Raw genomic sequence first — 72,089 nt, 5'->3', positions numbered from 1 at the left:
GGGATTGAAGCGATGCTGTTTTGAATTGAACTAAAAATGTTTCTTCAAGATACGAAGGTATAACTATGTTGTTGCTGTTGGTATGTGTGTGTTTTCTATGTTGTAATTGTGAGTATGGGGACCCACTCCATGACACATGTGGAGTCAGAAGACAATTTTTGGGAGTCGGTCCTTATCCTCCACCTTGTTTGAGCCAGGATCTACTGTCTTCACTGTGTGCTCCAGGCTGGCTGGCCTGTGAACTTCTGCATGATTGTCTTGTCTCTGCCTCCCAACTCAAAGTAGGAATGCCATAGTTGCAGATGTGTGCAATCACATGGGTTCCAGGCATCCAAACTGGGCCATTAGGCTTGCCTGGCAAGCTCTTGTTCTCACAGATTCATCTCCTGTCCTTCTATTGTTAACACCTATTTCCTCACCGTCGTCGTTCCCTTACCATCCGGTAAAAAGCAGACTAGTGACTCATCTTAGTTACTTTTCTATTGCTGTGATAAAGCACCATGACCAAAGCTTACAGTTTTAGAGGGTGAGAGTTCATGACCATCATGCAGAGAGCATGGCAGCGGGTAGGCAGGCACAGTGCTGGGGCAGTAGCTAGCTGAGAGCTCACACCTTGACCCTCAAGCATGAAGCAGAGAGAGAGCCAACTCAGAATGATGCCAATATTCTGAAACCTCAAAGCCCACCTCTAGTGACACACCTCTTCCAACAAGGCCACACCCTTTAATCCTTCCTGAGCAATTTCACCAGCTGGGGAACAACTATTCAAATATATGAGCCTATTGGGGCTATTCTCATTCAAACCACTGCAATGCTGAAAAATATTTTGGCTTATTTTTTACATTTTTATACCTTCTCTATCCTTTTCGCCTTCCATATGGGAAGATTATGTTAAAGAGCTTATGGGAACATCACAACATGTCTGATGAAAGATGTAACATTAAGCACTTTCTATATAGAGAAGTTACATTCTACATCAACCAATTACAGCACTGTAGTTTTTATGGATGCCTAAATGACCAGCTGTGCCATTTTTTCAGGCAAGCAAATGGCCCGTATCACAACAGAGTGTAATACCTCTCTAGATATGTAAGTTGTCCATGTTCTGGAGAATGTCTTTTCTAGTCATACAGGGCAGAAGGATGAAGAACAGGCCACCACAGTGGATGCTATCTCAGCTGTCATTGCTGATGTTATCTGTATGTAATTCAGCTAGTCTTTAAAGCCCAGAATAAGTAGGCTAACTGCTGTGATTCTGTTAGGGTCATTTTCTCACATGGTCGATTATATGTATGGTGGATGTGAAGCTATCAGTGTTTTGGGAATAAATCTGTTCCGAAGCAGAGGGGTCAATTGATTGGCTAGGAGGATTTGGTAAACAGAAGTAACTTATGTCGCCATTTTGAGCCCACAGAATTTTTTTGAAGACAGTATACTGGAGTATAGCTGTCAAAGCATAAAATACATGACTTCTGCGTGTATACTTTAGTAATTCCACAGCAATCTCATTCTGGGACATTTCCTGCAGTGTCCCCACATGCTCATTTGTACTGATGCTCTGTTTCATACTCACCTTCCGTTTGTAGAGTTGCTGTTAGGGAGCATTCCTCAGAAACGAAATGGCACAGCACAGAGTTTTTGCTATTCAGTTCTATTCAGCATTACTCTGTGTACATGGGGTTCACCTGCATTGTTGCATTTATCTCCAGTTTGTTTTTGTTATATTCCATTGTGTGAATTGATGTCACTTTGCTTATCTATTCACACAAGTTGATAAATGCTGTTTATAAACACTTGGGCACAAAGTCATTATGTAGACATATTTCCAGTTCTCTTGGTTAGACACTGAAGAGATTTTATTATGTTACATGGTAAATTTCTATTCAACCTTTTTTTTAAGACAGGATTTCTCTGTGTGGCTGTGCTGGGACTCACAATATAGACCAGACTGGCCTCCAACTCGCAGAGATCCTCCTACCTCTGCTTCCCCAGGGCTAGGATTAAAAGTGTGTGACTACTACACATGGTATATTCAGTGTTTAAAAACAAACTTCTAAGTAGTGTTCCAAATCAAATAGGCCACTTTACATTCTTCTTATCAAAGTATGAGAATTTTAGTTCTTATATATCCTTGTCAGCAGTTGTTTTTTTTTATGTCTTTCTGATTATATGTATGTCTGTATATGAGACAGTATCTTACTGAGGGCAGTTTCATCCATGCATTGTTTAGTCATTCATCAGATAAATAATGGCTACTGTGTTCTAGTACCTCCATTAGGTGACAAGTACACAATAAATAAAACAATGCCCCTAATACCAGTATGCTCAAAGAGCACTGGAAATAAAACAACCAAATAAACGAAAAACAAAACAACCAAAAACCAAAAAGCAGAAGTACTAGGTGTGTTTTATTGTCTCTCTTACCCCTCAAACCTTCTATCTTCTTCTTCTCCTCCTCCTTCTTCATTGTTGTTTCATTGTGATGTCTTGGCTGGACTGGAGCTCCCTATGTAGATCAGGATGACCTTGAACTCATAGATCTCTGTCTGCCTCTGCCTCTGAGTGCTAGCTAGGCATGCATATGTAAGGTACTACCACAAGTCAAGCATGGAGAGCCAGAGATTTGCCTTGTAAGATTTTGGTGAAGATGGGCGTTGAAATAGGTAGACATGTCGTGTCGTGTGGATTGAAGTTGCCGCTGCTGGAGTGAGTGTGAGATAAGTGGACAAAGCGTGGCAGAGCAGAGGAAGAGGAGAACAGACTCAGACCCAGAAATGAGGGAGGACACAAGGAGACGTCCTGGGGCCTCTGTTCTGCACACTCTGGCTTATGTGCTCTCCCAAGCAACTTCCTTCTTCTCCGACTCTGTGAAGTGGCTGTGTCATCACTGTTGACTGCCAGTTCCTATTTTTACTGGAGTAACTTTGAGGAGGATTCTGCTGCTTGTAATCAGAAGAGTTTTGGAGAGAAAGCCACATTACAGATTTGTCCTTATTCCGGGAAAACCCCACTCTGAGCGCCTGTGAACTGGATTTCTCCATTGTCCATTGTTTACTTCCTTTCTCTTTCTGACTACTGACCACTCATTTAATTACCAGTGCATCATACTACTTTCTCCTTTCAAATCCCATACTTTACTTTGTAATCGATATGTTTAAAAATGACCGGGATTCTCTGTGCAATCATTTCCCCCCATACCCAAGGGAGATTTGGTCTTGTGCTAGTTAATTTTTATTATTGGCTCCATACAAACTAAAGACATATGTGAAGAGGGAACTTCCGTTGATTGACTCCATCAGATGGCCTGTGGGCACGTCTGTGGAGTGTTTTCTTAGTTGATGTAGGAGGACCCAGCCTACAGTGGGCAGTATCATTGTTAGGCAGGAGGGCTGGGTCTTTACAAGAAAGGTGGCTGAACAAGCCAGAGGGAACCCCGTAGGAAGTAGCATCCCACTGTGTTCTCTTCTTCCATCCCTGCCTCCAGAATCCTGTTTCTGCTTTGACTTCCCTCAGTAAGGAAATGTCACATGGGACTGTAAGATAAAATCAACCCTTTCCTCTCCAAGTTACTTTTGTTGTACCAGGAGGTGGAATGGATCCGTTAACAGGAATGGAATTCTCAGGTCACTGAGGATACTCTCCTCAGAAAGACATACTGAACTACCTGAAGTCAGTTCTTGCATACAAACAAGTTGTTAAAAAAGCCAAACGCAGTTCTGTGCTGTGACCCAGAGCTGTGTTCCCTTGAGATCTGTCAGTAACACAAATGACCAAATCTTGGACTTTTAGCATCTGAAACTATAGGCTAAGAAAGCCTCTGTTCTGCATAAACTTGCCCTGTCTTGGGTATTTCTTCGGTGAAAAATGCGTTAGTAGACCTGACTGTTTGTTGTTTGTTTAAGACTCTTACTGGCTGCCCACCTGTTGATACCCCTAGAAAGATGATGGAAATGAGAGAATTGCCCAGTAGGCTTTTACTCCCAGGGTTGCCAGGTATGTTGAGTGACATGGAAGGATCAAAAAAATATATGTGAACAGTTCACAAAATAGATACAAGAGAAGAGATAATGTCAGGCCCACAGTGATGCATTCCCCTTATGGATGAGGCTACAATGAAGATGGATGCCCAAGCACTAACCCAAAGCCAATTCTGCCCTCACAGTCCTAGAAGTAAATCATGGTAAAACTGAGCAATTTGTGTCAGGAGTAATTCATTTATAGCAACAAAACAGGGCTTAACTGGAGGTAATAAAATGCCAAAATTGTAGTGCAGGGAAAGAAATACAAAGAGACAGAAATCACTCCTGTATCTGGTTGTGACTGGGAAGAAGTGATGGAATACAGGGGTGGATCCCATCCTTTAATCCTGCCTGGCTTCCCAGAAGCAGACTGGGGATTCCAAACAGTCCCAAGATTCCTCCTGGAGCTCCCATGTGGAGATGCAGGCATACCAAAACCTTATCCTATCTCTCTCTCTTCCTTGATGAAACTACCTTCAAATGGAACGGCCAACCCCGCCCCTCCCGGAGGAAGTGAAATCCCACACTTTGGGTATCCATGTTGTGAACTGAGTTCCAGTAACTCAGTCCTGCTAAAAGTGCACTGCTGAAAGACTCCCATGAAAGCCTTCATAGCCTTGCTGACCCGGACTTGGGGACATGAGGAGCCCAGGTCACTTGACCTCTGGCATTCTCAAAGCAAAGCCTTGGAAACTAGAGGGGGCAAGAGGTGAGGAAAACCTCAGTGACCTTGGACTGGAAACTATCTATCAAGGTTGATTGTATGCATCAGTAGGCCGCCTCACCCAAGGCCAGCTTAGCCATGTCCCTGTGCATTGAGTGGGGGGGAATGGGAAGAGCAGTAGGCTAGCCCTCATTTTCTGAACTGGATGAGCTGTGAAATAGAGAACGCCATCCGTAGGTGTGGCTTTCAACCACGTAAGGGGTTATGGAGCTGAAAAGTTCCAAGTGGAAATCACCTGGCAGCTCTATGTTTCTGAAGCACAACTATGAAAACCTAATTCAGAACCAAGTGTGTAATGAGTCCAAGAGGTGTCTGTGGATCCTCAGTGGGATGGTAATGCATAACTTCACTGCAACCCTTGCTTTGAACGTGCAGCTTGCACCATTTGCCCTGTGCATGCAGCCCTTCTGTGTAACACCAATGAAGAAAGTGCTAAAACACCTCAGTGCAGATTGAAGCCTGGCATGTTGTGAGTTTCACTGTTTTTTCCCCTCTAACCTTACACATAATTTTCTGTTCTTATAGAAACAGAATGATTTAATTATTGAAAAGACTTTCAATGTTTTCCTGCCATAGTTCTTCAGTGTGTGTCAAATTAGTATATTCTTGGCATGAAAATGTCTGATTTTAGAGATTCCTATTTGAATTGCTGGGTTGAGTTTCACAAAAAAAGTCATTAAGTGAATGGTGGCTTGGGATTAAGATAGAAGTTCCAAAAATGCCTGCAGTGGCATTCTAAACATAATGCTGCCATTTTGTACTACGTATTCACATGATGTGGCAGTGTCACTGTTGATTATAAAAATCAAATATTAACCAGCACTGTCTTACAGTGTCAAGTTTTCAGCAAAGAGAATATCTTTATGTAAAAACCCGCAAGTACCGCCAACTTGTTAGCATGCAGACTGGGTTGATTTTAAATGGTAAAATTGTATATATAATAAAGAATTGTTGTAAAAAACATTTATGATTTATAATCAGTAAATGTTTGATTTATGTGCCTGTTTGTATAACAATTTACATAGTGTTATGTAAAAACTTCTCAGGTAAAAGAGGTCTTCAGTGGAAAAAACATAAGTAGCCTTGACAAGGAGACCTGACTGAAATCAAGAGTGGTAGGATCCCTTCAGCTCTAAGAATTCAGTTTTTAAAAGTGCAGTGCTTTAGTCTGTAGCCCAGACTGTGAAGATCTCATCTACTTACTAGTAAATTCTGCCGTGGAAAAGCAGGTTCCAGAGTCATCGCACTAATGCCAGCGGCTGTTCACCCTCAGAGACAGAGACCTTTAGCACCTGAGTTTGCTAGCCTGCCTGAAATGAGCTTGATGGAATGGCCTTGAGTAACTGATGCTCCGTTGTCTTTGGTATGCTATTCAAACAGCCATGAACGCATGGAATTACAGGCTTTGGCAGTCTAGCGAGATTCTTCGTAGCAAACCTGGCTCCTCCCAGTGGGCTATCACTCTGAAAATACTGGGGGAACAATGCCCCACTCACTAGCCCTTCATCAGGTGGCAGTTTCATCTAACCCTACCGTGCTCCTTCTGAGGATACAAATAAAGAAGATGTGGATTTCGGCACACAAAGCTTTCAATGCTCTTGCCTTGGCCAGTGCGGAGGGTGGCAGGACGGACAATCTACAGCAGCTTGGAGCAGTTTGGGATGGAGGATTTTGGTTAACAACTCCCACCCACCCTTCACACTTCAAAGCAGTCCGAATCCCCCAGACTGTCAGAGAAAGGGAGGTGTGGGAGGAAAATAGAGACATGCTGGAAACATCCCCATTTCAAGTGGCAAGTGTGTGAGTCGTACTAACCCCGCTTCAGAGTTGAGGGAGGAAAGCAGGAGATAGATTCTCCAGAGAAGGGGTGATCAGCTACGGCTTTAATTCTTGTTTCTTCTGATTTCTCGGTGGTAATACTTTCCTAGCCAGATCTAAATTAGTTTATAATGAAGTGTGCCTGGGAAAGAGGTGCAGAAACAGTGCATGCAGTCATGCAGTTATAAAATGGATCCAAAAGGGGAAAACCTTAGATAATATGCTGGAAAGACATTCTTGCTGACACCCTTATATCCTGTAAAGGACACCAATTGCTCATTAACAACTTTGTTTTCTTTTTCTGGTATGTGTTTGCTTTCTGCATTTCCTCTAGCTGTTGGAGGAATGAATAATGTTAATAGAGAGAAGCTGGGGTCTGGCTCCTTCCCTCTTTCCCTGGAATTCCCCCTAACACTGGAATTATTGCTGTATTTGCTTGCTCATAGTTCTGGAAGATTATTTGCTACAGTCATTTTCTGATGGTCTGTTGATAAGAGTTTGAAAACTGCAAAGCTAAGTTTTAGTTTCATTCATTCCTTTGGGTCCCTTGTACAGAGAGTTGTGTCACACACAGAGCTGCACAGTGCCATGAAGCTAGACCGTGTGCTTTCAAGCCTCCACTACTTACTAATTCCTGGAAGTTTCTTAAGCATACTCACTCCCTGTGGTTACTTGTTCAAAACAGAAATGACAATAGTAACTACCTCCTAGGGTTATTTGGAAACAAAACAGACTTATAGTTGGGGAGAATTTAATGCCACACCAGTTACATACTAAATTTTCATTGAATAATTCACTTATCCAAGCCAGATGTGATGGCACACCCCTGTAATCACAGCACAATAGAGGTTGAAGTAGGATTATGAACTTGAGTTCAGCCTAGCTTACAAAGAGAGACCCTACCTCAAACAAATAAATCAACGAATTAACAGACCTTCACTTACACAGCCTAACCTGGTCTAAAGCATTGCACAGACATGTTTGAAGCTGCAGAGGCTGGGATGTAATGCTGTGAACCTCTAGTTCAGCCACGGGAGAGACTGGGATGAGAGGGTTGCTTGAGTCAAGAGCTTAAAGACGCCAAGACCTACAGTCATCTCTAAAGGAACTTCCATAAACTAAAAATAAGGTTGGGGCCATTTCTTCACTTATTAACATCACTTGAAGCAGCAGGGTCCATAATATTAGCTGGTTTAGCTGTCCTGTTCAGTTGTTCTTTTAGGTATGGATGTAGCTGTGCTGTACATTGTTGGAGCGCTCTCTTTTCCGTGTTACATGCTTACACGGTGTTCCATATCTAAACAAATACTTTCAGGTATGTTTTGACAAAGGACTTGTTGCCAAATGAAGGGTGACTCTTCTGCTTCTTTTCCTTCATGGGGCGGCATGCTCTTCTTACTCCTTTGTCCTGCTTTGCTGTTGCTGTGTAACAAATCACCCTAATGCTTTTGTGACTTAAACAATGCTAATTATTCTATTTCCTGGTTTCTATGGGTCGGAAATCTGGGGAGAACTCAACTGAGTTGGTTTGGATTGAGGTCTCATGCATTTGCAATCAGATGGTGGCTGGAGTTGGGAGGTGGGAGCTACCAGACATTTGTCCTCTTTGCTGTGAGGTCTCTGCATGGCTGGGCAATGCTTCCCTCGCAGAGCAGCTCTCAAGTGGAGGAGATACGCACAGGGCAGTTCAGGGCTCCCACATGTGTATGCCGGGTAACAGAGTGAAAGTGAGCTTTTGTTTTTGGATTTTTTATAACTTTCTAAGATGTTACCATGGTTTGTCCCCTCTAAAGGTATACTAACATTTGATTGCTCTTGTGATGGTGAGGGAAGGTAGTGTTTCCAAGAGACAATTAAACCAAGGAAGATTAATCCCTTCTCTCAGGACTGGATTAGTCATCTTGAGGAGTAGTCAGTAGGAAGTTAGGCTGCCCTCATAATTTGTCAGTTCTGTACTTCCCTACGCCTGCTTTTTCTTATACTTTTGGTTGTGAGTCTAGCCTTTAATGACTGAGTTATCCCTCCAGCCCACGCCTGCTTTTTCTAAAGCCAGTTATGATGCATAGTGAGTCCTTTGTAAGATCTGCCACCCAAACTATGAGACATACTCCTCTATAAATCACTGTATCACTTTAGCCTTCTGAAGCAATAGAAAAGGACCCCAGACAGTGGTGTTTTGTCTGTCATACTCTTGTTAGCTGAAGTCACAAAACCTAGCTCACATTCGGGAGCAGTGTTCAACTCTCTTTAAAAAAAACTTTACTAACTGTTTAAGAATTTCATAGATTGTATGTTAGTCACTTTCGCTCCTCTCCCACATCTCTTTCCAGATCCTCTGCCCATCCCATACCCACCCAACTTTGAGTCCTCACTTTTCTTTGAAGAAACCCTCTGAGTTCCAATAATGCTGCTTAGATACTTGGACGTGTGTCACCATCCACCAGAGCATGCTAGACCTACCAGGGTCCACACACTTAAAGAAAACCAACTCTCTCCTTCCTGGCAGCTAAAACCACTAGCTTCTTAGTTAGGGGTAGAACCTCATGCCCAGCTCCACCCTCCATTTTGGGATTTGGTCTAATTTGAGCTTACTCAAGTCTTGCTGTTACAACCATTGTGAGTTCATATGTACAACTGTCCTGTTGTGCCTGAAAATCACTGATACGCTGTAGTAATTCACTGCCTTTGTCTTTTACAGTATTGCCACGCCCTCTTTCACAGTACTACCTGAGCCTTGGGGAGAGGGCGTCTGTGATAAAGATCTCCCTCTTATTCTCTGCACATTGATTAACAGTGGATCTCTGTGTTAACCATCATCCTGCAAAAAGGAAGCATTTCTTACAAGGTTTGAGAGATGTGCTAATCTATAACAAAAAGTCCTTAGGATTTGGATTAATACAACTAATCCCTTTAGCATCATAATGGCAGTAGGTTCTCCTCTAGAGCTATGATTGAGTCTAGCTGTAGGTTCTTGACCTTGATGAGTATATCAAATTTGGGTTTTATCCTGTAGAGCAGCCTTTAAATGCACTAAGAAAATTGGTTACTTTTAAAACATCCCTGCCACTATTGCACAAGTAGGCATAATCTTGCTAGGCATGTCATTATTATATCTTGAAGGGTTCACGGTTGAATAAGTTAGATGATTCTTTTTCTTCTCTGATAGCATGCATAGCACCTTTCAGCACTATGAAAACTAGCCAGTTTTAATAAGATTCCTGGACAGTACCAGCTTGACTTTTTTTGTGTGTGTGTTCTATGATTCAAGTGTGTGGCATTGTCAGCAATAAGGTCTTACTGTCAAGTTGCGGAAGGTAACCCAAAGCAACGGCCATAGCCTGTTATATTTGGTTGTCTATGGGATCTCACTGACCAACAACGCTAGTAGAGGTAGAGCTTCCCTGATTCTGGACATTTTACTCATTGGCCTCTGGTATCTAGTAGGGGCACTGTTGCTCATCAGAGGGCAATTCCATTTGAACTCTTTTTATATAGGTATATGTTAATATTTTGGAGGCTTTTGAAGTAGCATTTTTTACATGAGCTTTCAGAAGTTCTTTAGTATTAGTTATCTGTGGTGACATTTTGTTTATGATCTAACAAATTAAACTTGTCTGAAGATCAGAGTGCAAAGCGAGCCATACTAGTTAGCCATAGAGGTCAGGCAGTGGTGGTATACTCCTTTAATCCCAGCACTCCAGAGACAGAGGCAGATGGATCTCTGTTAGTTCAAAGCCACCCTGGGCTACATGAAATTGATTCAGTCTAAAAGTGAAACAGAGCTCACACAAAGATGATCCCAGCACTTGGAGTGACATGCCCTTAAGAGGTGGAGATAGGAGAGGTATGGCTGGGTGGGCAGAGGATTATAAGGTAGGAGGAGACCAGAGAGAGGTGCAGTCTGAGAAACAGTGTAGTCTAAGAAACAGTGAAGTCTGAGAAACAGTGCAGTCTAACCAGTCTGAGGATGCAGTCTGGAGATGCAACCTGAGGACAGGTTCACCCCTTTGGTCTGAGTATTGGTAGAGGTGAGAACTCTCTAGTGGCTGGACACTTTGCTTCTCTGATCTTCACTATTAACCTCAATATCTGACTCTGAGTTTTTATTATTATGAACAATTAGAATTCATGCTACAGTTATTCCTCATGTTTCTCCTCTATACTGTGTATCCCCTTTACACTCCATTTCCTTTATTCCTTTTTCTTCTTTTACATCTCTGCATTCTGTCTTCCCTCCTTTGGAAGCAAAGAGTCATGGGGAGGAGAGATCTCATCTCTTGATGGAGAAGTTGGTCATCTTTGGGAAATATTGACTCATCATATATATCTACCACAATTTTTACAGCTTCCTTGTAGGTAATTTACTATGCTCTGGAAGAATGGAAACTCTTCCCTAGAAAGTGATACTTGTTTACTTAATTCAGACTGAATTATTGTCTGTTTTCTGGGAAGCCACGCTGGGCCACTCTCCACAGCACAGTCTCTGCTTCTGAGTAAGGAGGTGCTTTGTATCTCATAAAGTACAACACCAAAAATAGTGTTCCATATTTATTTATATTGGGCTGTTGTCTTTCTTCCATGATGTGTGAGAATCTTGTGTTACAAATCTCTCCCTTTCTCTGTGTGTGCCTGTGTGTGTGTGTGTGTTGTATATGTGTAGAATGTGTGCACATGAGCATGCATATATGTGCATATGGAGACCAAAATTTGACACTGTGTTTCTTCCTTGATTCTTTGCAACCTTATTTTTTAGAGATTTATTTTATATTTACATGTAAGCAAGTCCTGTGCAAGAGCAACTGCTCTTGACTGATGAGCCATTTCTCCACCTTATTTTTTGAGTTAGGATCTCTCACAGCACCTGTCACTCACGAATTTGGCTAGACCTGATAGCAAGTAAGCCCCAGGGGTCCTCCTCTTCATCTGCCTTCTGCTGGCATTACAGGTTTATGCATCATGCTTTACTTTTTATGTGGTTGCCATGTGTCCAGACTTGGGTCCTTATGCTTGTTTTCCAAGCCCTTTGTAGACTGAGCCATCTACCTGCCCCTGTGCTCTAAGTCTGGATAGTCTTCCCCATCCCTACTGCTGCTGTGGCCTTGAGACTCAAAGTATCTGGATTTTGTATCTGTTGGATGAATTAATGAGAGAAAATAAAAGCTAAAACCAAGGGCTAGGAAATAATAGGAAAAATATCATAATTAACTAAGAAAACCAGGGTTTCTAATGCCTCCTTCTAAAACTGATGTGGGTTCAGATGATGTTTCTGTAGGTGGAGGTTGAGTCACAGAATTGCATCTCTCCTCTAAGACAGTATTCATCAGCAGGTACCTGCTATTTACTCTGAGAGTCCCTGGAGCTGGGCTGCCTTCTGTGTTCCTCAGACCAGTTAAAAGCAAGTTATTGACAGACTACAGTGTAAATTAAAGGGCCAGGACATACCATTAGACATATGGTCTTTCAGGAACCAAGACTTTCCTGTAGTAGGTGGAATTTGTAACACCCTGGCCTCTAGGACCATATGGCTGTATTTAGATGTGCCAGCAGAATTAATCTTGAGTTTTAGAGAGAGATTCCCTTTGCTGGTCCTCATCCATAGCCATGGGGAGGATTTATTATTATTATTTTTTTTATTTAAAATTGAAAAAGACACCATGAGTAATCAACCCATGTCTTTCTACTTGTTAGTGGGAATTTTAGCCAAAGCATGGAGTTGGTAAGTGACATCAGGCAGATCCTTGAAGTGGAAAGGGAGTGATCCACACCTCACGGTTTCAGACTGGTTACAGCTCACTGGATGGGGCTTCCAGTTGATGGGGCAGGACTTATTCTGAACTCTGGAGAGTGCTTTCTGAGGTGGCTTGTGAGTCCTAAAATCTTCTCTTAAACAGAAAGAAGAAACTGTGATTTGAAATAAACAAATGGAAACTTGAGAATTTAAAACCAAGACTATTTAGTGCAACATTAGAAAAATAAATACTTAGGACAAATTTGGCAAAATGCTTAAGATGTACCCCAAACTGTAAAACATTGCCGGCAGAAGTTTTAAAAATAGATATAGAGAGATGTATTAAGTGGGTTAAAAGATTCTGTACTATTAAAATGCGAATTTTTTCCCAAAGAATTAATATACTCAACCAAATTCTCAACAGACCATTTAAAAATATTTTAAAATTACATTATTTTGTATGTGTGCATGTGTGTGCATATGTGTACCCACATGAGTGTGTGTGTGTGTGTGTGCACATCAGAGTATGAATTGTTAAGAATCTGTTTTATTCTTCTACTATGTGTCTCAAGGATCCAATTAAGGTTGTCAGGCTTGGTGGCAGGCACCTTTACCTACTGAGCTGTCTTATCTGTATTGTCTTTTAAAATTTGCCTGTATTACTTTAAAAATGAGGGTTAGAGATGGAGAAATGTCACTACTTGAAGTTGAGAATTATTTTAAAGCTATAATAATTACAATGGTTTGGTCCTATTGCCAAGAGTGCTAATCAGATCAATAGAACAGAATAGAGAGTTCAGAAATAGACCTAAATGTATTTAGTTAATAGATTTTTTAATAAATGAAATTCAAAGAATGATATTTTGAAAATGATCTCCATCAATTATATATTCATGTATACCAACATGAACCCCACCCCACAACTCATGTCACACTTAAGCATTTGCCTAGAGTGAACTACAGATCTACATACGAAACCAAATAGCATAGTGCTGCCATAAAAAGTCAGTAAAGAAACCTTTGTGACCTTGAGCTAGACAAAATTAGATATAATAGCAAAATCACAGTAAAATAAAAAAGTTAGTCATTATCAAAACTAAAACCTGGCCTTTTAAATGGATTGGTATGAGTGAGACAAGACAAACCACGGACTAGAAGAAAATATTTGTAAGTCACCTATCTTAGAAAAGATATGAATCTAATATACATAAAGTATCCATAAAACACAATAATAAAAAAATGAACCAATAGAAAAATGAGCAAGAAGTTAAACAGAGGCTCCTTTCTCTACAGGAGACAGGCAATAGCTGAAAAATACAGAAAAGAGGCATTTCCTGCATTTCAAATCATTATTCTTTACGAAAGTGAAGAGTACAACTTAGAGTGAGTGTGCCTATGTCTATCAGTGTGGCCGATTTGACAAGATTGATTTATCAAATGTTGGTGGACTTACGAAATGGAACCTCCAACACACTGCTCATGGGAATGTAAAATGATACAAATGTCTTGGAAAATGGTTTGGCTGTTTCCTAAAATTTAAATACATATTTTTTGTTTGCAATTCATTGCCTCTACTACTAGATAGCTACTCAATCAGAATGAAAGCATATGTCTCTACAGAGACTTGAGCACAAATAGTTACTGCATTTTGTTCTTTTTAAAAATTGAGATTTATTCATTTTATGCTTGTGATTGCTTTGTCTGAATGTATGTTTGTCACCATATGCAGACAGTCCTGCAGAGGACAGAAGAAGACACCAGGCTCCCTGCAACTGAGTTACCAGTTCCCAAGTGGATTCTGAACTACCCCTCCAGCCCTTGTACTTTATTCGTTTAAAACTTTCATGCATCTCTCATACATTTCATCTCAACCACAGTATGCCCTTTCTCCACTCCTCTCAGACCCTCCTGCAACCTTCCCCCTCCCACAGACATCAACTCTTCCTCTGTTTCCTTTAAAGAAAAAAAAAAGATCAGACCTTCAAGCATGGTCTAAGAAGCTACAATAAGACTGTGTACAAACCCTCATGTCACAGCTGGGTGTGGCAATTCAGTAGGAGGGAAAGGGTCCCAAGAACAGACATAAGAATCAGAGACACTCCTGTTGTTGGGAGTCCCACAAGAACACCAAGGTGCACAACTATAAGGTATGTGCAGAGGATCTAGTGCAGACCCACACAGGGTCAGTGTTTGTCACTTGTCATTTCAGTTTCTGAGAAGCCTCTATGATTGATTAGTTGATTCTGTGAGCTATGTTTCTCATGGTGCCCTTCTGTTGTCTTATGACAACTGGGCTAGGCTATGAGTTTAGCAGAATATCACTAGGAATTATTTAATTGACTTTTTTCTCTTCTTCTCTCCTCCTCCTCCTTTTCTTCTTCCTCCTCTTCCTTCTCCTTTTTTTTTAAACCAGCCTTGTTTATTCTATCCTAGGTCTCTGGGCAGTCCAGCCTCTGGTTCCTGACCATTGAGACAAGCTCTGTGCAACTATTATCCCAGCCTCTCTTGAAGGCAGGACAGATTGTAGGTCAAAAGTTTTGTGGCTAGGTTTATGCACCAGTCCCACTGCTAGGAGCCTTGTCTGGTTATAGAAACTGACCAGCTCAGTTCCATATCCCCCAAATACTAGAAGACTTCACAAGGGAAACTCTCATAGATTCCATGGAGTGTCCATTGCACTGGGTTTCTACATCATTCCCCAAATACACCCCTATTCTAATCCCCACCTTGGCCACAACCGGATCCCTCCTATTCCCATCCTCATCTACCCCCCAGTCCACCCTCAGAATCTGTTCTATTTTTTCCTTCCCAGAGAGATCCATGTGTCCTCCTTGGAGTACCTTGGGTCTGTGGATTGTAGTATGATTGACCTTTATTTTATAGCTAATGTCCACTTACTAGTGAGTACATACCATGTTTGTCTTTCTAGGTCTGGGTTATCTCACTCAGGATGATCTTTTCTAGTTCCATCTATTTGCCTGCATATTTAATTTTTTAACAGCTGAGTTATATTCCACTATGTAAATGTACCACATTTTCTTTATACACTCAAGGGACATCTAGGTAATTTCTAGTCTCTGGCTATTATGAATAAAGTTGTATTGAACATGGTTGAGCAGGTGTCGGTATGGTAGGATAGAGCGTCCTTTAGGTATATGCCCAAGAATTGTATAGTTGGGTATTGAGGTAGAGCCCCAACTTTCTGAGGAACCAAAATTGAGTTATACAGAGGCTGTACTAGTTTGCACTCACATCAGCAATGGTGGAGTGTTCCCCTTGATCCACATCCTCAACAGCATGAGCTGTTACTTGTGTTATTGATCTTAGCCATTCTAACAGGTGTAAGATTGAATCTCAAAGTAGTTTTGATTTGTATTTCTCTGATGGCTAAGGATACTGAACATTTCTTTAAGTGTTTTTCAGCCATTTGAGATTCTTTTGTTGAGAATTCTCTGTTTAGCTCTGTACTCAATTTTCAAATTTGGATTATTTGGTTTGTTGATGTCTAGTTTCTTGAGTCCTTTATGCATTTTGGATATTAGCCCTCTGTTGGATGTGGATTTGGTGCAAATCTTTTTCCATTCTGTAGACTGCTGTTTGGTCCTATTGAAGGTGTCCTTTGCTTTACAGAAAATTTTCAGTTTCAGGAGGTCCCATTTATTAATTGTTGCTTTCAGTATCTGTGCTACTGGTGTCATATTCAGGAAGTTTTCTCCTGTGCCAATTAGTTCAAGGCTATTCCCCCCTTTCTCTTCTATCAGATTCAATTTATCTGGTTTTATGTTGAGCTCTTTGATCCACTTGAAGCTGAGTTTTGTGCAGGGTGATAGATATGGATCTATTTGTACTCTTCTTTTAAAAATGTTTTTCTTTTTTAATTTAAATTAGAAACAATCTTATTTTATATATCAATTCCACTTCCCTCTCTGTCCCATCCTCCCATGCCCTCCACCGACCCCCATCCCATCACTCTCTCCTCCATAGAAAGGGTGAGGACTTCCATAGGTGATCATCAAAATCTGTCACATCATTTGGGGCAGGGCGTAGGCCCTCCCCATGTGTCTAGACTGAGGGAGTATCCCTCTATGGGGAATGGGCTCCCAAAGTTCTTTCGCACACTAGGGATAAATACTACTGCTCCACTACCAGAGGCTCCACAGACTGTCCAGGACTCTTCTCTGACACCCACATTCAGGGGGCCTGGTTCTGTCCTATGCTGGTTTCAATCTGGGGTTCATGAGTTCCCCCTTGTTCAGGTTATCTGTTTCTGTGGGTTTTCCCAACCTGGTCTTGACCCATTTGCTCATCACTCCTCCTTCTCTACAACTGCATTCCAGAGTTCCGCTCAGTGTTTAGCTGTGGGTTTCTACTTCTGCTTCCATCAGCTACTGGATAAAGGCTATAGGATGGCAGATAAGGTAGTCATCAATCTCGTTATAGTGGAAGAGCATTTAAGATAGCCTCTCCACTATTGCTTAGATTGTTAGTTGGAGTCATCTTTATAGATCTCTGGGCATTTCTCAAGTGCCAGGTTTCTCTTTAAACCTATGATGGCTCCCTCTATTAAGGTATCTCTTTTCTTGCTCTCCTCTATTCTTCCCCTGACTCAATCTTCCTGGTCCCTTATGTCTTCCTCCCCCTCCTCTTCTCTCCTTCTCTTTCTCCTAACTCCCCCCCCCAATTTTCTCAGGAGATCTTGTCCCTTTCCCCTTCTCTGGGGGACCATGTATGTCTCTCTTAGAGTCCTCCTTGATTCCTAGCTTCTCTGGAGGTGTGGATTGTAGGCTGATAATCTTTATTTGCATTCTTCTACATGCTGACATTCAGTTATACCAGTACCATTTGGTGAAGATGCTTTATTTTTTTCTAGTGCATATTTCTGGCTTCTTTATCAAAACATGGTATTTACAGCTGTGTGGATTTATGTCTTGTTCTTTATAATTCTATTCCATTCATCAACCTGTCTGTTTTTTATGCCAATACAATGCAGTTTTTTACTACTACAGCTGTGTAGTACAGCTCGAAATCAGGGATGGTGACACCCCTGAATGTTCTTTTATTGTACACGATTTCTTTAACTATTCTATTTTTTCCCTTATGAAGTCAAGTGTTGTCCTTTCAAGGTCTGTAAAGAATTGTGTTGGAATTTCAGTGGGGATTTCATTGAATTTGTAGACTGCTTTTGGGAGGATGGCCATTTTTACTGTTAATCCTACCAATCCATGAGCATGGGAGATCTTTCCATCTTCTGATATCTCCTCCAATTTCTTTCTCCAAAGACTTGAAATTTTTTGTTATTTAAGTCTTTACTTGCTTGGTTAGAGTATTCTCAAGATATTTTACATTACTTGTGGGTATTGTGAAGGGTGCTTTTTTTCCTTGATGTATTTCTCAGTCCATTTGTGTGTAGGAGGGCTACTGATATCTTTTTGGTTAATATTGTATTCAGACACTTCTCTGAAAGTGTTTATCAGCTGTAGGAGTTTACTAGTACAGTTTTTAGGGTCACTTATGTATACTATATATCACCTGCAAAGATCGATATTTTGTCTTCTTCCTTTCCAAAGTGTATGCCCTTGATCTCCTTCAGTTTTCTTATTGCTCCCACTAGAAATTGTTACTATGTTAAATAGATATGGAGAGAGTGGATAGCCTTGTTATGTTCCTGATATTAGTGGAATTTAGTGGAATTGCTTTGAGTTTCTTTTCCTTTAATCTAATGATGGCTATATGCTTACTATAAATACTATGTTTAGGTATACCCCTTATGCTCCTAATCTCCTCAGGACTTTTATCATGGATTATTGGATTTCAGTTTGTTTGTATGGTGAATTGCAATGACTGATTTTCTATGTGTTGAATCATTCCTGAATCTCTGGGATGAAGCTTATCTGTTCATGGTGGATAATCTTGTTGTGTTTGCAAGTATTTTATTGTGCATTTTTGTATCTATGTTCATGAGGGAAATTTTTCTGTAATTTTCTTTGTTGAATCTTTGCATAGTTTGGTTATCAGGGTGACTATGGCATTATAAAATGAATTGGCAATGTTCCTTCTGTTTCTGTTTTGAAGAATAATTTAAGGAAGCTTGACTTTAACTCTTCTTTGAAGGTCTGGTAGAATTCTGCACTAAAACCATCTGGCCCTGGCTGTTTTTGGTTGGGAGATTTTTAATGACTGCTTCTATTTCCTCAGGGGTTACAGGTCTATTTAACTTGTTTATCTGATCTTGATTTAACTTTGGTAAGTGGTATTTATCAAGAAAATTACCCATTTCATTTAGAGTTTCCAATTTGGTGGAGTACAGAGGTTTTTAAAGTATGACTTAATGGTTCTTTGGATTTCCTCAGTGTCTGTTGTTATGTCCCCCTTTTTGTTTTTCATTTTGTTAAGTTGGATATTTTCTCTATGTCTTTTAGTTAGTTTCGATAAGGGTTTGTCTATCTTGTTGATTTTCTCAAAGGACCAAATCTATCTTTCATTAATTCTTTGTGTTATCTTTCTATTTTGTTGAATCATCCCTCAATTTATTTCCTCCCATCTATGCCTCTTGGGTGAGTTTGTTTCTTTTTTATTCTATATTTTGTAGGTGTGCTGTTAAGTTGCTAGCATGCTATCTCTCCAATTTCTTTATGCAGGTACTTAGTGCTGTGAACTTTCCTCTTAGTTCTGCTTTCATTGTGTTCCATAAGTTTGGGGATGTTGTGTCCTCATTTTTACTTAATTCTAGAAAGTCTTTAATTCTTTTATTTCTGCTTTGATCCAATAGTTATTCAGTAGAGAGTTGTTCAGTTTCCATGAGTTTGTAGGTTTTCTGTTGTTGAAATTCAGTTTTAATTCTCAGTGGTCTGGGAAGATGCAGGGAGGTATTTTAATTTTCTTGTATCCATTGAGACTTGCTTTGTGACTGAGTATGTGATCAGTTTTGGAGAATGTTCCATGAAGTGTTGAGAAGAATGCATATTCTTTTGTGTTTGGGTGAAATGTTCTATAGATATTTGTTAGGTCTATTTGGTTCATAACATCTGTTTTTTCCTTTTGGGTGTTGTTAAGGTGGGATTATATATTGGGTATTATTTCTGGTTGTAGTTAACTTCCTTGGGTTGGAGTTTTTTAAATTTTTTATTTTAATTTTAAATAGCGTGTTTTACAGGTCAATCCCAGTTCCCTCTCCCTCCCCTCCTCCCGCACCCCTCATCCCCCCCCACCCTATTGCCAATTCCTTCCACAGAGGGATATCTAGAGTCTGTCATTTCACTCAGGGTAGGGTCCAGGCACTCCCCTAAGAGTCCAGGCTGAGAGAGCATCCCTCTTTGTGCTATGGGCACACGAACATCTGTTTTTTTAGCTTCAATATTTCTGTTTACTTTTTGTCTGGATGACATATATATATGTATATATATATGTATATATATATAGTATAAAGGAAATCTCCTCATATGGGCTGGTAATGTTCTCTTTTTTTTCTGCAAGAGTCAAGATCACCCAACAAACAAATAAACAAAGCAAACAAACAAAAACTACCAACAGAAAACAACAACCCAAACCAAAGCAAGGCAAAAGAAAACCTTTTTAAAATTGTTGGTTAAGGTTATTTATTCAAGAGATTCCTGAAATATTATAGGCTACCTTGGTTTCCCCCCAGGAGGTGGAAGGTAAGTCCTTATTGCTGAAGACACTATGCACTTCAGACGCAGGGTCAAAGGCTCCTGAGCTGGAATTGAACTGAATGTCTCTTCCCTGAGTACTAACTATTGTACTACTACAAGGCACCATGCAAGTATTCAAAGAGATAAGCAACCAGTAGTCCTACCCAGCTATGATGCCCGTGAAACACAATAATGACCAGCATGGCAGGATAACATTAAGGGTGCAGTAATTATTAGCATGGACGAATAGCCCTAAGGATGTATTAGTGACACACATACTTTGGTGGTAACCAATAGCTCTTTAATTGAACTTAAGACGCTCTCAAGAAGTAAATCATGCCTTGTACTGGACACCCTGGAACTACCCTGAGTTATTGAATCCATGAATCATAGAGGAAAACCTACAAGTAACATTTTATTAGACCAGCATAATCCCTAATTGTAGCCTAAATATTTGTCTCTATATCCACAGATTACTAGTAGTAGTTCTTACCCATCATCAAGTAGTTCTCCCATCATCAAGTAGTTCTTACCCATCCTTGCAACAGATGGAGACCATTGCAGAAAATTACAACTAGTCTAAATCCAGATTTGTGGAGTCTCAGACAAAAGGATAGATTTATAAAACAAGTCAAATATCTAAGGGTCATGGAACATTGTAGAAGAAAAGGTAGAAAGAGTGTAAGAGCCAGAGGATCAGAGTTTGCTGTGAAACTGTGTCTTCCAGTAATATCAGAAGTTACACCAATAACAACTCATCAATATAATTGCTTTAATGTGAGCTGAACAAGGAAAACAGCAATAGACATGATAATGTGGATATGGTGGGTGGGAGAGCCCATAAGACCTCAACCCAACAAAAATAACTACAGGAACAAAGGAATGCCGAAAGTGGGATCATAGTCTTCCCCAGGGAAGAACACTCCAATTGGTCACCTGATACCAAAAGGTCAGCCCTGAAAATATACATATAAGTAACACTATATGGACTGAGCAGGTGTATCTATGTATCTAGGAATATATATGTATAAACATATATGTATGTAACAACAATTAAAAAAGAGGTTATACATTTAAAAGAGAACAAGAAGGTTATGTGGAATGGGGAGGAAGAAAGGTAAGGGAGAAATTACCTAAGTAAAAGAAATCAGTCAAAATGAATACACACTGTATGATTCCTCTTATTAAAAATCTAGTAGTCAATTTAGGATAATCTATAGTGACAGCTGATCAGTAGTTATTTGGGAACAGTGAGTAGGATGGTGAGGGCGTAAATGAATGTATTAAAGACTAGTTCAGAAAACTTGGAAGGTGAAAAGATGTTATCTCCTTCCACTATTGTGACTGCCAGTACACTGATCTGTGAATTTTAAACATTTCTGTTGTATCTCAGAGACGCTATGAAAAGAAAGGAGGGGGAGAAAGAAAGGAAGGAAGGAAGAAAGGGAGGAAGGAAAGAAGGAAGGAGGGAGAGAAGGAGACATGGAAGAGAAGGAGGAAGGGAGAGAGGAAGGGAGGGAGGAGGGAAGGAAGGAAGGAAGGAAGGAAGGACGGAAGGAAGGGAGAGAAAAACCCTAATTCTCCATGTTGACTTTTGTCAACCTGTCAGATCTTGTCTGCTGGACCTGGGATCTGAGGACCTGAAAGAAAGGGTTAGACTGCAGTCTAAAGCTGTAGACAACTTACTTCAGTTCCAGAGTGTTTTTATAAATGTCAGTAAACACATGCTTAATAGTAACAGAGCAGCACTTTCCCAGAACTTTCCCAGGACAGAACAATTTAAAGAACAATTGCCTGGCACGTACTATAGATTATATCTGGGGAGGCATGAAAACAAGGCAGAAAGCAATATCCAGACTCAGGGTACACTGACCAGATTGGGTTCTAGCTGTGTTCTGACATCCAACAAGAATGAACATGTCTTATAAGTTGAATGTAAATGTTTGTCATAGGAGGCATGAAATCATGTTCAAGACCAATCCAGGGAATGAAATACATGTGAGGTAAAAGGTCCTCTGTCTTTTTTTTCTGAAGCCTCTCTTACAGTTCCCCAATCCTTGTTCATCATGTGTCATTCTCTTGACTGTTCCAGCACTCAGGATGTGCAGTTCTCTTCCAATGGATGCACATTTACATGCATAGACTGATCTCATGGACAATTTTTTATGATGCATCCCCAGAAATCCTCTCTGAACGGGGTTCCAGATTGTCAGGGAACTGTGTCCATGTGAGAGGACTGAAGTCCCATCATCCTACAGTTCCATATCTAAGAGGCTCGGAGCACAGCGGCTAAAGCTCTTACTTTGAAGTTAGAGAAACTCGGGTTAAAAGCTCAACTCTGTCACTTCTCTTGAGTATGTTGGCTTATATTGTACCTGTCTGCTCAGTTATAAAATGGATGGTCCCAGTAGCTGTGCCAGAGTATTCCTTGAGCTGGTTCCAATAAAGTCACAGATATTACTTATTAGGCTCAGTGGATGTTTATTTCAGGATGGTACCTATTCTGCATTCAGGAAGCAGAAGGCATGTACTCAAGAATGTTCTTTGAATACTTTGAGGCTTCAGGGCCCATGCCTTCTCATACCTTTAATTTAATGACGTTTGTTTAATTTTATTCTGGTTTTAAAAGGCCTGGTGGCAAATGCCTTTAATACCTGCACTTGGGAGGCAGAGGCAGGTCTCTATGAGTTCAAGACCTCTCACCACTACATAGTGAGACCCTGTTTCAAGAAAACCTTTTCCACACAGACTTCTACATGAGAATTCCATTGATGAGTCCTGCTGCTGCTGAAAACTCCTTGGAAACTGCTGCAGTGAGCATAGAGACCTCCATAATGCACTAAGGTGTCATTGCTCTTCTTGGAGGAGAAAGCCACAGGAGCACCACACTGGTTCTGCCTGTTATGACATGATGGGATGAAGTGGGAAGATGTCGCCATCAATTCTGGCAACCATTTAGGGATACTGCTCTCTGTAGAGAAGGGCTGCTGAGTGCTGTGGGCTGTCAGGGACTCTACTGAGAATGTTCCTTTGACAGCACAATGTGTAGCTGCTGGTAAGATTCTCTCTAAACTCCAAACTCCTGTGATCCTGCATAGCATGATATGCTGCACTCCACCAAAGTCTTGGTGAAATTGCATGCCCGCATAAGTTGCTAAGAGTCTGGCATTGAAGAATGTGGTGTAGGACAGTTTCATTTTGAACTGTAATTGGAGATGTATAGAAGGGTTTGAGAACAGTACAAACGTGCTCATTACCCTTCACTGAGTTTCCCTAAAGTTGACAGATCACATAACCAGCGTGATTATCATAACCAAGAAATTAACACTGGGAAGACACACTTGCCTAAATTAGAGCCCTCATTTGAATTTCATCAGTTTGTGTCCTGAAGTCTTCCCCCAACAGTGATTAATCTGGTTATTATCTCCAGTATATTTAGGTATTTGATCATGGCTGGCCCAAAATATATGAGATAGTTAAAGATTTATTAGCACATACCATGTGAGAAACTCATTTCCCGATAAGACTGTACCCTGATATCCAGAATCACAAATTGAGTTTGGGTGCAACCTCAGCTGCTTCAGTGCATGCTTCTGCTGAGAGATCTCCTAATGATTGTTCCTAATGGCTGGCCTTCACACAGTTTGTATGTATGTCTCAGGCACTAAAAAAGAGTGACACACTTCTTGTCATCTAGAACCTGTCAGCCAAGAGAGGTAAATAGACAAGAGTGTGGAATATGGAGGCAAGAAGACACAGAATTCTGATGGATGCTTCAAGTCAGAGCTGGTGCCTCCCCATGCTGGCATGTTGCAAGGCATTCTAGAGGAGAATATAAGCATGCCTGGTCCAGAAGTACTGGATCCCAAGAATCAGTCTCTCTGATGTTGCTCCTAACCTACGGAGTCAAATTCTGAATGTAAACAGAATATGTAATAGTTACATTCAGAATACATGAATATGCCCCACATATATAATCTACATATGGAAAGTAAATTCACATCATTATATTTCTTTCTGACCGATCCCTTCTATCAGTTTCTTTAGATCTACAGAACAGTGATATTTTGGCTGCTGTGTGGAGTAAAACTGTGAAAGCAGGTTTTGGAAGTTGTGTTTAGACCAGAGATAGCACCTTTGAAAAAGACCAATGAGAACTTCCATCTTGCTTCCAGTGTTAGCTGGTGTTCAACAGCTGTGGGGCCTTGGTCAAGTCACTGACCCTCAATGACTCTTTGTTTCCTTGTCTTTCAAACAGGCAGCCATAATACCAACCTCAGAGGAAAAAAATGGGAATGAGTAGTGTAACGTGCATTCTTCCCGCCAGCCTGGTCCCAGTGCCTTGTCAGTCCCACATGAACATGCAGGACACTATATTAATTTTGAAGTTGTTGGTCTTCTGTTGTGGTTTCTTGTTGGCTAGCTCTGACTTAATTATCAACCCATAACTGCTAATCTGAGTATTTCCATGTGGTCTTCTCTTACCGGAGAAGGGATCTCTTACTTCTCTCACATCCTACATGGTGACTAACTGTGCCTCTGCTTCCCAGAATCCTCCTCGACTCCTAGTCCTACTTATCTTGCTTCCCTATTGGCCAACAGTGCTTTATTCATCAACCAATAAGACAAACATACACAGAAGGACTTTCCCCGTCCGAGTAGAAAGGATTAAGTGAGGTTGTGAAATAAAGTATAGCTTCTCGTGTGTGTGTGTGTGTGTGTGTGTGTGTGTGTGTGTGTGTGTGATGTGTGATGCTTGGGATAAGTGTGTAGTGTGTGTGGTGGTTGATATGTGTGTATGCAGTGTGTGTGGTGGTTGATATGTGTGTGTGGTATGTGTATATTGTGTGGTGTATGGTATGTGTATGTGGTGTGTGTGTGTTTGTGTGTGTGTATTTGTGTGTAAGAGAGAGAAAAAGAGGGGGAAAAGATGGGGAAGGAACCTCAGCAGGAAATATATGGTTCAATCAAGTTAAATAAGTCATGAAGAGTTTAATGAAGGGATTATTCTCAAAGCTAAAAGCAGGGTTTAGAGATATCCACAAAGGATGGTGTATTAGTCATCTTTCTGTTAATATGTCAAATACTGAAGATAATCTCTAAAGAGAAAGCTCTTTTGGCTCATAGTTTTGGAGGGTCTGGAGAGTCTATGGACAGTTGGTCAGTTGGGGAAGCATATGGTGAAACCACTCTCAAGTCATGGCTGGGAGACAAAAGGGAAACAGGAAGAGACCAGAGCCTCACATCCACTTTGAGGACACACCTCTAGTGACTTGAAGATCTCTCACCAGATCGTACCTCTTAAAGGGCCAATCACCTCATGACAGCTGTCCACTGGGGATCAATCCTTTACCCCATGGGCTGTATGTGACTGTTCTAAACCACAGCCAACAATATGATATCTAAAGTCATACACTAAAGGGAGTTCTTATTTGTCACCTGGCCTCTCACTGCCTTCCCTAGTCTTCTAACAGGAAAGTGCAATGGGAACTGGTTGTTCTTCCAGCTAGCCTCAATCTTGTCTTTCTGTAATGATACTTGATTTCCTTGTAGTGGTTTGTCATCAGTCACACAAGGATTCTCAATCTGCATTTGGTAAGTGGGATTCCATCCTGGGATGATGAATTCTCACAGACATTGCGATTAATCTATGACTGAGCACCAGGCTCAATTGGGAGTCATGACTCTCAGTTGCTTAGAATGGCAGAGAAGTAGTGGGAGGTGCTGTTTCTACCCATCCACCGGGGGGGGCACACTTGAGTTGGAAAATAAAGTCAATTTAGCTGCAGAGAGATCTGAGTGCCCTGGATATAGTATTTTGAGTTGGATTTTCTGTCATACCAGAATGAATCCTGACCAAACAATGTCCCTATACAGGATTCTGTTTTTCCCAATATCAGTGTAAATCTGAGTTAAAGGATAGGCTGTGGTCATGGCTATTAGAGCAGTTACACACATGCTACATGGACTGTATCTTAAAAGAATAGTGCTAGTGAGATCTGGTCTTACAAAACGGCTGGTGACTTAAGTCTGTGAATGTAATGATGAGGTCATTGAATCTGTGTTTTAAAACACATTCTTGTACAATCACTTCTCTGTGGAATTCATGCAGAAAATGAAGACTAGAGACCAGTATTTATGTCACACATCTGCTAAGTGGCTGTCTGGGTAGAAAATGACAATAGTGGTGAAAGTTAAAATCCGCTATTTGAATTGGCAAAGTAGAAAAATCCCAGTTGATCTAATTCCCAGTAATTGGTTCATTTATAATTTTTCTTAACAAAAACTGTGATTTGGGAATTACAGAGCTCTCTGTCAATCACTGATCATCTGATCCTGTTTAAATATCTCTATGTTAAAAGTATTCTTATATTCTGCCTGGTTAAAATTTAAGATACAAAGAATGTTTTAAACGACACAAACTTAAAATTCTCAAATTTAAAATTAAGAAATATAAGATCTTATATTTACCTAGAATTTAGAGCTTAGTTTGTCCTAAAATACAATGAAGCTTTTTAAAAAATAGGTTTATTGGAGTGTGATTCAGGTCCCATAAAGTCCAGTTCCCATAAGGAGTCAGCACATCAATATTTAGTATATTAAGCTGTATAGCCATTACCACTGTCTAATTATAGATAATTTCTATCTAGAACCAGAGGAGTCACATGCCCATTAGCAGTCCCCCCTGTTCCCTCAGCCAGAATCTTTCTGTCACTATGGATTTGCCTGTCTGGATGTCTCATGCGTGGTGACCTATATGACAGACTCATTCCTTGACTTGGACATTGGGTCCTTTCAGGCCCAGTGTTTTAGAGTTTGTGCACAGAGAGGAGGGATTCCTGCTGCCTGAGTTTGCAAAGAGCAACCAGACCAAGATGTAGGTAAGACATGGAAGTCTCTCTGCATCCTTCCCAGCCTGCTTTATTGATCATTCTTTACAGCATTCGCAGGTGATTTCTTAGCCTTCACATCATGGGTGGCCCTTCCACCTAAGCTACCAGAGCCTGGTCACATCCCCAGATCCAGCAGGTCCTGGCTCTTACTCCAGTTCCTGAGGTGCTTCTTCCAGCCGTGAACATTTACTCATGCTGTCCCCTCCATCTGTGGCTGCTTTTCCATCTCTTAGTTAAATCCAGGTTCCTTCTTCAGAGCTCAATTCAAGTGTCGGTTCCCCGAGTCTAGGTCAGGCTCCTTAATTACTTTTCTGCATAGCGTTTATTCAATTTGTAATTACACCCCCATCAGTGTGACTATTTCATTACTTTTTATATTCCCCAACTAGATCATAAACTTTCAGGGAATAAGTTCACATCTGCACAGGTCACTAAAAAAATAATCCCACATATCCTAGCACGGGAAGTATCTTCTTTACCTCAAATGATTTTTAGAGTATGTTAGTGGAGGTCTCCTGTTTGCTGTATTCATCAACAGAAAACTTTGAATATGTGAACTGTATCCATCAGAATGTTGGATTAACCCTTTTTGGCCAGGCTGTGTTGAATGCTGACCACACTGATCAACAGTAGTGGGTTAGAGTCAGGCAGAGCAAAGGGAATGTAGTTAAGAGAGATGCTCCCTCTCCCTGTTTGGATCCAGCAATTCCCATTGCTCTTTTCTCCCTCCCTCTCCTTCCACTTGTTCTCTGTTCTCTCCCTCCCTCTTAGGCAGAGGGGAACAGCTTTCAAATTAAATTACAGACCTCTTTCCTTTCCAAATGGGAATCAGCACATGCTTGCTTTTTTAAAGCAACCCTACATTTTTATAGAACAATAAATGACATGATCTCATCTTTTTACAAGGTAATTATATTAGAAAAACTCTTAAAGGTTGTACATGCAGTTGATTTAAATGCCTTTAAAAACACATGATAAACCCTGGCAGATTTGTTCTTACAAAGAATAAATGCTCTCCTGAGGGACCAAGTGAAGTGTTCTGGGAATCCTTGTCTTCAAAAGTGTTATGGATTGCTGAACTGACATTGAAGGTCAGGCTGGGCTGTGGGCTGCCCACTCTCTCCATACCTTCACAGCTCTGCTGTCTTCCCTGGCCAGCAAACACCTGACAGTGTTTGGAGACCTCCTCCTGTTGTCACACATAGGAGGGGAGGAATTGCTGCCTTCTGGCAGGTGGGGCTGGGGAATGCCACTAAAGTGCTCTGTAAAGCTGTGGACTTCTTTGTTCTCAGGAAAGACCCAGCACAAATGTCATTAGTGCCAAGACTTAGAAATTCTGATCTATACAAAACAGGATAATGACTGTGATGTACAGTTGTCTTAATGGCCATTTCTTTGTTAATAAACAGTTGGGAGGAATTCTAGAATGATAAACTATGACTGCCTTTGTACACTAAGTCTTTAGCAACTGCTTTCTGGAAATGGACTTGGGTAGCCACTGAACATATGTTTTAAAATTTTTGAATCTAGGTCTAGGAAGATAGCTTAGTGGATAAGGGCACTTGCCATCAATCTGACTTCAATACCCTGAACCCACATGATGGAAAGTGTATCTGCACACTACAAATAGATAAATAAATAAGTAAATAAATAAATATTATGACTCTGTCCCTTCAGTAACTGCAGCAAGCGTCTCCCTACCTTGAAAGATTAAAGTCAGGAGGTTGCAAGAATCTGGGCTCCTCTCCAGTACTCCTCTCTCACCCTGGACTGAAGAAGTCTTGAGACTTCGACATGGTCTACTGAGAAGTATTTATTGGCATCTATGCACAGGTACAACTCCAGGTAAATAAGTCCCCATCCCCTTAGGCTTTCATTCTCATAATAAACAAAATATAAAAATATTTTAAAGCATCATAAAATAATAAATATATTTATCACAGAGGGGTTCTCTTGAATCTACTTAGGGAGTTATGTTCATATAGACAAAATGCTTTGCCTCATCCATGACTCTCAGAGGTGACTTTTTAAAGGATACAACACACCTCGACTGTATGTATCTCAAAGGTTGAGTAAAGGAAGGGAGAAGCTGGATTTCACATAGGGACTAATATGGGAGAAGAGACATGAGCCCCTGTATCTGTAAGCACATTGATGCTAGTTCTGTAACATTAATGATGGGGAGAGGCAAGAGATGAGACTGCAAGGATGTGAAAGACATAGAAGATGCTTTTATGAGCGGGTTAAGGAGCTAGGCGTGGGAGGAAAATACAATTTGAATTTATGTAAATAATTCTAGTTTCCTGGAATACATGGACTTACAGGGACAAGACTTGATGCAAGGGGACCAATTAGAAGCCTGTTTCGATGACACAGGTATGAGATAATGAGTGTTTAGACCTATGCAATGGCAGGATAGAGCATAGAGGATGGGGCTTGATGAGCAATATTAGCGAGAGAGTTTCAGCAGAGCTGTGATTGGATGTGAAGGCAGGGAGAAGACTCCCATGTTTCTGGCTCAGGATGCCAGTCTCTGGGGGGAGTTACTTTCAAGGCAGGGTGGAGACGAAGTAGGAAATTTCAGTGGCAGTTTTCCTGAAGCCCTTGAAAGATTAGGACTGGATGTGCTGGTTAGAGAATCACTGGCACAGAGTGAATAACTAAATTGTACAGTGTTTTAGTCCATCTGGTCTACTACAAAGAGACTATAGCAGTTCTCAACCTGTGAGTCTTGACCCCTTTGTAGATTACATGTCAGATATTTACATTACGACTCACAGCAGTAGCAAAATTACAGATATGAAGTAGCATGAAATAATTTTATGGTTGGGGTCACCACAACATGAGAAACTGTGTTAAAGGGTCGCAGCATTGGGAAGGTTGAGAAGCATTGGACAAAATATATTCTGTCATAGTTCTGGAGGACGCAGGATCAGGAGCCTTCAAAATTGTTACCTTACATGGTCTCTGTCTTTGGGCTGCAGATGAGCTGTGCTAAACATGGCTTTCCCTTTGTGTCTGATCATCTTCCTCCACTCCTCTTCTCATAAGAATACCAGTCATGTTGGCTTAGGATCCTGCCCTTATGACTTCATTTCAATTCAATTACTTCCTTTAAGGCCCCTCTCTTCAGATACAATCACTTTAATGGGCTGAATGGCTAAAATTTGTGCTCCTTTAAAGTTTTCATATTGAACTCCTAGCACCAATGTGATAATGTTGGGAGATTGGACACTTGGAAAGAAATGAAGTCATGAGTAAAATCAGCATCCCTTTAAAGGGATTTTTGACATCTTTCTTGTCCTTTGATGCCATGTGAACATCTAAGTTTGTCTGTCAACAATCTGGAAGAGGGCCATCATCAGAATCCACCATGCTGGCACTGTGACCTGAGATTTTCAGTCTCCAAAGCCATGAGAAGTAAATATTTTGTTGTTCAGTCATCTGTGGCATTTTGTTAGAGTAGTAGTCAAACCGAGAATGAAGGAATGCCAGAAACAGGAACACAAAGAATGCCAGGTGGCTACAGGGGCAGAAGAGGAACGGTGAGTCTACAAACCTAAGCAGGCCAACAGTTGATTTTGAGAACCAGAAGCTGGAGAAGGAGGAATTCTGTCTCCAAGTCTCTAGGAAGGCACCTGCCTTGCAAGTGCCTTTAGTCTAGTCACCTTGCCCTTAGAACAAGCAGGCAATATATTTATGTCACTTGGACTACTCTGTTGATACACATAGTCATGGAAACCCTAGGAAGTTATTATATACATCCACAGCCAGGATTTTAAAAAATAATGATAGGAAGCAAATCATAAGTCAAAATACTTTGTTTTTAAGGCTCTCATTAGCTCTATTGGAAATCTTCCTGCATTGGGAAACAGAGGAGCAAAGAGGAAGAAAAGGAAGAAATCCTGCTTTCAGATACTTAACCATGAGGGATCAACTGGGTCTAGTGGAAAAGTAGATCCAGGAGCATGAGGACTGGGCAGTGGTTTGTTATGGGTACCAGGAAGCCCTGGGCCATCAACATGGGAACATTTTAGGGACACCAGAGGGGCCAGAGCTAATGATAAAGAAAAGGTCTTTGTTCCCAGGTGCTCATTCTGTGAGCCAGCATGAAAGAATCATGCAGAGTGACAAGCACGTGTGTGAGGTACCACAGAGCAGAAGTGGGAAATGACTGTAAGATAAAAAGGAGGGCAGGCAAGAATGATCAGTGGGTAAAGTGGCTTGCTGCAACCTGAATTCATTCCCCGGCATCCCCAGGGTAAGGATAGAACCAGCTTTCTCACCAGCTGTTTTCTGACCTCCACATGAGCACTGTAGCACAGAGTGCCCCCCCAACTAACTAACTACATGACTAACTACATGTAAAAATGCTTTCAAAAGGCAATGAAATGTATGTTTGCATATGAATACATAGAACCCATGACTTTGTTCATGCCAGGCAAGTGTGGTCCCTAAATTACAAACCTAGGCTCAACATTACTTTTTGGTGTGGTTTTAGATGTCAATATTGATGTATGTTCTGGAAAGGTCAGTAGTGAAGAACTCAGGAAGTAAGGTTTGAAACCAATGCTTTCCATCTGGCATAAAGTTGCCTGTTCTTAGGGTCAAGGACCATGTACCTATATAAAGGCTCAATTGCTCCCTGATACTTACTGAGAACATCTACATGCTACATACTGCCCTGTTTATATTTTATTTAATTCTTCCAACTACCTAGGTCTTTAGAGCCTTCATTTTACAAGTGGAGAAGCTATGGTTGATGTTGTTGCTTTTAGAATAATGATTGCCCAAAGTGATTGAGCCAGATGACTCAAAATCTCCAAAACTGAGCCAAAATAAGGTTTCTGCCATTATGTTGATTGTTTTCTTTTCCAGAATTTTGTCATAGTGATGAAAATCTAACACAATGGGAGAGAAAGTCTTTTTGTTAATTTGGTCAAGGTCTGAACTTGGAGAGAAGGGCTGTGGGTGTTAGTTACTCTGGCAAGAAATTAGTGGCCCTTTCCTGATTGGAAACCAAGGTAAAATGTTTCATAATATCTGTCTTCTTATATATGTATTACATATTACATATGTACACACATAACATGTGTATGCACATTATTACATCTATAAATATATATTCAGGATTGATTTCAAATACATAGAAAAAGAATAAAATATAAAAGCCAATACTCATGCCAGAAGTTTTAGCTAAGATGATTAACACTTTTCACTCAACTCAACAGAAAACCAAGAGACTATCCTTGTAGTCAAAACAAGGAGATGGGCCATCTTGATAAATACAACTGGTCCTGGGTCCTGCCCATCCCCAATCTTGGAGAAATGCTTATATTCCCGGTAGGGAAGAGCTCACACAGAGGTCAAGCTAGCGTTTTTTAATGCAGGTTTCTTTACTCTGCCTAGTATATCTCAAGCATGATGTGGAATAATGTTTTTGTTCACTGTAAAGATTTGCCATTCAGATTGGCTTAATAAAACACTGATTGACCAGTAGCCAGGCAATCAGTGGGGCTATCAGACTAAGAGAATTCCAGGGAGAGGAAAGGCAGAGATGCAGTCACCAGCCAAATGCAGAGGAAGCAAGATGAGAATGCTTTACTGAGAAGAGGTACCAAGCCATGTGACTAAACACAGAAAAGAATTATGGGTTAATTTAAGTTGTAACAGCTAGATAGTAATAAGCCTGAGCAATAGGCTACAGAGTTTATAATTAGTATAAGTCTCTGCATGTTTATTTGAGACTAAATGACTGTGGGACTGGGTGGGACAGAAACTTGCACCTAAACAAGACTTAAGAAAGACTTTCACCTGTATTCTGGACAAGGCATAGACTAAATGATACACATACTAATTTTAAATGAAACTCAGTCTACATAGGGGAATTTCTTGTCTTTTTTTGCCTCATTTAAAATGTTCTTTTCCTCTTGGTTTTTGATCTAGAGGCCAGAGAGAAGGATAAATATGATATGGAGTTAAGGAGATTGTGCCACCCAGTCAAGGGCTTCTCTAGCATGCAGGAGGCTCTGGGGTGGATCCCAAGGGTTTCTTAACACTGACTGCAGTGGTACCCTCAGGAGCTATAGGCACAGGTTCAGAAATTCAGGGTTATCTTTGGTTACACAGGGAGTTTGAAGCCAGCCTGGGTTACATGAAACTCTGTCTCAAAAACCAAAAACACCCCCCCTTCCACCACAACCTGAATCTCTGTCAGTGCCTTTGATGCTACACAGAGACCTTAGGGTCACACTTCAGAATTAGTTCCTTTCCTAGCCAGTCAAGAACACCTAGTGTGGAACTAGTGTGGAAATCCTCACTTTAACTCCGTAGAGCAAACATGTTTATTGATAATTTCCTCTCCTTCTTTCCTTCCTTCCTTCCTTCCTTCCTTCCTTCCTTTCTTTCTTCCTTCCCTCCCTTCCTCCCTTCTTCCTTCCCTTTCCTCCATCCGTCCATCTATCCCTCCTTCCCTTCCTTCCTTTCTTGTTTTTTGGAGAGACTGTTTGTTTGTGTAGTCCTGGCTATCCTAGAACTCACTCTGTAGACCAGGCTGGCCTCAGACCCACAGAGATCTACCTGCCTCTGCCTCCCATGTGCTGGGATTAAAGGTGTGTACCACCATTTTCCAGCTATTAATTTTCCTGGTAAATATTAATTAGAGAAGTTTGACTCCTAAGGTAAGAGAGGTTATCCCTGAACAGTAAAACAGTCTTTGTTTCTTCATTTCCCGTGAGTCGCCAGACAGAGCCACAATACAAATAATACTTTCCTCTGCATTTGTGAACCTTCTAGAATGGTAGTGGTAAGAGTGCTACATAAATCTTAGAGATCAGGAAGCCTGCCTACCGCCCTTATTGGCTGTTTGGAAGGATAAAATGAAAGAGCACATGAGTGTCCTTTTGACATTTGGGATATTGACACTAAATGCCTTGCTTGCAATATTGTTTCCCCCAAATGCTCATTGTTTATCAGCTCTCCTCCACACATGTGCTTGGGAAAGAAGCCCCAGAGTTCCCATTCACCCTCTTCAAGAATGTACAACTTCCCTTCACTGAGATTTTAATACAAATTTCAATTCTTCATTTATTGTCTGTATCTTCCAGGGTGAGTTTAAGATAAGCACACAGCATGCTCTCCGAGGCCTTGTAATGTCTGAAAAAATCTAGACAACACTAATGAAAGGAAGCCTCTGGAAACCACCTCTTTGGTCTACCTTCAGCACATGTGCAACCAGGGCTTGGTAAATTAATCCTGGGATATGACAACATTTGATGTCACCCTGGTGGATTAATTTGTTGGGACCTCACCCCCTTTCTCCCTTCTGAAATGGAGGCTATCATGATCCTAGACTCCCCAACTCCAGTGTATCTTATTAGTCTTTTTTCTGCAACAACATTAATTTTTTTAATCTTAGCCTGTAATTTCTTTGCCATCAGACAGCAGGCCATTTGTATACTGAAGATTGTAAAAATAATATAATAATGCACATTTGAATAGTTTTCATTTTTGAAAAATGTGTAGCTTTTTATAAATACAACCAAAGGCATGAAACTAGAAATAAAGTGAAAATGTAGGCTGTATACATTTGTCTCTGAATGCTACTTGGGTAAGAAATGAGTCCCCAGATGAAAGCAGCGTGGTTCATTTCAAATCTAACTGCCTCATGTTATCATAAGATTGCATTGATGTGTTTGTGAGAACTCCATGAAGAATTCCATAAGGAACTTTTGATCTTAGAGGGCTCCAGGGGTGCTGATGGAGTCTGAAAGGGGAATTCTGTGTGTGTGTTTTTTTAAAATAGTGGACTCTGCAGCGTGGTCACAGCCAATTTACTCATAAAAGACGAATCAGATTCTTTGACTAAAGTATTAAGAATGAGATTTGAAGCCAAAAGTAACAATGCTCCCTGTGTGGAATATCAGATCTGAAAAAGCAGCTGTTCCATACCCCACTTGTATTGCTAATAATTCCGTGCTTCCACCCCCACCTCCCCTCCCCCCCAGCCCCGTGAGCCTCCACATGACCCCAGAATACTTTTAACGCAGTCCTCCAGGCAGCCTTGATAGACACATAGAATGACATACTGGTAAAAGTTTATGAATCTTCCTATAGAGCATGTCACACAACAATCTTTTATTTCCTTTGAAGGAATACCACAAGCATTCCTACTGTACCAACATGTTCCAGAGGACATGCACTTAAATAACAGAGCTCTGAATCCTTTCCTCAGAGAACTTCAGTTCATAAAGGAAACACAGAATCTAACTGATGTGACATTTAGAGGAGCCTCATGACATAACCTGGAGTTGGGTCTGGTATTTCTCCTATGTCTCTCTTTGTCTTGTATAACAAGCAGGAGTTATCTAGACAAAATTTGGGATGTTCTAGAATAGCAACTATTAACTTTGTTTTTGGATTTAGATTCCTTTACATTGTTGAAAGTTGCTAAGGATTCCTCAAAAACAAAACATATAAAGCAGTTTTCGTGGCTCACACTGTGTTCCTCGCATTTAAGGGGCTGAAGGGTAAGGGTGATGAGTTTGAAACCAGCCTAGGTTGCGTAGTGAGACCCAGGCTAAAGAAAAAAGTGAAACAAACAAAACAAAACAAATTAAATGTACTCCATGGATATGTCAAATGACCTAGCAATTCCACTGCAAAGATTTACAGACACAAGCTCAGATACTTGCATAGCAAGGTTCACAAACCCAGGTTCGCACAATGTCTATTAACAAGTGAATGGACAAATAAAACACGGGATGTCCTACCTCATATGACAGAATGTTGTTCGGTCTTTAAAAGGTATGAGATTATGAATCAAGCCAGACAATGGATGAGCCATGAAATCATGATGCTAAGTGAGAAATGTTAGTCACAAACTAAAACAAAAACAATTGTGTGATTCCACCTGGAGTAGTGGCAAGATGTTGAATAGACATTCCCACAGGCTAAAGGCAGGGGTGTACTGAGTTAGACTTCTGTTTGGGATGACTGAAAGTTCTGCAAATGTGTGTTGTCAATACGGTGATTGCCTGAGTGTTTAAATTACATTCTTAAAAATGATTAAAAGAGTCCATTTTATTCTATTTATGTGCTATTGTACTACAAAAAAAGAAAGAAAGAAATCAGGACTCCCAAAGAGCTTTTATTTACTTGAGACACATTTATCTCTAATTGCTGAATTTAAAATTAAAATGGAAAAAATCACATTCATTATTTCATTTCACACTAAAAGAATAAAAGCATCGAAGGTTAATGTAACTTTTTTCTAAAGATCAAGCAAATTATGAGAAGGCAGGCAACACATATTGTTGATTATTTTGAACAGATGAATTCATTGTGTTATTATTTTCTTTTAGATTTATTTACTTTATTTTATGGTATGATTGTATTATCCACATGTATGTATGGGCATCATATATGTGCCTGGTTCCCCCAAGGTCAGAAGAAGGCATTGAATCCCCTGGAACTGGAGTTATAAGAGGTTGCCAGCTGCTATGTCGATGCTGGGAACAGAACCCAGGTCCTCTGTAAGAAAAGGAAGTGCACTTAACCACTGAGCCATCTCTTCAGCCTCTCAGTGTTCATTTCAAAGAACACTGGAGGCTAGGGATGTACCAAAGTGGAAGAATCCTCCACTCTTAAAACCACATAAATAGAGGGACCTGGAATTGACATGTGAAGCAACCTTGTTTCTAATTTAAATTTAAAAATAAAATATAAAACCCCACATAAATAATTAAAGCTGCCAGGCAAAGTCTTCCAACACCTCTGTTTCTGGCTCTGACCACTGAGATTCGCTATGCAACATCAAGAGTTGTGGGTGTGTTTCCCATTTTGTCAGTAGAATATTAAAGTTTACTTGTACTCAGGGGTTGATTACTGATTTTTTTTTTGTGTATGTGCTCTTCTACGTATGTGCCCATGCAGGTGTTGAAGCAGGCCAGAGGCCAACATCCGGTGTCTTCCTCAACTGCTTCTCTGCTTCAGTTTTTGAGACAAGGTCATTCATTGAACCTGGAGTCGAACAGTTTGACCCAGGAATTTTCTTACCACTTCCTTCCCACTGCTGGGATCACAGGTATGTGCTGCTGTGTCTGGGTTTATATAAAATTATGTGTCTGTAAGTACAGGTGCCCATAGAGTTGCAGTTACAGGCAGTTACAGGCTGCCTAATATAGGTGTTGGGAACCAAACTTGGATCTTCTGCAAGAGCACTTTTTGCTCCTAACAGGGAGCCATGTCTCGAATTTGGGCCCAGCTATTGCCATGGGCTCTGGAGTCGGGTCCTTACGCTTACATAGCAGACACTTAGCTGACAGAGCCATTTCCCCAACCGGCATTCCTATTCTTTGAGTAAAACATTAAGTGACTGAGCACTAAAAGATGGCTTTAGTCACTGTGGCTGCAGAACCATTAGTGGCAATGCCAACACAGTGAAAAAAAAACCCAAATATCCTAATGTTAGAATAAAATCATTTGCCTTCATGAACTACCAGTGGTACGCACTATTGGAGAATCACACATGCTCTAGACAGAGGTAAGAGAAGAGACAGAGGGATGAGCTAACATCAGGAGTCTGACTAGAAGTTAATCCTTCATTCAGTTTAGTAACTGTGTCTACTGTTCCAGGGACTACTGTCACACTGTCACCCTGGGTCTATAGTGGTCATCTCTCTTCTCAGGGAAAGTTCGTTTACACAGGGTTAGGTGGGTGACATGAGAGAAAAGAGAAAGTACACTACTACACTGCACAAATTCACTACACACTGTTCAATCACCTGCCTTTTGAGGGAATTTGCATTTTCCACCATTTTTACTTATTGAGAATTCAATTCGTGGAAATCTCTGGGCACAAATCTGTCTTAGTTCAGGCTGTAATGAGAATGCAGCACAGGGGTAAAGCAGCAAACATCATTTCTTCTGCTTGGAGGCTGGGAGTCCAGCATCAGGTTGGCATCCTGTGAGGGCTGTGGACATCTTCATATAAGGAAAGAGAGAAAGAGAGCTTCCTGAGATTTTCTTTCTTGGAGACAGGGTTTCACAGAGTGGAACTCACTATGTAGAACCGGCTGGCTTTGAACTCACAGAGATTCACCTGCTTCTGTCTCCTGAGTGCTAGGATTAAAGTTGTGGTGCCACTGCTGCTTGGCTTTCTAGAATCCTTTTTATAAAATCACTTAAAGGCATTCATTATGATATGACCCAAATGCCGTACCTCTTAATTTCATTGTATTGGGTATCAAATCTTGACACTATGAATTTCTTAGTATACATAGTCAGTGCAAGGCATCTCTCTTTGGATGCATTTTCTTTTTTTTTCTATTTTCTTTTTTTTATTTCAATTAGAAACAAGATTTTTTTACATGTCAGTCCCAGTTCCCTCCTCCCCTGTCCCCCACTAACCTCTATCCTATCCCCTCTCTGCTTCCAAGGGAGGTTGAGGCCTTCCACGGGGGAATCTTAAAGTCTGTCATATCATTTGGAGCAGGGCTATGGCCCTCCCCCGTGTGCCCAGGCTGAGAGAGTATCCCTCTATATGGAATGGGCTCCCAGAGGTGTTTTATTTTCTTAAGGAAACAGGTGGCTGTGCCAATGGTTAGATCACAGAGTAGATAGAACTTCTCTGGAAGCAAAATTTTCCCCTTCTGGGATATTTGACATTTATTATCATTGTGACTGGCACCCACTAGAGGCTAAGATTAGTATCTTTTAGAGTGCATGGAAACATTCCATTAGCAAAGGCTAACCTGACATACTGATGATGTTCAAATTGTGAAATGAGGTTACATGTATGTTTAACTTTCTTTTGTCTCTATTTCTTGGACCCAAGGCTTTGAATGTATGCTAAGTTCATGTCCTACTATTGAGCTACACCTCCTCAGCATTAAACTTTTTAATAAAAGTGTTAAACTATTTTGTAAAGTCATTGTATTATTTTTTATTTGCGCTAGCATTGTATCAGCCTGTTATTCTTCCAACATGCTTGCTAATAATCTTGTGCTGTTTGTGACTTTGATTTAGGCACTTTCTAAGGACAGTGTATTGTGATTTTAATGGTCCTTGTTGATTAATGTAGTTGAACATCTTTTTCCATTTGCATATATTCCCTTATGAAATGTGAAAATGCTGTTTGGTTTCTGCTGAATGCCTAGCCTTTTTGCACTACCATAACATGAAAACAATGCCAAACCTTTCTGAGTCAGAGACCAGATACATTTGTTGAACATTTTGACGTCTATATTCACGAGGGATATTGGGCAGCAGTTTTTTAAAGGACATTTTTTTTGCTGGGTTTTAGTATCAGTATAATAGTGGCCTGGTAAAATGAGTTGCGACAAATTCTCTCTTCTCTAAGTGGGCTTAAGTTCGTTATTTTTCTTCTTTAAATGTTGGGTAGAATTTATCAGTGAAGCCATCTACATCAAAAGCTATCTTTGCAGGAAGATTTTTTTAAATGATAGATTTAAATTTCCTTCTTACTAATACTGGGTCATTCAAATTTTAGCATACTTTTCTATCAATTTTTCCAATATAATATTTTTAATAGATTATTGGGGATTTCATACAATGCATTCCAATCTCATTCACCTCCCATTCTTCCTAAGTTCACCCTCCCAGGTACATCCTCCCCCCCCAAAAAAAAGGAAGGAAAAAATATACCACGTCCAATTTGTGTTGCTCATATATTCATTGGAGCATTGTCAAACTCCCAGTGGCCACCCCTTAAAGACAACTGACTAGTTCTCACTCCCCAGCCCTCACCAGAGCTATCAACTATGAAGAGCTATACTTTAGCAAATTTATCATAATTTTTAAGGGCTCTCTTCAATGGCTTCCTGTCTAGACTTTCTCTTTTTTTGTGTTGGGGGCTTGTCATCAGCTTTCATGAGCCAGCCTACAATCCCATTGCCAGTGAGTCTGGGAAACAGGGAGGTTTCTAAGGGAGATATGCATGATACCCCAGAGAAGGGGAATGAGGCAAGATCTCCCCAGCAAATTGGGAGCATGGGGGGAGGGGAGAGGGAACCTGGAAAAAGAGAGGGGGAGAAGAGGAGGGGAGAGGAAGACATGAAGGAGCAGGAAGGTTGAGTTGGGGTAAGAATAGAGGAGAGCAGGATGAGAGATACCATAATAGAGGGAGTCATTATAGGTTTGAGGAGAGAGCTGACGCTAGTGGGATTTCCAGAGATCTACAAGGATGATGACACCAACTGGCAAACTAAGCAATAGTGGAGAGACTATCTTAATTGTACCCCCCCCAATAAAGAGATTGACGACTGCCTTATATGCTGTCTTAGAACCTTCAACCAGAAACTTATGGAAGTAGAGGCAGATACTCACAGCTAAACACTTTCGAACCCAGTGACAGAAAGGGAAGAGTGATGAGCAAATGGGTCAAGACCATGATGGTGAAACCCACAAGGACAGCTGACCTGACAAGGGGGGAGCTCTTGGACCCCAGACAAAATGACAGACTCTGGAGATCCCCCATGGAGGGCCTCACCCTCTCTGGGGAATGGTGTGGGTAGCTGGGGGGGTGCTGGTGGAGGGGCAAGGGAGGAGGGATGGGAGAGGGAGCTGGGATTGACATGTGAAGCAAGCAATTTTCTAATTTAAATAAAATATATTGGAATAAAAATATCTGTTAATGGGTTGGAGGAGGCTAGGTGGCTCAACAGATAGAGGTGCTTGGTGTCAAACCTGATGATCTGAGCTTGGTATCCAGGATTCACATGGCAGAATGAGAGACCCGGTGCCCACAAAATGTCCTCTGACCTCCACATGCATATCAAGGCACAGCTGTAGACATATGTGCTCTCTTTCTCTCTCTCTCTCTCTCTCTCTCTCTCTCTCTCTCTCTCTCTCTCTCTCTCTCCCTCCCTCCTCCTCTCTATCCTTCTATCTCTCTCACACACAAAATAACTAAATGTAATAAAAAAGATAAAAAATGTCATTTTGTATGGTTTGTCAATTTTGTGGGTTTCAAGTCATTAGTAGCATCCTATATCATGCTGTTAGTCTCCAGAAGGAAAAAAAAACCTCAAACTTTCTCCCTTTTCTCATATTAATTTTTCTTATTTTCCTCAATCTCACTATTGGTCTGATTACTTTTTTTTGGGTACAGTGAACTTTATTGATGGTATTCAAGAGAGTGGGGCTCCCTAAGAAACTCCTTATTTATCCTGGTGGTCTGGGATGGAAACTGTCAGGGAGACGATCAATGTCGGGATTATTGGACAGGGACTGCTCAGCAGCCAGGGCCTCTCTCTTGCTCAAGCCCTTGCTGGGGGTGGATGGTCCAGGGTGGGTTTCTTACTCCTTAGAGGCCACGTACGCCATGAGGTCTACCACCCTGTTGCTGTAGCCAAATTCATTGTCATACCAGGAAATGAGCTTTACAGAGTTGTCATTGAGAGCAATGCCAGCCCAAGTATCAAAGGTGGAAGAGTAGTAATCATGCTGAAGTCGCAGGAGACAACCTGGTCCCCGGTGTAGCCCAGGATGCCCTTCAGTGGCCTCTCAGACGCCTGCTTCACCACCTTCTTGAAGTCTTCATACTTGGCAGCTTTCTCCAGGTGACATGTCAGATCCACAACGGACACATTGGGGGTAGGAACACGGAAGGCCATACCAGTGAGCTTCCCATTCAGCTCTGGGATGATCTTGTCCACAGCCTTGGCAGTACTGGTAGATGTAGAGATGATGTTCTGGGCAGCCCCACAGTCATCACACCACAGCTTGCCGGAGGGGCCAGCCACAGTCTTCTGGGTGGCTGTGATGGCATGGACTGTGGCCATGAGTCCCTTCCACAATGCCAAAGTTGTCATTGATGACCTCTTGGCACTGCCCTTCAAGTTGGCCCCAGCTTTCTCCACGGTGGTGAAGATGTTGGTAGAATCCACAACATACTTGGCACCAGCCTCACCCCATTTGAAGTTCGTGGGATCTAGCTCCTGGAAAATGGTGAAGGCCTTCTCATTGGTGATAAGATTCCCATTCTCAGCCTTGACCGTGCCTTTGAACTTGCCATGAATAGAGTCATACTGGAATATGTACACCATGTAGATGAGGTCAATGAAGGAGTCATTGATGGCAATAATGCCCACTTTGCCAGAATCAAGGCTGCCCTGCAAATCAGGTGTTCAATACAGCCAAATCTGTTCACTCTGACCTTCACCATTCTGTCTCAGGAACGAGGCTGGCTGCATGAAGAGATGCGGCTGTTTCTAGAACAGGGAGGAGCAGAGAGCTGGTCCATTACATAGAACGGGATTTTTCATCATTTTCTGTTTTATATGACATTTATTTTCTTCTGTTTGCTTTGCATATAATTCTGATTTATATATTCTTATGAGAATTTAGTCTTTGATTTTAGCATTTTCTTCATAATGACTTTCATCATTTAACATTTATTTTCCCTTTTCAGCAATGTTTTAGCATGCTACACATTTTCATGTGATTTAATTTGAAATATTTTCCAAATAGGACATGGGTCGTTTAGAAATGTATTATACAATTTGGCAGGGATGTGTGGCCCATGCCTATAATATAAGAGGCTGAAGAGAAGGGTAATGGCTCTCCTGGGCTAGATTGCAGCAAGATTCTGTCTGTAGGTCCCATGAACCCCAGAATAGGTATGAAAGAGGAGTAACACATTAGCAGATCACAGAGGCATTTCACAGTGTCAAAGGATTGGGCACTCTTGATAGACATGGATTACAGACTTGCTGTGTCCTTTGTGTGTTTTCAGGGCTGAACCTGGGGAACACATCCCTAGGCATTTGTTAAAGCAGGTAATCTCGTCCTCAATGCAGGTTCTCTTTGGAATGATTTTGCAGTTCCTACATTGGAGATGTCAATGAGTGGGGTCTTACCCTCAGGGCTTTTCTGTGCTCAAGTGAAGAAGGCAAGGTTTTATAACTTCATGCACAGGAATCACCTTAACCAAAACAAATAATTTCTTTGAAGTGTGCCTTTTTTCAGCTTCAAACTTTCATTTTGTCACTGTCATGTCTTTTTGTTGCACTCAAAGTTCTTTCTTGTAGATCTGTATGAGATCAGTGAATAGAAGCCATGCCACAGCTTCTGTGAACACTAAGTTATCTTGAAATTTCCACTGTCATAGAAGTAAGCCCACTATTTTCAACCTCACTCCAAGTTCTCAGGACATGGGCAGAATAAAGCGAGAGTCTTTAGTAGAATGTAACAAGTGTACTCTAACCCAACTCAGTTTTTGTTTCTCTCTGTAATCTTGTGAACAAGACTCAATGGTCTGCATTTCTCTTGACATTCTGCTCTTACAACCCCCGCATTAGTATGTACTATTAAGTACTGTTCACAGCCATTTTAGGCTCCTCAAGCCCACAACTCTTTCTCTGTCAACCTCTCTTCTACAGGCAAGCTCCAAATGCAGTCAAGCTGGCCACAGCAGAAAACAGAGTTATGAATTCTGGCAATTAAATCACTTTCTCCTGTTTATTCAGTCTGGAACTCCATAATGTGGGGGATAGCCCACATTCATGGTGGGTTATCCCCCCAGTTGTTTCTGAAAACACCTTCATAAACACACTTGTGTGTTTTCATAGTAAGACAGAATACTGAAAGTAGGTATGCACTTAGTTAAAAATATCTTTTAAAGTTTAGAATTTACTTAGCTAAAAATTTGACAGTAAAGTCTTTAAATTTGTCATTATTGTTGTATGTATGTGTATGATGTTTGTGGGAGTGCATGTATCATAATGTACAAATGGAGATCAGAAGACAACATCCAGGAATAGTTCTCTCCCTCCACTGTGGGCTTAGAGATTTAACTCAGGTTATCAGTCCTGTACAGCAAGTGGCTTTATTAGCTGCATTATCCCTCTGGACCTTGCCACTTAAACGAAACAAACCCAAGATAGAATAAACATCTTTCCACCCATTTCATTCCTAGATACAGTTTTCCCTCACCTATCCACTAGAAACCCACATTCTTTGAATAACTTTCAAGTTATTCTTTTCATATGTAAATAAATATTAACATATTTATTTCCTTCCATATATATGTATATATATGTATATATATATATATATATATATATATATATACATATTCTCTACTAGTTTCACTCAAAAGTATGTCCTGGATTTTTTTCTAGCTGTGTAGACTTTCATGTATCATAATTTAAACAACCAAACATCTGTTGATGGATATTTAGATTTTAAAAGACTTTTTCTTATGGAAATTAGTGTTGCAATGCATAGTCTTGTACTACATTATTTACCTGTAGGATAATTTCCCATAGGTGGACTGCTAGATCAGACAGCATTTGCATTTGTAAGTTGTTAGCAGTGCTCAATGGTCCCCGATTGGCAAGCCTAGCTATTTCAGAAGTGTTCACTTCTAACGTGCTGTGCGGTGTTCAACTAGCTGTGAAAGTGTTTCTTCCCTGGACCAGAGGAAAGTGAAGGAGAGATGACACTTTTGAGATCATTTTCAGAAACGACATCAAAATTTTTTTGAAACAGGAAAGAAAGAAAAAATGTAAAAGTTTCCCTATGTGTAATGTGCTGTTCTTTATTTCATTGATAAATTGTTAGAACTGTTTTGTGACTCTGGTTTTATTTTTCCCCATTCAACCCACAATGCATAACAAAGGCTCAAACAGGTTAAATAACCTGTCCATGGTTGTGTTGATGGACGCTCAGTATAGAATCCCGAAGACTTTTCTTCTACCCAAGAGATGCTCTCTTCTCATGGTGAGGTTCCAATGGACTGTGATGGTTACAGTTTTTCTCATCCCCAAGATACGGGGAGCTTCAAGACTGCACATGCTGACTGCTTACTTATTTCACCCTCAACTTGGCTGACATTTGCACCTCACTGTCATAAGGTGATGCTGAATTAAATTTTCTGGACTGAAGTTTTCATGGTTCTACAGATTATCTTATCTAATAATAGCATTTTCAGTCACATGAAGCTAAGATAAGGCAAACCGATAATTTGCTTGAGGATATAAATTAATTGCTGGCAGAAGTCAGTCATGAGAAAGAATATACATTTTGACTAGAGTCCAGTGAAGAAGAAATCTTAATTTCAGCAGTCCATTTGTAGATGACGCGAGGCAATATCACCATGACTGCTTCAGCACCCCGTTTGCAGAAGGAAGAGGTCCTTGTAGATAACTCCCATCATTAACTAATTTTGTACTTGGTAAAAAAAAATAGTCATGATTTTTAAGGCTGAATGAGCTGACTGGAAGAGCAGACTTAGTATCCAAACAGTGTTCTACCTACCCATTTCTGCTCTTCACACGTCTGATCTCATGGACTTGAGGAACTTTTCTTCATCTCCTTTTATTCTCTCTGAAAAAGACAAAGCTATCCATTATATCAGTAAAACTCATCTTACAAGGCTATTGTGAGACTTAAATAAGATCACATGGATGTAACACTTAGCATGAAGCTAGGACATAAGACACACTCAATAGATGGTAACTTTTGCATCTTACTAATCAATGGTTAATTCCATGTAGAGATCCTTCTAGAATGAACGGTAGATTTGTGTACTGTGAGAACCAACTTTTTGTGGCTTGGCCTTCCACTCAATTGAAACACTGAGGTAAAGCTCTACCTGACCTTGTCTGTGGGTAGCTTTTGCTTTTTCATGCTTGAGATTTGATTATCTTCATCATTGTCTAAGTGTATATTACCTACATACCATAAAATTACCCCATCTTTTTAATATGCTCCCACAAGCTTTTATGTTTTTGACCTTCAGTAGGATAATAGTAAGACCGGCTGCTCTTGAATGCACCTATCTATCTAATGTCATGTGAAAACACCAGTGTTTCTATTTAATAGCTATACCATGGTCACTTAGATGCCAGAAGCTTTGATTCATCCTTGCCACTAGATGGCACTGTAATAGAACACATTCACTGGTTAATTGTTTTATGGTCTAGGAATACATGTCATAGAAACAGGGGCTTAAGAGTAGCTTCTATGTGAGGCTGAACACCAGAGGACTTAAGAGGGTGACTTACAAAAGGAGGGGCTTTCTATTTGTATGTCATATAGGTTCCTCCAACAGATGATTTCAAGGGCATAAATGATTGAGAGATAGGGAGAAAAACGAGAGAGAGAGAGAGAGAGAGAGAGAGAGAGAGAGAGAGAGAGAGAGAGAGAGAGAGAGAGAGAGAGAAGAGGAAGAGAAGAAGGAATATTTTTAGGTTTTGGGCAGCAGGGATCTTACTTCTATTGGATCATACAATGCCTTTTAAAATTATTCACACAGTGCTTCAGAGGGAACTCTTGTCCATTGGTCAAGATTGTCCCCGACTCTTTCTATGGATGTATGTAAGGACTATCATTCTGTTAGCATTCAAGACAGATGGGGCAGAAAAAGTCCTCAGTGTGAGTGAGAGGGAGGCTTTTAAAAGTATAGTATACTGAATTATCTATTCCAACCTGGTTAACATCAGATGAAAGAGTGGATGTATATGACTCATGGCACCAGATGTGTTTGCTGCAGCTACCTAATAAATCATGTACTCTGTAAATTCTTCCAGTTGAAATAAACAAAGAATCCTAATGAACCATCTGCATCTCCAAGTCCTTGGGGGCTACCTAATAGGTATCTTAGCAAATGCTTAGTGAAGAAAAATATAAATGGCTGCTTCATGAAGTTCAGGTCAAAAAGACATCTTGCCCTTTATATCTTAGAATAAAATAATTGACAAATCATTTTATCTCTGTGTATTAATATAAAATCATGAGGGGTTTATTTTTGTAAACTAAGAAGAAGTTGCTAAAAGGGAGCATGGGTTGGACAATAATTAAAGAGGAAATTATATTAAGCTGGAAGTTACAAGGTAATGTTAGATATATAATTTAGATCACCTTAAAGTATAGGAAATTGAGTCTTCCTTCCTTCCTTCCTTCCTTTCTTCCTTTCTTCTTTCTCTCCACACATGTATGCATACTTCTGTGTTTTAAATATAATGTGTCTGCATCTACCATATAGACTTACGTGTTTATACAATCAGTTAATAGTGTGATGGCTAATCTCAATTGGTTAATCTCCAATCAGAATGACTTGATAAGATGTAGAACCACTTAAGCTGCTTGATATGGGAAGATCTACAAAGTGGGCAGCTTCATTCTCTGTGGTAGATCCTGAACTGCATGAGAAGGAGAAAGTGAGCTGAGCACAAGCGTTTATCCCTTCCTTCCTGTCTGTGGATTCAACATGGTCAGCTGCTCTAGTTCTGTTGCCTCGACTTCCCCACCACAATGAACTAGACCTCAAACTGTGTGTCTCAGGTAGGGTTTCTATTGCCATGAGGAAACACCATGACCACAAAGCAAGCTGAGGAGGAAAAGTTCTATTTGGATTACACCTCCATGTCACTGTTCATCATCTAAGGAAATCAGGACAGGAACTTAAACAGGGCAGGAATCTCGAGACAGCAGCTGACACAGAGGCCATGGAGTAGTGTTGCTTACTAGCTTGCTCCCTGTGACTTGCTCATAGAACCCAGAACCACCAGCCCAAGGATGGCACCACCCACAATGGGCTGGACCTTCCCATATCTATCACTATGAAAATGTCCTACAACTGAGGTTCCTTCTTCTCAGATGACTTTAGCTTGTGTCAAGTTGACTTAAAACTATTCAGAACACTATGAGACAGGATAAATTATTTTTTCTTTAAGTTGGTTTAGTCAGGGCATTTTTATTACAGCAACTGGGAAAAAGTTAAGACATTAGTGTTGATGGTATTGTTCCCGAAGGTATGGAATCATTGGGAATGTGGAGGTCTATCCAGAGTAAGCAGGCTGCTAGAACCAGGGCCTTCAGCCTTAAAACCTGTTTCCATATTTGTGATTTATCTTCTGTTTATTGTTCTGCTGACATGTGAGGATCTACTTCTGCACACTTCTGCTTCCATAGAGTTGCCTGCCACCATGGTTTTTTGCACAACATTGGACTGTGTCCCTTGAAACCATGAGCCGAAATAAATTCTTCCTACCTTATGTTGCTTCTGCAAAGTATTTGGTCACAATGATGAGACAAGTAAGTAATACAGAAAACTAGTACCAAACCTGACCATGTGGGTCTTATATCTTTTGAACTGGTTTGGAGGAGAATATTTTAAGACTTTAGAGTCCATATATTATATTTTGGCAAAGAATCTGGATATGTTCTGTCCATGCCCTGAAAACTTGAGTGAGGCTGAACTAAAAAGTCATGGATTAAGTAGAATGTGGGCTTTGGCATGGTTGTTGCTCATTGTTTCCAGTTGTATTTACAGTGGGAAATAGCGGAGAGACAGGGAAGTTTGCAGTTTGATGAAGATCATGGTAGAGATTGGAGTTGCCAGCAAGGCTGTTGTGGACAAAACATCTCTCATTTCTACAAAGATTACTGATATTCAAGATAACTCATGGACTTTGTACTGAGACAATGATAAAGGCGTCTTGAGGGGAGAACTCTATACATTGACAATACAGATTCATTTGAATAGAGACCAAAAAGATAGATTGTAGGGCACCATGCTAGAAAGCAACTGCCTATGAAAGTGTTTTCCCAGGTTAAGTCAGGAAGACAAAGAGAGGCCTCTGCAGCTGCCACCCAAGTTGGACAGGCTCTATCCCAAGCAGGCAGTGGAACTTGGCACTGTCATCTATGTGGTGCTGGTTTTTACAGATAGGCAAAATACAAGAGTTACAAAGGCTTGCTCTAATGTTCTAGAAAACCACTGAGGCCAGGAAATGAGAGAATGGCCATAGAGACATAAGCAAACCCTGGTTACTCAAAGGGCAAAAAGCTATCTGGTGCGTTTTCAAGTCTCACAAGGCAGGGGAGGCAGAGGCAAACACCATCATGAAGAGCCTACCAAAAGTCACAGAAAAATTCCCAGGCTTTTCTTCCCCTCAGAGTCTCGCTAAAGCAGGTTCACCTCAAACTTGTGATGGCCCTTCTGTCTCCACCTCTCAAGTGCTGCAATCAAAGGCATCCACCACTGTCTTGGCATTTCCTAGACTTTGAAGGAGCCTTCTGGATCACTCCTGCTGGTGATAGGAAGAGTCCAATAACAGTCCCCTGCTCACAGGGACTTGAAGATGACCTTCAATTATTTCAGCTCATGACTGGATCAGAATTTCCCACGTGTTTAGCAGAAGAAAGTAACATATTTGTAGGAACAAAGTCACCTCCAGAGAGTGGTCTGTAATAATTTGTTCATAATGCCAGTATCCAATCTATAATTGTCAACTATGTCCGGAAGCAGAGGCAAATGACAGAAACCAAGAGGGGGAAAGATCAACAATATGGATTAGACTTTCATTTTTTGCTTTCCTCTCGAAAACTACACACATGTGTACAATATTCTGTTGGGGGAAGTCCTGTGCATTTGTCAATAAAGTACTGTTGAGCCAATAGGAAACCTAGATAGGAGGGACTAGGAGTCCAGGAGGACTCTGGGAAGGAGAAACACAGGAGTTCGAGATGTAACCGCCATGGGGTAGGAAGCCCGGAACTATTCTCCGGTAAGAGAAATACTTAGATTAACAATTATGGGGTAAATACTTAAGTCAGAGCTAGTCAGTAAGAAACAAGCAAGGCCAACAGCTTCATAATTATTATAGCCTCCTGTGTGTTTATTTGGGACTGATGCAGATCTAGAACTAGGCGGGCGGGAAGGCTTCTCACAAGGAAAAAGCTTCTCTTTACAGAATGGTGATCAGGAGTGGGATCATGAATTTCCACGCAAAATAACAAAAGCTTTAAAGGAATTTTAGAAACAGAAGAACGGAGAGAAGCACAGATTTTTGGTAGCAACGTTTTTCTCAGGTGTGCTCTGTTTTGCTAGCCACAAGCCGAGATTCACACGGCTTGCTTACTGGAGTCTTCCTGACTCGGCATAAAAGGAAAAAAAAAAAAAGAAAGAAAAAAAAACCCAACAAGGTTCTTTTAAGAGACTCTGCTAACGATTGAAAGGTGTGTACATACAGCTGGTAATGGCAGCATTTGCTGGATGTCAGCATGGACTGAGGCACTAAGCTGGAGTCACGCTTACGCCCGCCATCTTGGAGAAAAACTGCAGTTTAAAACAGCCGCGGTTTTAACAGATAAGACACGTGGCCAGAAAAACATAAAGATTTACGGTAAAGTCAGACTTGGATGAACAAAACCTCTAAAGGTTTACAGCGTGTTTAAAAATATACGTAAGATTGAGAGACAAAATAAAACGGCAAGTGGTAAATAAATACAAAAGCCGGCGTTGTGGTGGCGCACGCCGGTAGGATTACTCCTGAGGCAGAGGCAGGCGGATTTCCAAAGAGAAACCCTGTCTCAAAGAAAAATAAATAAAAGTAAAATAAATAAAGTAATAATAGATAAATAAATAAGCCACGTAAAGATGGAAAATACACAGAAAGTCTGGATACTGCACGCTATTGTGTTTTTCAGTTTTTTGATTACTCAGGAAGGAACTGCTAAAGTACACTTGATTATAAATGCTGCTGAATTAATCCAACTTATATCTTTTAAAAATGCCTTGACTTCAAAATTTAAGTATTAGGATATGTTACTTGGGAAAGGAGATTTTACTTATGTTTCTACAGAAAATGAAAAGCTGAGGATTCCTTCCAGGCTTCTATGGTTTGACGAACCAAGACCCCCGGAAGCAGTGGATCAGATGTGCCAAAAATTGAGACAGCTAAGATGATGCAGCTTTACAGACCCTGAAAATATGGACTTATACAGGTTTCTGAGTTTTGTCATGATCCCCATGGTATAAACAGCGCCCCCTTCCAGCATGCAGCAGTTTGGAATGAGCGACATCCTAATTCCCATCTTGGTTATAAATCTTTGTTTTCATTTAAATGGGATTGTTTATAATTGGTTAATGATCACAACCAATGTCTTTTTAATAGTAAAAAGGGGAATTATGGTATGGTTATTGTTTTTCATTTATTGATACAAATTCAAGGTCAATTTTGTGATGTGTATATTTCTCCTCTTGATTAAGTATTGTGCTTATACTGATCTTTTAAAATGTAATGCATAATTGAATACAGACTATAGATAGTTACTTATAATTTATAGTTAGGTAAGTTAGGCTTTCTAGATATACAGAAATATATTTGAGATAGATAAACAGTCTTCAAATCTCTCAAAGACCTTCAGAAAATGGCATTTAAAATGGTTTAGGGTTTTTCTTGACAATGAGAAATGTCTGCTCCTGGCAGCACCAATTATGTCTGAGAGGAAGATGGGCATCGAAGAAACTTGTTATGAAGTGTGCTTTCAACATGGCAAGATTAGCCATTTGGGCAAGAAACTGCTCTTGCCTATACTGCTTGACTGTTGTTGTATATTCTGGACATGCAGGACCCACAGGAAAGTGACTGCTGAACTCAGTCTTACAGGGTTCCTGCTTCACGGAAGAGTCTAGGAGACTTTCTGCAGGACAAAGAAAAATGACTGACAGACTGCCAATGCAGATGGACAGTTTTGAAATTTCCTGCTTTGCTGAGAAATCTTCTGGATACATTGTGGCCTATGGGCTGAAGATGGATGCCCCAACGTTACAGAGGAACTTTGGGTGACTGTCCAGGTAGCAAGATGTCTCTGTCAATCCTATTGTTTATATATTATCCTTCTGTGGTCTTTGATAGAGTTGAAGACAGATAGTTATAATTATAGTTTTCCTTAGTTATGATAAAAGATAAGCTACATATAGAACTTTGGACTCACAATGATGGGATGGATGATATTTTCTTTAAATCTTGCTAAAATAATGTAACTATGTTCTTACTTGATAACTGTTCTGATATATATAATTTGACTATGTTAAAGTTAAGACCTTTCTTTTTGTTTAAACAGAAAAGAGGAGGTGTTGGCGGAAGTCCTGTGCATTTGTCAATAAAGTACTGTTGAGCCAATAGGAAACCTAGATAGGAGGGACTAGGAGTCCAGGAGGACTCTGGGAAGGAGAAACACAGGAGTTCGAGATGTAACCACCATGGGGTAGGAAGCCCGGAACTATTCTCCGGTAAGAGAAATACTTAGATTAACAATTATGGGGTAAATACTTAAGTCAGAGCTAGCCAGTAAGAAACAAGCAAGGCCAACAGCTTCATAATTATTATAGCCTCCTGTGTGTTTATTTGGGACTGATGCAGATCTAGAACTAGGCGGGCGGGAAGGCTTCTCACAAGGAAAAAGCTTCTCTTTACAACATTCTCTCCCTCCAACTTCCTAACACTACTCCCAACTTCTCTTCTTCTTCTTCTTCTTCTTCTTCTTCTTCTTCTTCTTCTTCTTCTTCTTCTTCTTCTTCTTCTTCTTCTTCTTCTTCTTCTTCTTCTTCTTCTTCTTCTTCTCCTTCTCTTCCTCCTCCTCCTCCTCCTCCTTCCTCCTGCTCCTCCTTTCTCCTTCCCTTCTAATAACCTGCTAAGTCCATTTAGTGTTACCCACAGTGCATGCTTGTGGGGACACCAGTTAGAGCATGGGGATCTTATGTGGCATATCCTCTAAAGAGAGTGATTTTGTTTCCCTAGAAACTATCAACATAATTCCGCAGTCAGGGATGGGACCTGGACATCATCTCCCTCATCTCTGCTGGAAGTGTGGCTGGCCTGAGCTTATGTATGTCTTATACAAGCAACTGTAGCTGCTGTGAATTCATGGTGATAGCCACATCACATTTAGAAGCCAACCTTTCAGAGCACTCTTCCCCATCCTCTGACTCTTACATGGCTTTGAACTCCTCTTCTGCAATGTTTCTGGAGCCTTTGTCAGGTAAGGGGTTGATAAGGATGCTCTGTTTGGGACTGAGCACTCAGTTTTTATGCTCAGCACTTTGATAGTTATGTATCTCTGTTGACTGCTACCCACTGCCACTTTGACCACGATTGAGAGCAGCCCAGGTCTGGTGATTTAATCATTCAGCAGAATAAAAATAGCAGGTTCTACCCTAGGGTCTATAAACTCCTCAGTCATAGGCATGAAAGTCTGTCCTATGGAGCAGGCCTCAAATTCAGTGATAAAGTGGTTATCAATCCCTTAACAGTCATGCCACTATTACATCAGTGGGTATATCTTGTGTGGCAAGTAGGTACTGCAGCATGCAGTGTCCACAGCTGGCTTCTCAGACCACTGATGTTTTCTCTCCCAGCAGCTTGCATAACACTTTCCAGCACTAGGAGAGCTAGCCAGCAGGAAGGAACTTTCCTTTTGGTTAAATAATGACATCTCTATGTCCTACGGCCAAAGTGTGTGGTTTGTCTAGCAACAGGGCCTTGCCACGTAACTATGAAGGAAAACCAAGGGCAGTGACAAATACCTTTCATTGTTTTGGGGCCTTCCTGGCCAATAACTCAATTTCCATTAATTATTCCATGTATTTTGGGAGTCACATTGTCTACTCTTGCAGGATGATTTTATTTGAACTCCTTCTTATTTTCTTTTTTTATTGTTATATTTTGAAGTTAGCTTACTAACTGATGGGTAACCATAAAGCTTGCTCATACATTTTTAGTTTGTTTATTTACAACCGTTTCCTCTCACCCATCCCTTTCTCCCATCCATGCTTAATCCTTTAACTCCTAGTCCACCCTCTTCTTTCATTTTACATGTATTTGACTGTCCCTGCAATTATCATTTCTAACTGGCTTGTGTGATACGGATTAAATCCATATGGGTTACCACACATTCTTCCTTAGAATTATCCTTTTCCTCTACCTTTGGCATCCCACATGCTTCTTCACCCCTCTCTGCCTTAAGCTTCTTTTCCCCGGATGAGGAATGCTTGATGAATTCACATGTACCCTTGTCGAGAGGCTATGCTACTCTTCTCTGTATGTTCCAATTTTACTATATTTGCTGTTGAAGCAAGCACATGAGTTAGATTTTTTTAGGTTAACAGAAATACAATTTTAAACCAAATATAACTAATACATTAAAGAATAGAAATTGAAAACAGAGATGGTCACTAGAAAATTAGAATCTAATCAAAAAAAGCATAAAAAGGAAAATGCAGAGAAAAAGAATTAAAAAGTCAAGAGATGAGCTTAGCTTTGAGTGTGCCAACACAGGAGCTAAAAGGAGGTAAGGGGCAATGTTGTATCTGAAGGGCTGAGAGGAAATGGGATGCTTTGAAACTAATGAAATATATCCAAACACAGATTCATGAAATTCTACAAAACCCAAATGGGACAAACACTGTGTGTGTCTATGTGTGCCTGTGCATTAAGCCTCCTCCAAACAATGCAAATATATATATTCTTTTTTCAGTCTCGAAAAGAACATTTGTCTAAATAAGCTGTGTTTTGCCTGGGTCATAAAGAGAATGCTGAAAATATTAAATAACCAAAATCACACAGGTCATATCCTCCAGCCATAGAAGCAAGTGACACATATGTATCATACAACGTAAGAGTCATACCCAGATTAATAAATTACAAACTCAAAAATGAAGATGTCCTACTACATCTGGTTTAGATGACTCACTCCCCAGAAACACAATGGGAAATGGAAGGTAATAACTCTATAGAGGAATGGAAGCCTGCCAAACAACCAAGGATTCAAGGTGAACACCTCTAGTCACGTGAGTATTATATAACCCCAGTAAGGACTCTGCTAGGAGTATTCATTTAAAATAGCTTTAATTCCCACCGAATCATGCAATCCCATAAACTCAAATTGGGGAGAATTCTACAAAATACCTGCCTGATAATTCTTAAAATTGTCATGAAAACCAAGAAAAGGCTGAAAATAGTGAACCAAAGATGACTAATGAGAAATGATGACTAAATATGGTGTGTTACCCTGGTTGGGATTAAGGAAGAGAAAAAGGACACACAAGTAGAAAAGCTAGAGAAATCCAAATCAAGTCCAAAGTTTAGTTATTATCACACCAATGTAAGATTATAAGGTTTTCTTTTAAAATTTATTCATTATTTGGGAATTTCATACTGTATAAAAGTTTTTTTAAAATTGTGTTCAGTCTTTCATTCCCTCTCATCCTATTCTTCCCAGACCCCTGTATTGCCCTGCCAACTTGTGGCTTAAGTTTTTTGTAATTTATTGAGTCCACTTAGTAATACCTATATGCCCATGGGCGTATTACCACTTGCTGAAGCATAGGCATTCTATGAGAAAGTCAAAGCCCTGTAAAAAGTGACCTCTGGCAGCCATTTACTATCAATAGCTCTTCAGCAATGGGTGCGACCCATGAACCCATTGTCACATTTGAATGTTGACTGGCTTGATCTTATACAGGTCTTTGGTGGACAACTACAGCTGCTGTAAATTCCTGCATGCAATGGCCCTTTCATGTGCAGCAGACTGCATCACAACAGTTACGTTTCTATGTCTTGACAAGTGTTATGGCTTGAATGTGAACTGTCTGTGTCCCATTTCTTATTGCCATGCTCTTGTGCAAGGTGGTGGTATTTGTGGCAGTAGTGGAAGCTGCAGGAGGTAGGGAAGCTGGAGGAAGTAGGTCACTAGGGAAATGCCTTGGAAGTACAACCTGTCTGTGGTCTCTGCTAGTGTTAGGAGTTCTGCCACCATGCCCATGTGAGTAACCTTCCACTCCAATCTCACTTTTTTGAAAAAGTTAATTTACAATGCATTTGAAAGGATAAGTCTGTAGAGTACCCCTCAAGAGATTTTGATAAGACGATCACACTGTGTTCCCCAGTGAAACAAGACACAGAGTAGTTCCCATACCACTTGAAGTTCCTTATTGCCTCTTCCAGTTATGACCCTCCCGACAGGTAAAGCACTCTACCAAACCTTCACCGCCACTGATTAGCTCATCCACTTTTGAAATTCATATAAAGAGAACCACTAAGTGTTTACATTTTTTATGGAGATTTTCCTGTTAACTTTGGGCCTGTGAGAGTCATTCATATTTTGTTACAGTAACTTCTTTTTCCATATATATAGATATATATGTATGTATGTTGAATTACTTACTGGTCACAAAGCCAGTTTGTGGTTATCATAGAAAGACACTGACTATTTTAGGTCTTGCCTTTTTCTTAACATAAATGTACTCTTTCCATAGAATTTTAGCTAGTAAGATTTCCTGTCTAGTTTTAGTAAACATTGCCACTGTCACCCTGAGTTTAAAGACAAGGAGATTTTATTAAATTACATGCCCATTATAGTGTCCAGTCATTCAACAGGTTGGCAGTCTTTCCTTCTCTAGTCTAGTCATGATGCTGAGAAGTATAGTAATAATATATGAAAACTTTAATTTGCATTATTTCCTTATGAGTCATGTAGCCCAGGCTGGTCCTCCTATATTCACCCTCCAAGGAAATGTTAGGGGAAATAATATCAGATTTACAAAAAAGTATAAAATTATTTAGGATATTTATGTATACCCCTCATCAACTGTTTTTTGCAATGTTAGCATTTTATATAATCACAACATAAGCAAGTCCTCTAAAAACTAGGATTTCATTATCAAGTCATATTTTTTAGCCTGATATGTTATAAAAACTATAACATAACAGTTGTGGGAAAGTTCTTTATGCCGTAGAAACTGAAAACCCAACTAATACATAGTAAAATATTACACTTTAGTGTGGACTACTTTGATAAGAAATTAATTTGTCTTCTTGCTTTGAGATTTATTTATTTATTTGCTGCATGAATGAATTCAGGGAACCAGTTATAATTATTGTGCCAACTATGGCCAATTTGAGCAACAGAGTCTCCTGAAGTTCTTATATTTTTGAAATGCAGAGAGAAAAAGCTTGAATCCCTAATAAGGCTTTTTAGAGGAACTTGGGAGATTTCATAATCACAGCAAGCTAAACATGTTTTGTATAACTAATATTCAAAACTTCTCACAACATTGAGAAATAATTTTGCTATTTTTCCATTTCACACACGTAGAGACTGAAGTCTAGAGTGAATCGGTTGCTTGTCAAAGACACTGTGTGCATAAGCATAGAGGTCACAATTAAAGCTTAGACTTAGCCAACCCTATATCCTGTGATTTGATTCATCGTACCGACACTGATATTTCTGAAAGTACAAGTCACCTGATACCCAAATTCAAATTATGATCACATTTTCTCCAGGTCCCCAGATGACCAAGGTGGACAGTCTCTGAAGCTGAAATCTGTGAGCCTCCCTTTTTAAAGGCCTCCATGAGTGAGAGCCACTAGTTTTGGAGACTTTCTACAAGAATGTAGCATCTTATTCAAAGGCATCACACCAGCACAGCACTTCCCCACACATGAACTAACAGAACACTTCCTGAGCGTGTACCCTGAGTGTGGCTCACACCAGCCCTCTCCATGCATGAATTTTTCACTGGAGGTTTTCAACACTGCGGCTCCTTTCCCAACCACTTGCTAGTTATTGATGGAATGAATCTACACAAAACGAACATTGAATTGGTTTAGATAAACTTTGTGACTCTTAGGAGGAGTACATGCCTATTACCTCTTTCCAAGACTTTCTGAATATTAGATGACATAATTCATCAGAAGGAATAATTTTCTAACTACACAGTTTTCCATATGGAATATCTCAGTACTGTTGGAAAAGACCTATATGGCAAGGCATACATTTTTAAAAACTACAACAATCAATGTGGTGGGGAAATAATCAGATGATATGTAACAGCTTTTTTTTGCCACCCTGAAAAAATATTTTTAAAATGATTCCTTCCTTTCAGTCTTACTTTTTTGGAGGAAAAAAGAAATTCTAGCTAAAAGGATACACAGAGGTTATTACTTCTTCCATTTTGCATGTCCTTGTTTCTGGAGGAAAAGATCCATTATAGCATCTTGAAAATGTCCTAGTGGTCCAGGGAAAGGGAAGCAGTAGTAATTACCTGTACCTGCTGCAAAGCCACCTCTTCTGTTTTGTACTATGGTCTTGGGTGAGCTCCTTCCATTTCTCTCTTCAGTTTCTTCTTTTCTAAGTATGAGAATAATGGAGCCTACTTCATGAGACCCAGAATGAAGTAATGTGTGTGATGGCTAACCCAATGACAGGGTCGCAGCCAGTGTGGCAAAGCAGCGATGATTATACTTGTTAAAGTTTGTCTCTATCCATCTTTATTTGGAAGAACATAAATACATACCACGCCATTACAAATCCTGTATATTCAGGCACTTTTGAATAAAAACAACAAAAGGCCAATTAACAACCATCGAAGGGATGTGTGACGCCATGAGTTTTACTGCTCCAGGTTTAGGCTCCCAAGAACAGGTTCCTGATTGTTTCCCAGCCCGGTCTGTTGTAGAGGTTTTTTGTTTTTTGTTTTTTTTTTCTCCCAGAGATAACTTGAATGTGTGCTAGCTAATTTTATGTCAGCTTGACACAAACTGAAGTCATCTGAGAGAGAAGAACCCCAACTGAGAAAATATCTCTGTAAGATTGGGCTGTAGGCAAGCCTGTAAGGCATTTTCTTAATTAGTGATTGATGGGGGAGGGCTCAGCCCATGGTGGGTGGGGATATCCCTGGATTGGTGGTTCTAGATTCTACAAGAAAGCAGGCTGAACAAGCCATCTGAAGCAAGCCATTAGACAGCATCCATCTGTCATCCCTCTGCTTTAGCTCCTGCCTCCTGGTTCCTGCCCTGACTTTGTACAATGATGTACTAGAATGTGGAAATGTAAGCTGAACCCCCACCCCAACTTGCTTTTGGCCATAGTGTTTTATTATAGCAATAGCAACCCTAACTAAGACAGCATGGTTGTTTTCTGTGGGTTAGCAACTCTTATGCCTACCACAGATAAGATTTGAGGAGCAGAATAATGTCCTGTGGTATTAAGAACAAGTTGATAAGACTCATGGAAGCCTGCTGGCCACTTGTTTTTGATGATCTCATATATGCAAAATTATGAATGTGACTTTTTCTCTCCACTCAAACCAAATCTTTCTGAGTAAGTGAGATGGCTCAACATGTTAGCCATCTGTTGCCAAACCTGTTGCCAAACCTGATGACCTGAGTTTGATCCCAGGCCCAACATGGAGAGAAGCAATTCTTGAATTGTGTACTCTGACTTTCATATGTGTGCTGAGGCTTGTCTACACACACACACACACACACACACACACACACACACACACACACACACACACACAAATAAATAATAAATAAATACATAAATAAATAAGTATAATCAAAATAAAAAAGAAGCACAAATATTCTCATGAGCTTAAAGTATATCTGGCGTAGAAAAACTGGAAAAGTAAAACTGTGAAAACAAATAATTTCTGATTCTAAAGAAAGTTACATCTAATGTTCTGACTTTTTAAACTTTATATTGATTCTTTGTGGATTTCACATAATGCATCTCGATGCCACTCATCTGCCTGTCCCCTCTCCTTTGCCCTCTGCTCTGTGACTGCCCTTTAAAACAAAACAAAATTTAAAAGTATAGCCAAAAAACAAAAACAAAGCAACAAAATCTCTATGTGGGAGCCACCATGACCTCAGCCAGCACCACAGGACACTCAGACTGTCAAGAACCCAGCAGCAGTGTGACCCTTGATGTGGTTCGAGGTGGCAGGCAGCTCAGATCCCAGACATCCACACGGCCCTCGATGGCAACAGGACCCTCAAACATCAAGGCAGCAGGGCCATAGACCCAGACATGGCTCTGGCTACAGGCTGGGACCATATGATACCATGGCCATAGATGTCACTCAGATCTGTATGGGTCCAGCAGCAGCATAACCCTCTGACACCAACATGGCCACAGGTGGTAGACAGGATTCTGGACCTCCGTGTTCCCTTTGATGGCAACACAGGCCATGGCTATTAACATAGACTCAATAGGACCACGGATCCAGACATGGTCTTTTGCAGCGGCCCAGGCCTGGATGTCACGTGGCCCTAGTTGGCATTGCAGATCACACAGATCAACCTGGCCCCAGTGGTGGTGTGGCCCTAGAATGCCAACAAGTCCTTAGGTGATAGCCCAAACCCTGGGCATCTGCTCTGCCTTTGATGGTAACCCGAGCCACGGGCTTTAACACGGACCCCAGCCATGGAAGGGTCAAGGACTTTAGCCGTAGTTTGGGCCCAGAACACACCATGGCCTCAGGTGGCAGCTCAGGCCTCTCAGGTCTATATGGCTCTAGAAGGAGCTAGACCCTTAAAGACCAACAGGATTGAAGGTACCGACCCAGTCCACGTGCCCCTGGTGCCTCTGCGGGACCCTCAGTGGCAACAGGAACCAAGGATGTCAATTCAGAGCCTGACCACAGGAGGATCACAGAACCAGATGTGGCCCTGGCAGCAGTTCTGGGTAGCAGCCCAGGTCTCCTGGATCTGCATGGCCCCACGGACCCGGGTGGGGGCATGTCCCTCTGACACGGACCTGGTTACTACAGGTGCCCATAGGGCCTTTGGTGGTAACGGGAGCCACAGACATCAAACCAGACCCCATGGTTGCATCAATGCCACAAAGACATGGACCTTGGCAGCAGCCCAGGCCCAGATATCACCATGGACCCCAGGTGACAAACAGGACATCTTTGTCAGCCTGTTCCTCGCCTCTCCAGATCCACTTCCCCCATAGCACAGGAATCTCTGAATCTCTCTCTCTGAATCTCTGTCTCTCTCTGAATCTGTCTTTCTCTGAATCTCTCTCTCTTCCTCCCTCCCTTCCTCCCTCCCCCCCTCCCTCCCTCCTTCCCTCCCTCCCTCTCTATCTCACTCTCCCCTATTTCCTCATTTCCTCATTTATACTCACCCATCTTAAGGTGCCTGGCTGCCCAGCGACAGAGGCTCTGGGCAGGTTCGTGGTTGATTCTGCGCATCCCAAACCAAGGGGCCTGGTAGGCAGCTGTCTTTGTCCTCTGTGTGCCTGCTCAGGCCTAATATTCTGACTTTTAAAATATGCTTTTCTCCTTTATGGGGATTTATAGACACATTTATTTGTTAATGGCAAAACTATATAGATCGACACAGGAAAGACATCAGCCCCGCCAAGACCCCAACCCCAGCTAGTCCAGCTTCAGGTGAGATTGGGTCTTCGGCGGGGACCGCCCGCCCATCACCCATCCCCCTCGATCTTCGGGGCTGCTCCAGGCATCCAGAAGACCCGCCCACACAGGAAAGACATCAGCCCCTCCAAGACCCCAACCCCAGCGAGTCCAGCTTCAGCATCCCCAGCTTCAGCTGCAGGAAGGAAGGAGACCAGTGGAGATGGAAAGACCCCACCAGCACCCACTGGAAGAAGAGATGGGAAGAAGACAGAATAAGAGATCACTCAGCAATAGAAACACCAACATGACCCCACCAGAATCCAGGGATCCAACACCAGCAAGACCCGAAAAGCACTACATAGACGAAGAAGAGGAGACAGACCTTAAAAATTATTTCATGAAGATGATGGAGACCCTCAAAGAAGAAACGAGGAAATCCCTTAAAGAAATAGAAGAAAAAACAAACAAAAAAATCCATGAAATGGGGGAAAAATTCAAGAAATAAGCAAATCTCTCAAAGAATCTAAAGAGCACCAAGAAAAAACAACCAAAAAAATTAAGGAAACAGCTCAAACAGTTGAAGGATTCAAGAACACATCAGAAAAATCACCCACCATGATCAAGTAGGCTTCATCCCAGGAATGCAGGGATGGTTCAACATTAGAAAATCAATGTAATCCACCATATTAACAATCTGCGAAAGAAAAACCACATGATCATCTCACTAGATGCTGAAAAAGCCTTTGACAAAATCCAGCACCCCTTCATGATAAAGGTCCTAGAGAGATCAGGGATAACAGGAACGTACCTGAATATAATAAAAGCAATATACAGTAAACCAACAGCTAACATCAAACTAAATGGAGAGAAATTCAAAGCAATTCCTCTAAAATCAGGAACAAGACAAGGCTGTCCACTCTCTCCATATCTCTTCAATATTGTACTTGAAGTTCTAGCTACAGCAATAAGACAACAAAAGGAGATAAAGGGGATACAAATAGGAAAAGAAGAAGTCAAACTTTCACTATTTGCAGATGATATGATAGTTTACATAAGTGACCCAAAAAACTCCGCAAGGTTACTCCTAGAGCTGATAAACACTTTCAGCAATGTGGCAGGATACAAGGTAAACTCAAAAAAAAAAAACCAGTGGCCCTATTATATACAGATGATGAAGTGACTGAGAAAGAAATCAGAGAAACATCACCTTTTACAATAGCCAAAAACAGCATCAAATATCTGGGGATAATGTTAACCAAGGAAGTGAAAGACCTGTATATCAAGAACTTTGTGTCTTTAAAGAAAGAAATCAAAGAAGATACCAGAAAATGGAAAGATCTCCCATGCTCTTGGATTGGTAGGATCAACATAATAAAAATGGCAATCTTGCCAAAAGCAGTCTATAGATTCAATGCAATCCCTATCAAAATTCCATCACAATTCTTCAAGGACCTGGAAAGAACATTGATCAACTCTATATAGAAAAACAAAAGGCCCAGGATAGCCAAAACATCCCTATACAATAAAGGAACTTCAGGAGGCATCACCATACCTGACTTCAAGCTCTATTATAGAGCTATAGTCCTGAAAACAGCTTGGTATTGGCACAAAAATAGGCAGGTAGACCAATGGAACCGAATTGAAAGCCCTAATTTTAACCCACACACCTATGAGCACTTGATTTTTGAAAAAGAAGCTAAAACTGTACAATGGAAAAAAAGAAAGCATCTTCAACAAATGGTGCTGGCATAACTGGGTAGTGGTATGCAGAAGACTGCAGATAGATCCATGTTTATCGCCTTGTACAAAACTTAAGTCCAAATGGATCAAAGATCTCAACATAAATCCAGCCACACTGAAACTTTTAGAAGAGAAAGTGGGAGATACTCTTCAATGAGTTGGTACAGGAGACCACTTCCTAAACATAACACCAGTGGCACAGGCACTGAGATCGACAATTAACAAATGGGACCTTCTGAAACTAAAAAGCTTCTGTAAGGCAAAGGACACAGTCAAAAAGACAAAAAGGCAGGCCACAGAATGGGAAAAGATATTCACTAACCCTACATCTGACAGAGGGCTAATCTCCAAAATTTACAAAGAACTCAAGAAACAAGTCTCCAAAACACCAAAGGATGCACTTGAAAGGTGGGGTACAGAGCTAAATAGAGAATTCTCAGTAGAGGAGGCTAAAATGGCCAAGAGACACTTAAGAAAGTGCTCAACATCCTTAGCCATCAGGGAAATGCAAATCAAAACAACTCTGAGATACCATCTTACTCCTGTCAGAATGGCTAGAATCAAAAACACCGAAGACAATTTATGCTGGAGAGGATGTGGAGAGAGAGGAACACTCGTCCACTGCTGGTGGGAGTGCCGACTCATACAGCCTCTTTGGAAATCAGTATGGAGATTCCTCAGGAAAATGGGAATTAATCTACCACTAGACCCAGCAATTCCACTCTTAGGCATTTATCCAAATGAGGCAGGTTCGTACAACAAGGGCATCTGCTCCACTATGTTCATAGCAGCATTGTTTGTAATAGCCAGAACCTGGAAGCAACCTAGATGCCCCTCAACTGAAGAGTGGATAGAGAAAATGTGGTACATTTACACAATGGAGTATTACTCAGCAGAAAAAAACAATGGAATCTTGAAATTCGCAGGGAAATGGATAGCACTGGAAGAAACCATCCTGAGTGAGGTAACCCAGTCGCAAAAAGACAAACATGGTATGTACTCACTCATATATGGATTTCAGACATGGATCAGGATAGTGCCAGTCTACACTTCCACAGATAGAGAGTCTGGGAAACAGGAAAGAACCTAAAAGATATGCATATATGCACAGTACCCAAGAGAAGAGGATGGAGACAAGATCCTCTGAATGGATGGGGAACACGGCGAGGGGTGGGGGGAGTGGGACCTGGGAAGAAGAGAGGGGTGAAGAGGAAGGGAGTTGGTCATGGGGGAACAGGAAGTTGAGAGGGTGGGGGTAGAATAGGGGGAAGAGGGAATCATAGGTTCGAAGACAGATTAGGCACCAGAGTGACCTCGAGTGATCTAAATGGATAACACCAATTGGCAAGCTAAGCAATAGTGGAGGGACCACCTCGAATGCCCATCCCTGATAATGAACTTGATGTCTATAACCATCCGGGAGCCTTCATCCTGTGACTGATGGAAGCAGAGGCAAACACACAATTAATCACTGAACTGAACCCAAGGAACCCAGTGACAGAGAGAGAGGAGTGATGAGCAAATTGGCAAAGAATGGGCTGGCAAAACCAGCAGAGACAGCTGATCTGAACAGGGGAGAGCTCTTGGACCCCAGACCGACAGTGGGGAGGCCAGCATGGGACTGATCTAGACCCCCCAAATGTGAGTGTCAGTGAGAAGGCCTGGGCAACCTATGGGGCCCTGAGCTGTGGATCAGTGTCTATCCCTGGTATACAAACTGTCTTCGTGTGCCTATAGCACAAAGAGAGATGCTCTCTCAGCCTGGACTCTTAGGGGAGTGCCTGGACCCTACCAAGAGTAAAATGACAGACTCTAGATATCCCCTATGTGGAAGGATTTGGCAATAGGGTGGGAGGGAGGGGGGGGAAGGGGAGTGCGGGAGGAGGGGAGGTAGTGGGAACTGGGATTGACATGTAAAACAAGCTATTTAAAATTAAAATAAAAAATGATTAAAAAACTATATAGATCACTACAACAATTTTTCTCATTAAGAATATGTTTTTGTTTTTGCATGAGACAGGGTTTCTCTGTGCAGCCTTGGTTGTCCTGTAGCTTGCTCTGTAGACCAGGCTGGCCTTGAACTCACTGAGATTTTTGTGTCTCTGCCTCCCTAGTGCTGGGTCTTATTAAGTATATGCAACAGGTATTTGTCATTATTGTGTATTTTCTAATTCAGTTACTCATTGTTATTTAAAGACAAGTTTTAAGAGTTAGAAATTCTGCCATTCAAGTGTGATTTATTTTGGACTTGATTTTATTCTCGTGTATTCACTCAGCCATGACTGCTCTGCAAAGAGCCTTAGAAGAGACATTTGCATGGTCAGGACTTCAGTCTTCACTGCCACTACCGCTAGCATGGCTGACCTGTGAAGGGGCTCAGATGTCATTGAATGGGTATTGAGTGAACGCCTAGTAGTATTGGTGTTAGCCTCCACTCCAGCCAGGGACTGAATTAAAAATATAAAAGCCACACCTTTGTGATAAAAATGATCTGACCTAATTCGGGGGTGGAATTGAGCGGTGACTTGACTTGGCAGATACTCTCCCACTCTGTGCTGGGTGTACAGAAGCACACCCAGACACCACAGCATTCTTTCACATTCTCCCAGACACAGCATTCTTTCACATTCTTCACCCTCCTCATGCACCTCGTCTCCCTGCCCCCTTCTCTCTGGTCCTCCCCTCTCTACTCTCCTGGTACTGTGGATGGAAAGATGGCCTCATGCAGGCTTTGCAAGCGCTCTACCATTGAGCCTGCAGCATGTCTACTCATACGTGTTCCTCGTAGCTTTTGATGTGCGTGTTGGACCTTGAGTGGGAACGTACCTCCATGTCACCTGTTAAAGCCTCTGTCACCACTCTCGTCCCTTCTCCGGAGTTCTCCCATCCATCTTCAAAATGCTCAACTCTGAGCACAGAACCTTCTCAGAAAAGTGCTTCATTTGCAAACTAAAGCTGGTTTCCAACCTGAAAAGGAATTTTCTCTCTAAGGCTTAAGGTTAAAAACTAATTGGAGCTGGGAAGAAGAGAGGGGGGAGAAGAGGAAGAGAGAGTAGGACATGGAGGAACAGGAAGGTTGAGTGGGGGGGGGGTAGAATAGGGGGAAGAGGGAATCAAAGTTTAGAAGACAGATCAGGCACCAGTGTGACCTCTAGTGATCTAAAGGGATGACACCAACTGGCAAGCTAAGCAATAGTGGAGAGACCACCTCGAATGCCCATTCCTGATAATGAACTTGATGTCTATAACCATCCGGGAGCCTTCATCCAGTGACTGATAGAAGCAGAGGCAAACACCCACAGTTAAACACTGAACTGAACCCAAGGAACCCAGTGACAGAGAGAGAGGAGCGATGAGCAAATTGGCAAAGGGTGGGTTGGCAAAACCAGCAGAAACAGCTGATCTGAACAGGGAAGAGCTCTTGGACCCCAGACCGACAGCTGGGAGGCCAGCATGGGACTGATCCAGACCCCCGAATGTGAGAGTCAGTGAGGAGGCCTGGGCAACCTATGGGGCCATGAGCAGTGGATCAGTGTTTATCCCTGGAATACAGTCATCATGTGTCCATAACACAAAGAGGGATGCTCTCTCTGCCTGGACTCTTGGGGAGTGCCTGGACCCTACCCTGAGTGAAATGACAGACTCTAGATATCCCCTATGTGGAAGAAAATGGCGATAGGGTGGGAGGCTGGGGGGATGGTGGGGGTGCGGGAGGAGGGGAGGGAGAGGGAACTGGGATTGACATGTAAAACAAGCTATTTAAAATGAAAATAATAATAATAATAATAATAATAATAATAATTAATAAAAAGAAAAAAACTAATTGGGACTCAGGAACAAGGTGTGTTCTGTAACAAAGGTGCTTTCTTCCTCTGCTTTGTTGATAGTGACTCCAGAGTGGAAGCTGGCTGCAGGGGAAGAGGTGGAATGAGACCCAGGCCCAAGCCCATGTAGGGCAATTCATAGCCATAACCATTACCCAGGAAACTGGACTGCACATGATGGGTACACAGTGGACCATGGTAAGATTTCCCATTAAATATGCAAACGTTCCTCCTTTTCCGTGATTCTTACATTCACGAAACAGGTGTGGTCCTACCTTGTACTGTTTCTTTGTTAGACCAGCTTGTACTGCTTTAGGGTTAAATATAGAGAGAAACACTAGAATTCCACAGAGAATACTCTAACAGCTTCTGTGTTGTTATTACCAATATTTTAAAGTCTTATGTTTTATTAGAGCAATAAAAACACATGATTAAAAAAACTATTGGTATGAAGAGTTATGAAATGGAATTGTCCCTTGCTGTTCCCCTCCCTGCCATTAGAGGGAGTATTTGTTTTTTAATCAAAAAGTAATTATATCATTTTCCCTTTCCTTTTTTCAAATCCCTCTTCCATTTGTCCTCTCCTCCTCTCCCAGCTTTCTCCCAAATTCATGGCCTCTGGCATCTTTTCTTTAACTGTTACACACACACACACACACACACACACACATACACACACACACAGAGAGGTACGACATACATTCATTTATGTATATTCATAAATGCAGTCTGCTCAGTCCATAAAATCTATTTGTATGTAAATAATTTCAGGACTGACACCTTGGTATTGGATAGCTGGGGGTTTCTATTCTTAGGAAGATTATTTTTTTCTTACTCGTAGCATTCTTTTATTGCCTGTAGTTGTGTAGGGTTAGGGTTGTGTGAGTTTTCACCCTTCTATGTTAGAATGTCTGTTGGTGTCTTCCTTGTTCAGATCTTACTTAGGCAGCCATGCTGGGTGTGACTTCATGGGTGTAGCTTTCCTGACAGTACTAGGAGATACAGTCTCACAGCAACTTCCTGTTCTTCTGGCTCTTCTGAGATATTCCCTAAGCTTTGGGTTAAAGAGTTGTCCTATAGATGGATCAGTTGTGGCTTGGCCCCGTACAATCACTTGTTCTCTGCATTTTGATCAGTTGTCATGTACTGTGATGATGTCTGTCTTGTTGCAACAAGAAGTTTCTTTGATGGGGATGGGAGTTACACTTACGTGTGGGTATGCAGATACTTAGAATGTAGTTAGGGATTATGCTGGTTTAGTAAGTAGTGATTGTTGGGTTGCCCTCCAAGAGTGTGACTTTATTAGCCCTGATTAATTGGCTAACTTTACAGTATCAGGCATGATTTCCTTCTTGTTGATCTTGTTGGTTACTGCCAAGGTATGTGTGCCACTGCTGCACTCTTAGGGAGACCCTGTCACGATGGTCATTGTTGTAGTTCATAGGTATTACGGTAAGATAAGACTATTGCTTGCTTTCTTCCCTTGGTAGCTTGCATGGTACCTGTTGGTACCATAAAAGCTAGTCCTCAAGGAGGGCGTTTTCAGATCAGATCCAGCTCAGGTCCTTCAAGCTCTGTGTCCAAAGGGCATGGCGATTTCTGCAGTAGGGAGTTACTGTCACTCTCTAGGAGGCAACCAAGGGCAATAGCAATAGCCTATAATATTTTGAGTTTCTTGAACTTTCCTGACTAGTAATTTGTAAGGGGGCTTCTCTTGCCTGGCTGAGGGTTTGCTAGAGAGTCGATGGCTCTTGGGAGCATTGCCCACCTGGAAAAGAGAATTCCATTTAAATTATATATGTATTTTAGTGAGAAGCCCCACAGCTTCTGTTGCAGACGCCTACTCTAACTGTATAGAGTTAATTGAGTTTGGGGCTGGTTAATTTTGGTCTGTTTTTTTTTTAATTTTTATTTGCAGGTTTTAAAATAAAGTCTTATAATAAATCTTATAAAATTAAAAAATAAACTACATGTTGTCTTAGTCACAGTTTCTATTGATATGATGACATGCCTTGACCAAAAAGCAAATTGGGAATTTAAAAGGCTTATTTGGTTTATACTTGCATATCACTGTTCATCATCGAAGGGATTTAGGGTGTGAACTCAAACAAGGCAGGATCCTGCAGGCAAGAGTTGATTCAGAAGCCATGTTGGGGGTTGTTGCTTACTGGCTTGCCCCACATGACTTGCTCAGCCTGCTTTCTTATAGAACCCAGAACTGCCAGCCCAAGGACGGCACCACCCACCATGAACTGAGCACTCCCCAGTTGATCACTAATCAAGAAAATGCCCTACAGGCTTACCTACAACCTGATCTTATGGAGGCATTTTCTTAATTGAGTTTCCCTCCTCTCAGGTGACTTTAGCTTGTGTCAAGTTGACATAAAACTATAGAGTGTGTGCGTGTGCGCGCGCGCGTGTGCGCGCGCACACACACACACACTGTAGACTTACATGTATTGTGTGTCATTTTTAGGTAAACAGATAATATGACTTTAAGACTTTTCTAGATAACCTCACTATTATTTTACTCTCTTTTCTCCCTCTTCCTCTGTGCTCACCTCCCTCCCCCTTACAGTTAACCTTCCATTTCCCCCTAAAAATAGTGTTTATCCTATCCTGTGATTTCCCTCTCTGTTGCTTCTTTCTATTGTCTTGGAGGAAGAACTTTAAAAATTGTACCCTTGGAGTCTCTCTCTGTGCTGATGGATCTTTTTACTTTTCCTTAATAAATCCAGACAAACAAACAGCAGCAACAACAACCCCTAAAGAAACACTTTTTAAATTTCCAGTGACTGTTTATTACTAATAGACCCACCTTGCATGTTTGACTTTCATCTACTCCGTATATCTCTAGGAAGACATGTTGATCAAAGCTATGCTAATTTGACTTATTGGAGTAGGAAGAACACCTTCAAGAGGCCCTTAGTTGTTAGTGTCTCAGATGGGGAGGTCAGGGAAAGAATTATCTGTAAAGATGATAGAATTTAGTGGGTCTTTAAAGCAAATCTTGTCAAATAGAAATTATTGGGCAAAAGATGAGAATCTGAAGCAAACAAATTAACTTCATTGCATAAATTGTGCAGTTCATAGTCTTACTTTTCAGGAGCAAACAACTGAATTATTTGTAGGTTGGCTACCTACAGTTTATCATAGAAACAGGAGACTCTGTATTCTTGGAGTAGTAAGTACTCCATTCTGTCATCATGAAAATGATTTGATTAGTCATGCCTTTCCTTTTATCCTTCAAAACCATGCCTCATATGACCAGCTCCTCAAAAAAGAAATTTTAACTCTCTGTGTTTTCATTATCTCAGATGGCATCTCTTATTAAAGTATCTTTCCTTTGCTTCCAGCTTTGTAGTGTTGGATTTGTCCCGTGACTCTTAGCAAACTCACATTTCAGTTTGTTAAATCACACCAACTTCCAGCTCATTAGTCTATTAGGTACAAAGTCTGATCAGAGTTATTTGTGTCTCTGAGGATTGGAAAATAAGTGGTCACCACTCTGTGTCTCCCCAGCATGAGTTTTTTAATAGATATTTTTTATTTTTAAATTTAAATTAGAAACAAGGTTGCTTCACATGTCAATTCCAGGTCCCTCTCCCTTTCCCTCCCCCCCCCTCCCGTGCCCTCCCACCAACCCCCCCCAATATCCCCTCATTTCCCCAGGGAGGGTGAGGCCCTCCATGGGGGTGTCCATAGGCTGTCATTTCATCCAGGGCAGGGCTTAGACCCTCCCCTAAGTGTTCAGGGTAAGAGTGCATCTCTCATTGTTGGATGGGAGTCCAAAGTCCATTTGTATACCCAGGATAAATACTGATCTACTACCCAAGGCTCAATAGATTACCTAGGCCTCCTCACTGACACCCACATTCAGGGGGGGTCTTGATCAGTCCCATGCTGGATTCCCAGGCATCAGAGCTAACCCTGGTCAATTCAGCTGTTTCTGGGGGTTAAACCAGCCCAGTCTTAATGCCTTTGCTCATCAGTCCTCCCTCTCTGTTACTGGCTTTCTTGAGTTCAGCTCAGTGCTTGGACGTGGGAGTCTGCCTCTTCTTCCATCAGCCACTGAATGAAGGTTCTGTTTCCCAGACTCTCTGGCCATGGAATTGTAGGCTGGCACTCCCAGATCTATGTCTGAAATCCATATATGACAGAGTACACGCCATGTTTCTCTTTTTGTGACTGGGTTACCTTGCTCAGGATGATTTCTTCTAGTGCCATCCATTTGCTTGCAAATTTCAGGATTCCATTGTTTTTTTCTGCTGAATAGTACTCCATTGTGTAAATGTACCACATTTTCTCTATCCACTCTTCGGTTGAGGGGCATCTAGGTTGCTTCCAAGTTCTGGCTATTACAAATAATGCTGCTATGAACATAGTGGAACAGACTTCCTTGTTGTATGAATGGGCATCTTTTGGATATACAGCATGGGTTCTTTTTAAAGAAGGCAGTTTTAAAGTCTTCATTTTGCTGGAAGGAGGTGGCACACGCCTTTAATCCCAGAACGTGGGAGGCAGAGGCAGGTGGATGGATGTTTGTGAGTTTGAGACAAGCCTGGTCTACAGAGTGAGTTCCAGGCCAGCCTCCAAAGCAATACAGAGAAACCCTGTTTCAAACAAAATAAAACAAAAGAAAAACCTTCATTTCTATGTAAATGTGGCTGTTGGGAATTCATGTCATTTTTTTAAATTCATGTCATCTTAACAAAATTTGCTGCTCAGTTCCCAGGGACCCCACTCCCTTACTCCAGCAAGCATCTTGTGCCGTCAGTTCTTGGGGACAATGGGGCCTACTTTTTATGATCTCTTCTATTTTGCGTTTTGTGATATCTTCTATTCCATTGGCTTTACGGAGGAATCCAGCTTTCTTTGGAGGCGGATACTTTCCTTTCTTTAGGTTTTGAAGAAGCCCACATGAGGCCCAGCCAACTCTCATGTTCAAATACTCATGGTCATCCCGGTCACAGACTCTAGAATCTGACTTCTCAGGTTGAAATAGTACTCTGTCTAGAGCTGTGTACTTTCGCTCTGCAAGCCTCAGTTTCCTAAGTGATGGGAATGACCATCAGTCTTCCACAGTGATGGGAGGGATGGACTCATGCAATTGTCATAAGACATTGTTTTTGCCATGCTTGAGACTTAGTAAGCCCTCAGTAAATGTCAGCCAGTATTTTAATTATCGTAATATTGCTTTGTAATTCAAGGCTTTATAAAACAAAGTCTTCCACTCTCCAGAGAGGCAGGGGAAGCTGAGTTCTCCAGAATCCAAAGCCATGGTTCTTTAGGCAGGAGAAGAGAAAGGTGCTCTGAAAGTCAGAGGAGGGAGGAAGATTTGATTTTAAGATAACACAAAACTTCCGTTGACCAGGGACTGATATCCTGGCCTTATAGGTAGCACATAGCCTCACTTACTTGATTAAGTTCTGTGGCAGCTTGAAAGGAGCCCTGGACTACATAAGCCTGTGTGTGACTGCAAGCCTGAAGTGCTTAATATCTGTCCTTTTAAGGATAGGATTGTCAAACAGAGATGATGGGCACAAGCTTGTGTTCCTAGCATATAACGGGCTAAGGCAGGTGGATATTGCATTTGAGGACAGCCTGAGAAACATAGTGAGACCGAATTTCAAACATACAAACAAAAGACAATGAAACAAACAACCTCCTCACTAAACAATGACAAAAAGGGACAAAGGGAAGAAGATGGTTGTTCATTCCTGC

General features: G+C 41.1%; 2 pseudogenes; both read right to left on the bottom strand.

Moving 5' to 3' along the window:
* Positions 1 to 41,150: 41,150 nt before the first annotated feature.
* Positions 41,151 to 42,018, bottom strand: LOC101824181 (annotated as a pseudogene).
* An 11,604-nt stretch (positions 42,019 to 53,622) lies between these two features.
* LOC121141012 lies at positions 53,623 to 53,723 on the bottom strand (annotated as a pseudogene).
* Positions 53,724 to 72,089: the final 18,366 nt, after the last annotated feature.

This window comes from Mesocricetus auratus, unplaced genomic scaffold, assembly GCF_017639785.1.
Source record: "Mesocricetus auratus isolate SY011 unplaced genomic scaffold, BCM_Maur_2.0 Super-Scaffold_100006, whole genome shotgun sequence".
Taxonomy (NCBI): Eukaryota; Metazoa; Chordata; class Mammalia; order Rodentia; family Cricetidae; genus Mesocricetus; species Mesocricetus auratus.
Note: the sequence above shows the minus strand (reverse complement) of the source record. Positions and strands in the feature narration are given on the sequence as shown.